The following is a 72,089-nucleotide window of genomic DNA, read 5'->3' on the forward strand; positions in this document are numbered from 1 at the left end:
CGCCCCACGCGCATGGATGACGTGATCGCATGGCACGTCATCCATGCGCATGGGGCGCTCTGACGTCACTCTGGAGCGCCCCGGGAGCCGCACGGACTGTAAGTATACCGCTCCCCACTACTACTATGGCAACCAGGACTTTAATAGCGTCCTGGCGGCCATAGTAACACTGAACGCATTTTGAAGACGGATCCGTCTTCAAATGCTTTCAGTTTACTTGCGTTTTTCCGGATCCGGTGTGTAATTCCGGCAAGTGGAGTACACGCCGGATCCGGACAACGCAAGTGTGAAAGAGGCCTTAACCGGTTTGATAAACCTCCCCCCTCGTTTAATCCACTCTGTATTAGACACCGCGCTGTGACCGCAGTCCAACTTCGCCTGCAGACCTCGGGGCGACATCCTGCAGATTCCATCGTACTTTGCAGCGGCTGTAAACGCGGCAGATCTTTCGGATGGGAAATCTGTGACGTTTCCGCTTTGTGTGGATGTAGCCTTGGGGACGCAGCACAGGGTGGTTTCTGCTGTCGCCTCCTGGGGGGGGGGGGGTCTTGAACGCTGTAGATGTGGAGAATTGTCTCTGTACTTGTAACACTGACGAGCTGTGACTATTTGTCTGCAGGATTCATCATGGCAAAGTCCAAGAACCACACAACTCACAACCAGTGTAAGTGCGGCCCCCCAGCCTTGTGCCCAAGCCCCCCATTCGCCCAGAATCCCCATCGGCGATATTAAATCCTGTTCTTTGTATTTTTACAGCTCGCAAATGGCACAGAAATGGCATCAAGAAGCCCCGGTCTACGAGATACGAGTCTCTTAAAGGGGTAAGTGTCCACCTATACCCGGCCGTCCCTTGGAGTTTCCCTTCGGCGCAGTAGATGCTTACAGCGTATTCACACAGCGAGGTTCTCGGCCGTGCGGTTTTTACAGGTGACAATTATTTTACAAGTGTCGCCTGTAAAAACTGCATCAGCAGCCGGCAGCAGTTTATCGTAACGGTGCTTAAGTTTTTGGCTGCACCATGGGAATGTCGCGCGTAGCGGATTTGTCATTTGTCATTTGTCATGTTAGTTACAGAAGCAAAGTGGGCGACAATTTACGAAATCTCATCCGCAGGGAAAAAACTACGCGCAGATCGACCTGCCGTGCGGATTTTAAATTCTTAGCCATCAGTGTTGCATTTGTGCCGTGTAGAGATAAGTCCGCGACGACCTCTACGTGTGAACTGCCTCAATCCTCTCTTCACAACAGATTCTGTCTTTCTGTTGTTTGCCCCCAATATGGGCGTCCCCCAGATCTGTGACTTGTGCTGTCACCAGTTCATTGACAGCGATACTTGAAGCTCTCTAGCATCCAGGGGTTTAGAAACGCTGCTCCCTCACTACAGAATCACCATCTTAGGATCCCTGCTTGCTGTAAGGAAACCTGTTCAGATGTAACATCAGAGTGGGGTTTGTCACTGTGTATCGGTGCAGTTGAGAGCTGTCATCTTGGAGTCCAGATTGGAGAAGATTTGTGCTTAGCTCCCATCAGTTAATGCACATTTAGCAACCATTTGATCCATTTCTGTCTGGGGTTGTTTCGGGTATCAAATTTTCTATACCCAATCGATACTTTTGTCTGGTATCGACCTCGATACTGGGATTAGCTTTTTTTCAATACTAGGCTTCGCTATTGCGCAGTCTAGTATCAGAGAACATGGAGCGTGCTGCTCTCAGCGCGCTCCATGTTATCAGCAGCCGCACAGGGGAGAAGGAAGCGGGCACACTGAGGGGTTAACTGCCGCTGATTGCAGCTCCCTCCCAGCATCTGTCTCCTGGATTTGTATTAAGCGTATACTTTCATTGGTGGCAGCGGTGCCGCACCCGCCTCCTGTATTAAATGTTAATGGTCATTGGTGGCGCAGTGCTTCTCCCCCCCACCAGTATTAAAATCATCGGTGGCAGTGGCCACAGGGTCCCCCCCTCCTTATCGGTGGTGCAGTGGCAGCTTCTGATCGGAGCCCCAGCAGTGTAATCCCGGGGCTCCGATCGGTTACCAGGACGCTACTGAAGCCGTCCATGGCTGCCATGGTAATCTCCCTGCTGCTGTGTGCAGAAAGGACAGGGCAGCAGGGACAGTGTGAGATCTCCATCAGGGTGAATAGGACAAGGGGTTTGAAGATCCCAGGTTCTGGCCCCTAAGGGGGGAAATAGTTATTAAATAAAAAGTAAAAAAATAAAATAATTTAAGCATAAATCACCCCCTTTACCAATTTTACATATACATTAACATAATACATATCGCCACGTCTGAAAAGTTCAAACTATTAAAATATAAAAAGTCCTATGCGGCGAACTCCGTAATAGAAAAATTAAAACTGCACGATTCGCATATTTTTTTTTTTTGTTGTGACGGATCAGAAGAACGGAAAATGAAGTGGTGATGGGAACTCTCCCTTAGGTCTCATGCACACGGCCGTTGTGCGCCCATTCCATGCTTTGGGGACAGCAATTTGCGGTCCCCAATGCACGGGCAATGTCCGTGCGGCGGCCGGGAACGGATTGAGACCCATTCAGCTTGAATGGGTCCGTGATCCGTCTGCACCGCAAGGCTCAAAGGTAAAAAAGAATAGAGGCAGCGCCTCTGGTGTAAAACCGCGCAGCTAGTGGGGGTTATAATGTGAGGTCCCTTTCACATGAGCAAGTTTCCCGTGCGTGTGAGATGCACTGAATCCTGAACCATTCATTTATTTTTATTTTTTCATGCATCATTTCTGCGTTGTGTGAGAACCGCAGCACGTCTTATATTCTGCGTTTTTCATGCAACCAAAGAGAATGGGGCTTCAGTGAAAAACGCTTGGATGTAGTCTGGATCTAATCGCGTTTTTCACTGATGTTTTACAAACCTCTCTGAGAAACCATGTGAAAAACGGATTGCACCTGCATGGAAAAACGCTGAATGCAACTGCAGACAAAACTGAGTGAACTTTGCTGCGGAATGGTACGAGTTTCACTGAACGCTTCCTGACACAATCCGTATCGTTTCGTGTGAGGGAGGTGCTAACCCTCGCGGTTTCTCTTGTGAAGTCTCAGCTGTGCCGGCTTCCGTGTATATGTGCAGATCTGCTCCGTACTGCCGCCCTCGTCCAGGAGCCGGTCACCGATTCGTACGCGTCCGGTATGTTCAGAAAGGGAGAAGAAAATGCTGTTTTTCGGTGCTGCACCAGGAGTAGGAGATCTTGGGCTTCTCTCGTTTCTGGATTTATTTATTAAAGTCTAAAATGCGTTTTGAAGGCGAATCGGATAAAATGCTTTTTTACTTGATGATGGCAACTTGCCTTCAAAAGGCATTTTATACTTTTTAATAAATCCAGAAAAGAAGAAATCCCGAAATCTACTCCTGACACAGCACCGAAAAACGTCCTGCTTTTTCTTCTCCGTTTCCAAACTTGCCGGACGCGTACGAAGCAGTGACTGGCAGATTTCCGAAGGGGAAGCTAGAGTCCATATCTGAATCGCATGCAACATGCGGATCTGCTGAAAACTTCTACATCTGAACGTAGACAACTTGGGGTCCATTCACACGTCCGCAACGTGTTTTGCAGATCTGCAAAACACGGACAGCGGCAATGTGCGTTCTGCATTTTGCGGACCGCACATATAGAATATGCCTATTCTTGTCCGCAATTGCGGACAAAAATAGGACATGTTGTATTTTTGCCGGGAACGGAAGTGCTGTTCTGCAATTCTGTGTCCGGACAGCACATCTGCTGCCCCATAGAAATGAATGGGTCCGCAATTCCGTTCCGCAAAATTCAGAACGGAATTGCGGACGTGTGAATGGACCCGTAGAAAGGATATTGGCCAGTTTGTCATTTAAAGGGGATTTCCACCATTACTGTGTAACATGTCAGCGCCTGCGGGTGGTCGGTGAGTTCAGGTCCCTGTAGCTCCTCTGAGAGGCGCCGTCTACAGCGACCCCTAACGCCAGCTTATGACAGTGGTGCTTTTACATTAACCCCTGGCGTCCGCACCGCCCCTCTGTTCTTCTCTGAAAATCCAAGTCTACACTTTACACTTTATGTAGTTCTGCCGCATGCCGACGCGTGACCGCCCCTTTATTTCCATGTGTGGGGGAGGGGATCTGCTGTCGCTGCTCATCAGACTCGCCACTTCTTCTGCTCAAGTTATTTTCTTGTATTTTTCAGGTTGATCCCAAGTTCCTGAGGAACATGCGCTTCGCGAAGAAACACAACAAGAAAGGAATGAAGAAGATGCTGGCGAACAACGCAAAAAACGCGAAATAGACGCATCCCGTCCCTGATGTTGTTGTTAGAATAAAAAAAGACATGTTCAATTGGTTGTTCTGCCGTTTTTAGAACGTCTGACACGTTGGGGGAGCCTTTATTAAAGGTTTTACGCCACAATAGTTGTAAAACCGCAATGTTCTCAGTATTAACATTTCCAACAAAAAGAGAAATGTGGATCGCACCTCCGCCTACTGTGCCCAGGTACTTTTAACCCCGTAGTGACCACCCATGACATTTTACGGCAGAGACTAAGGGGCCTTAGGCTGTGCTGCCTCTTTTTTTTTTACAGAGGCCCAGTCCAAGCGCTGCACGGGTCCTCCGGGGATCGGAGACCCGGCTCTCGCATGAGTCGCGAACCTGCGCTAACAGCCTGGTCCAGCAGGAGTCTCCCTTCGGCACCCCACAATATGCGAATCCGGGGTGCTGAAGTGTGTGTGAAGGCTGGCAGGGCTCTGGTGTAGGTCCCAGACCAGCCTTGAGTAATCTCCAGCTCATCTCTGGCGCACCCTGCTGGTCAATGTCAGTATAGCTTTGCTATTAAAATGCAATGCAGTATAGGGATAATGCATTGCATTTTAAAAGCAATCAAAAAACTGTCTGTTATAGTCTCCTTGGGACTATTAAGTGGTAAAAAAAAAAAGCTTATTTTCAATGAAAAAAATTCTTTGGTATTGCCAGAATTGCTAATTTTTCCCTTAGTTGCCACCGAAAAAAGTTAATAACAAGCGATCAAAAAGCGCCGTTTACTCCAAGCTGATACCAATGAAAAATATAAGTTGTTCCGCAAAAATCAAGCCCTCACACAACTCCATATAAAGAAAAATAAAAAAAAGTTATGGTCTTGGGAAGCGGCAATGCAAAAAACCTTTTTCGTAAAAAAACGGTTTTATTGCAAAAAAAGTTGTAAAACGTAAAAAAATATGTATTTGGTATCACTGTAATCGTAGTGACTTAGAGACTAAAGATGTTATGTTGTTTATACCAAAAAGTTAACTCCGTAAAATCTATAATGTAAATAAACGCAGTGGCAGTATTGCTGTTTTTCCCATCTCCCTCCCAGAAAGAGTTAATCAGAAAGTTGTGTACCCCAAAATGGCGCCATTAAAAACTACAACTTGTCCCGCAAAAACAAGCCCTCATAAAGTTATATAGACAGAGAAATATAAAAAAAGTTATAGCTTTTGGAACGTGACAATGAAAAAAGGAAGAAAAACGCTTGGTCAGTAAGGCCCAAAACAGGCTGGTCACTAAGGGGTTAATTAGCAGGGGACTGCGTAAGGGTTAAAGGGGTTATCTAGAAAAAAAGGATGACCTATCCTGAGGGAAGGTTATGTTTATCACATTGGCAGGCGTCTGAGTCCCGGCGCCAGTGCCGATCAGCTAGTTCAGTAAGCCACAGCGCCATACATTGTATAGTGGCAGTGCTTGGTATTGCAGCTCAGCACCATTGAACTGAATGGGACTGAGCAGTACATGGGTCCTGTGACTGATGTACATTGGCCTAGGAATAAGCTGAAGCACCACTGATCAGCGGGGGTCCTGGTAGTCTGAGCCCCCTGAGGATAGGTCATCAATATCAATTCCCGGAAAACCCCTTAAACTGCTGCTTGTTCTCAATGTAGTTCCTGAAAGCACATGAACAGGTGAGCTTTTGACGTCTGTTCACGTGATGCAGTACTGCGTGGCTGGGGGGGGGGCTTAGGTCCATTCACATGTCCGTGGTGTATTGCGGATCCACAATACACCCGGCCGGCACCCCCCTAGAACTGCCTGTTCTTGTCTGCAATTGTGGATAATAGGGCATGTTCTATATTTTTATTTTTTTTCCATAGCTGCGGACTGGAAGATCAGGGTCGCCCTCCAGAAAGCACACGGTGTACTCTCTGCATCTATTCCTGCCCCATTGAGAATGAATGGGTTATTGCGGAACAGATGCGGACCCATTCCATGGACGTGTCAGTGGATCCTTACTCTGACTGCAGGGGGGCTGCTAGGTTGTCCTGTGTGGTGGTGCCCACTCGTAGAGGTGAGATGCCTCATACAGCATGTGTTATGGAGCTGTATGCTGAGAGGCGATAATAGATCAGGGAAGGTGGCGGTGCGATCCGTGGTTTGTTTTGTAATATTTTCAGTATAATCTGTGAAGTGGTGAGAAAAGGTGTGGCCCCCCCCATAGCCGGTGTAAATTTCAGTTTCTGGGGCACAGACAACTTTAATTAGAGGCCTGTGTGTCTTAAATTGCCCCCCTGTACGCGGTGAAATGGCTGCGCCCACAGATCTGCCCATGTGGACCTCCAGCCCGAGATGCCGGAACGCATGCATGACTGTTCAATCGCTGTACAATGAGGTTCGACAATTATCAATTTTCTCAAAACTGATACATTGTAACAAAACAAGTCATTTATTGAATAGCCCTTCTGAAGACCTGGTTTTCATTCATTGACAGCAAACAGATCTTGAACCAAATAGTTGCAGAACTTTTCTGTCTTACAGTTTCCGCATAACTTACATCTGTGGTAAATCCTCGTCAGTGTTCACATTGTGCAGATGTATTATGTTGCAGTTGGCAAAATCCGCAGCAGAGTGGAGCTAGCGCCTGATTAAACTGGTGCAGATCCCTGTGGGGGGGGGGCGGCAGTGGCGTGGCTCTTGCTTGGCTGTGTTGTCCGTTGGAGTCTGTGGTGGTCTAAAATCAACGTCCTGTCAGAGGCTTGGACGGACGCTGTGTCCCTCCCTGCTTTACACTGCAAGTAACAAGATTACATGGCCTTGATGGAGTGGCTGCTCCAAAGTTGCCTGATGGTGGTTATGGTCCTGGTGTGCAGCACTGCTCTGGACATTACACTCGGACAGGTCAGACCAGAAATGTTGGCAGCAGGATCGGCTTGGGCTGACGGCAAACATTTCTCTGGCTGCTGTTTACCTCTTGATTGCAGTTAACGTTCTAGTGGAGGCGCAGCAGCCTCGCACCTCGCGGGGGCCCCTGAGAGTCCAGTGACCGTGTTACTTTCCAGCAGTCACTACAGAGGGACACAGATTCGCCATGACGCTGGTCGGGTGCTGTCCTGTAGTCACTGCGCTGCTCCTGATTCTATGTAACGCAGGACGTGGCGATGGCGCGGCGGTGAGTACAGAGTCCGGACAGGTCCGGCTTTCTAAATTAGAGAGGGGGACGCCCCGAAACCAGACCTGTGCTCCACACTATGGAAATGTCACAGCCCGATAGTATTCTATAATACTGTATCATTATGCACAGGAATTATAAGTAAACCTGTATGTCTTAGAATCGGTGTCTATCTAATGAAGACGGCCTGCAGTGCAAAGTATAGAGTCGTTTTTTTTTTTTCCATTCTGGTTCCTATGGTTACGTCCTGTATTCCTTGTATGCAGTTTATATACTTTTTCCTGTACCTTTATCCTGTTTACTAGCACATACATTACTGTAATGCCTCCTGCACACAACCATATGTATTTTGCGGCCCGTCTGTGTTGCATCGAAGGGTTTTGTGGACTCATTGGGCCAGATTTATCATTAGCTCAGGTCAGAATAATGGAGTGAAAAAGTCCCAAACGCTAAAACTGCGCACAAATTTGCGACTTTTTTTTTCTGCTCTGCACTATGCTCGCCTGTTTTCTGAAAGTGGGCGTGTTTTCTTATGTAAATGAATCTCTAGACAGACTTACTATTGGGACTATTTAAAAAGTCGCATTTTCACTCCAGTGAGGACCGTGCTTATCTTATGAGACTTTTTAATAGAACATGTGACTTTTTCATAAAAACGTGCGACTTTTTCGTAAAGATGCTTACTGACGGATAAACTGCTACCGTCAAACCACATTTATCACAGTCTTAAAGGGCCGGTCATAAATCTGACTTTAGCCATATGTGAAAGTGGAGCGAGCGGTCAGAGTAATGATATATCTGGCCCATTGAATTCAATGGGTCCGTGGTCTGCATGTTGCAGCCGAGTATATGACATGTTCTACCTTTTTGTGGAATGGCGATATGGATGCAAAAAGCACACCGAAGTCAATGCGTCCACACAAAAAAATTATGGACACCACGCAGGCCGCGTCTGTATTTTGCAAAACGGACGTGGCTGTGTGTATGAGGCTTAAAGGGAGTCTGTCACCACATTTTAGCATGTTAGACCGTTAAAATAGGGTTATGTGATCCAGCCAGAACATAAAAACGGTACCTTTGTGGTAGAAAACGGACTTTTCAATTTGCAGAAAACGAACTTATAAGATTATCTTCTGAGCCCTCTCAAGTACCCAGGGCGGTCTCTCAATCCTCGGAGCCCCAGGCAGGCACCTCCTAAACGGCTGATAACCCCGCCCTCCGTGCGCCTCTGCCCGCCCGTTTACTCCCCTCCCCTGTCCCTTTCCACTGCGGCTGTGCGGTCCAAATCGTAGCGGGCGCATGCGCAATAGGTATTGCGATGCCCTGCCAGGAGCGGGCATCGCATTGCGCATGCGCCCGCTATGATTTGGACCGTGTTAGCGCCAAGAAGACGCGCACTCCTTTTACACCGTCGTCAGCTGATTCCACATAGATGTCTACAGGACCTGTTCTATTAACCCCTTATACAAGTAGAGTCCCCGACAGAGTGGAGAGGGGGTCAGCAGTAAGTTTGTGTTGACGTCACTGATTATTTTGACCTTCCTCTGATCCATCAGAACAATAAGCCCCAAAAAAACGGATCCTGTCTGTGGAGCCTCCGCCTTCACTGGGTCAGCATTTGGTCAGTAATCCATCAGTATTGGTAATACCCAAATAAAACAGGAGTGGATCCAAAACAGAGATGACACGTGAATGGAATATTTACATGTCTTCTGTGTTTTGTACCCACTCCTGCTTTTGGCCACCAAATCACAAGCCGATTCTGATGGGACCATACAGGCCTTACAGCTGCTACACAAACAGGATCCTTTGTGCGTCTAATTTTTCCTTCCTTCTAACAGATCAGAAGAAAGGTCAAATAAATGATGTCAGCCAGGCCGAAAGGCAAAATAGTGGACCAGTCATGGAGTGGGAAGGATGGGAACAGCATGAGAAGTCCACAGAGTGGTGCAATGATAGTGTGTGGAGGTGGCGGCAGCATCAGGAGGAGTCCACAGAGTGGGGAGGTGGGTGTCAATACCAGTACCCGCTGATGATGGGTGAAAGAAGGAGCACTTGGCATCAGGCAGGTAGCCAGAAGAAAGCGGTCTCTTTTGTCAAGGTTTGGGTGAGGCGGCATGGATGATCTAGTCTGATGCATCAGGCATTGGTGGGTGGAAATCCTGGCTGACACACACCTGATTCATCTTGACAAAGGTCAGTTTCTCCACATTTTGGGTGGACAGGCGAGTTCTCCTTGAGTTAACTATGGCCCCCGCCGCACTAAACACCCGCTCTGATGCCACACTACTGGCCGGATAGGACAGCTTTGTCAGGGCAAACTTGGCCACTTGCGGCCACAAATCCAGTTTGGCTGCCCAGTAGTCCAGCGGATCTTCAATGTGGGGTGGCAGGGTGCTGTCCAAGTATGCCACCACCTGCTGGTTCAGGTCCTGGTCTAGCTGCTGCTGCTGGTGAGTAGGTTCTTCACTATGAAGGTGAAGAAAGCTGCTCACCAGAGACTCTAGACTCCGGCTGCTGCTGATGGAGCTCCTCTCTTCCCATAGCTCCCATAGCAGTGAATGACACAGTGCAGCAATCTACGCCTTTTCCGTAATTCACTGCTATGGGAGGTACAGAAACAGTGGACCCCCGACCTACCCCCGGCCGCTGCTTACTGTTCATGGCTGAGGTGGGACACCCCTCTAATGCTCATCCAGTGCTGGTGACGTCCCCACAGATTCCGGCTTCTCTATCAGTCTATGGGAGTCATTTGTTTTCAGCGTTTTTGACAATTGTGGCTTCACTTTATGAACACAAAGGACTTTGATACTTTGTTGTGAAATGTATCAAACACTGAATGAAATCAGAACCACAGAACATGTGGAGGGCGAAGCCTTAAAGGGACTTTCCCAGATTTTATACTGATGACCTATCCTTCTCATACAGCTGATCGGCAGGGGTCCTGGGTGTAGGACCGCCACCGATCAGATACGCATGACCTATCCTGAGGATCCCGAGGACAGGTCATCATTGAAATCCCAGAAAACCCCTTTAAAACTTGAGCGTTAAAGATATTAACCAGAAGTAATGACACAGAGGTCTATCTATCTATCTATATATATATATATATATATATACAGAGCCTTACAAAAGTATTCACCCCCTAAACTTTTTTCGTGTTTTGGTGCCTCACAACCTGGAATTCACATGGATTGTTTGAGGATTTGCATCATGTAATTACAGAACCTGCCGACAACTTTGAAGATATATATTTTTTTTATTGTGAAGCAAACAACAAATAGGACAAAATAACAGAAACAGTCAATGTGCAGAACTATTCACCCCCCTAAAGTCAGTACTTTGTAGAGCCCCTTCTGCAGCAATCACAGCTCCGAGTCGCTCTGGATAAGTCTCTAGGAGCAGTGGCCACATCTGACCGCTGGGATTGTCGCCCGTTCCTCCTTGCAGAGCGGCTCCGGCTCCTTCAGGTCGGATGTTTGCGCTCGTGAACAGCAATATTTACTTCTGACCCCAGATCTTCTATTGGATTGAGATCTGGGCTGTGACTCGGCCGTTTCATCACATTTACAGGTCTCCCCTTACACCACTTAAGTGTTGCTTTAGCCGTGTGTTTGGGGTCATTGTCCTGCTGGAAGGTGAGCCTCCGTCCGAGCCTCAGATCACGCACAGAGTGGGGCAGGTTCTGCTCAAGAACATCCCTGTATTTAGCACCATCCATCTTTCCCTCAGCTCTGACCAGTTTCCCAGTTCCCCCAGTTCCCCCAGTATGATGCTGCCACCACCAGATCTCACTGTGGGGGATGGTGTTCTTTGGGTGATGTGTTGGGTTTGCGCCAGACATAGTTTTCTTTGATGGCCGATAAGTCAAATTTTAGTCTGCTCAGACCGGAGCCCCAACCTCCATACATTTTGGGTCTCCTCAGACCAGAGCCCCTTCCTCCATACATTTTGGGGTCTCCTCAGACCAGAGCCCCTTCCTCCATACATTTTGGGGTCTCCTCAGACCGGAGCCCCTTCCTCCATACATTTTCGGAGACTCCCACAGGCCTTTTTGCAACCTCACAACGCGCCTTATTGTCTTTAGCTGACAGTAATGGCTTCTTCTGGCCGCTCTGCCATAAAGCCCAACTCTATGGAGCGTACGGCTTATTGTCGTCCTCTGTACAGATCCTCCAGTCTCTGCTGTGGAACTCTGCAGCTCCTCCAGGGTCACCTCAGGTCTCTGTGCTGCCTCTCGGATTAATGCCCTCCTTGCCCGGTCCGTGAGTATTGGTGGGCGGCCGGCTCTTGGCAGGTTTGCTGTTGTGCCATGTTCTTTCCATCTGGTTATGATAGATTTCATGGTGCTCCTGGGGATCATCAAAGATTTGGATATTTTTTATGACCTAACCCTGACTTGTGCTTCTCAGCAACATTGCCCCTTACTTGTTTGGAGAGTTCCTCAGTCTTCATGGCAAGCTTTGGTCAGTGATGCCTCTTTCTTAGGTGTTGCAGCCTCTGGTGTGTATATGTAATGACAGATCATGTGACACTTAGATTGCACACAGGTGACATCATGTCACTAATTATGTGACTTCTGAAGGTAATTGGTTGCACCAGAGCTTTTTAGGGGCTTCCTAACAAATACATATGCACAGGACAAATTACTGTTTTCTATTTCTAAACAATATTTTTTATATATTTTTCTCATTTCACTTCACCGACTTAGGCTACTTTCACACTAGCGTTCGATCGGATCCGATCATATTAATGCAGACGGAGGCTCAGTTCAGAACGGATCCGTCTGCATTATATTTGCAAAAAAAAGCTAAGTGTGAAATTAGCCTGAGCGGATCCGTCCAGACTTTTACATTGAAAGTCAATGGGGGACGGATCCGCTTGAAGATTGAGCCATATTGTGGCATCTTCAAACGGATCCGTCCCCATTGACTTACATTGTAAGTCTGGACGGATCCGCACGCCTCCGCACGGCCAGGCGGACACCCGAACGCTGCAAGCAGCGTTCAGCTGTCCGCCTGTCCGTGCGGAGGCGAGCGGAGCGGAGGCTGAACGCCGCCAGACTGATGCAGTCTGAGCGGATCCGCATCCATTCAGAATGCATTAGGGCTGGACGGAAGCGTTCGGGTCCGCTTGTGAGCCCCTTCAAACGGAGCTCACGAGCGGACAGCCGAACGCTAGTGTGAAAGTAGCCTTAGACGATTGTGTTCTGATCCATCACATAAAATTCTGATTAACAAAACATTGAACTTAAGGCTGTAATGTAACAAAACACGGAAAAAGTCAAGGGTGTGAATACTTTTGCAAGACACTGTATCTATCCATCTCATATCTGTCTATCCTTAGTCTGCTTTCACACTTGCGTTGTTAATTCCGGTATTCAGATCCATCAGAGGATCTCAATACCAGAATTAAATGGATCCGTTCTGTTCGAATGATGTTGTGTGAAATCAAAATGTCACTAAATACATTGAAAGTCAATGGGTGACGAATCAGTTTTTTTTAGGATCCTAAAAAACGGATCCATCACCATTGACTTGCATTGTTTTTAGTGATGGATCCGGTTTGTTCCATTTCTATAACCGGTCACAGAACAGAATGCTGCCGGAACGGAAGAAATCCCGATGTGTCCTAAACGGATCTCTTTCCATTCAGAATCCATGAGAATCGTTTTTGACCGGTTGTGAGATCCTCCGCCTCCGAAAACAACAACGCAAGTGTGATAGTAGCCTTAGTCCAGTGCAAACGATGCCTTTGGGCTCCCTTCACACGTCCGCAAATGGGTCCGCATCCGTTCCGCAATTTTTCGGAACAGGTGCAGACCCATTCATTCTCTATGGTGACGGAATGGATGCGGACAGCACACAGTGTGCTGTCCGCATCCGCATTTGCGGAGCGCGGCCCCGATCTTCCGGTCCGCAGCTCCGCAAAAGATAGAACATGTCCTATTTTTGTCCGCAGCTGCGGACAAGAATAGGCATTTCTATAGGGGGTGCCGGCCGGGTGTGTTGCGGATCCGCAATTTGCCGTGTGAATGGACCTTTAGCTATAGATGTGCAGCCCGACAACTCTCCTGACAACTCTCCCGACAACTCTCCTGACAACTCTGAGATGAGGTTTTTAATGTTTCAGGCGGAGCCATCACTTCTCATCCACAATATGGACGTTGACTGCAAAGTAACATCGCGTTTTGCTCGCACCTCGATAGTTGTGGAGATTGAGAACCAGTTGAACTCGTCACATGAAGCCGTGTTTGATGTGGAGCTTCCCAAAACGGCGTTTATAACCAACTTCAGCATGTGAGTCCCTGTACAATACTGACGCCTGCGGGGACGCGGGGACTGTCCGTTGTTTTGTGGTCAGATGTTACATTGCAGTGATTGTAATAAATGTTTACACGAAGCAGCGGAATATTATGCGCTTTTGATGAGCAGCGCCCCCCACAGGTAACGACTTTACTGCATTTTCCACATTTGTGTCAATGGAGAAAATTGATACAATGACAATGTAACAACCGCAATCCTGTGACAGCGCAACACTGAATCCGTTCTAGCGGCATCGTCCTAGAGCAAGAACGCGATTACGGCGAAACCTCATGTATTTACGTGTTTCTTGCTGTGGTTGATTGTAACCATTAATATAAAATGTCATCTCCTCCCATCATTAAGGACCATTGATGGCGTCACAACTGTCGGCGCAGTGAAGATGAAGGCTGAAGCGGACGAGCAGTACGGGAGAGCAGTGTCCAGGGGTCAAAACGCCGGACTGGTCCAGTACGTTTCACCTTTATTGGTCAAGAAAAAAAAAAGTGGGAAGTTATCTAAAGGGTTAATGAAATCAAATTTGCAATTAAATGTCTATTAGGGCCCAGTCACACCACCGTATTTTTCTGTCCGCAATTTTGCGGATCCATTCATTTCGATGGGGCTGCGAAAGATACAGACAGCACACTGTGTTGTCCGCATTCGTTCTGCGGCCCCGCAAAAAAGATAGAACATGTCCTATTCTTGTGCATTTCTGTAATAGGGAAGGAGGTTCCGATCCTCAAAATTTAGAAGGTGCACAGCCAGTATCCGTGTTTTGCAGATCTGCGATCTGTGGACTGCAAATAACGGATACTCTGTATTATGAGCCCTAACTCTGTATTATCAGCCATCTCAGTCTGGGGGGGGTTCACTGGAGGGACAGGGAATGCAGAACCCTCCCTGCCCCCCATGACCACTACTTCATATCACATATCTCTGACTGACATCAGCCGCTTCTCTTCTAATACTGCAGCGGCGCGATGATAAGCTTCGGGCTGAGACCGTTACTGGCCCTTTAAGATACCCGATTACTGATCGGATAGGTTGCTGCGGGTGTCATGTCTGTCTGATGCCTGGAATTAATTTCTGTATAGATCGATTGGACGGAAGATGGAGAATTTTAAAATCTCGGTCAATGTCGGAGCTCGTGTTATGGCAATATTTAAACTGACGTATGAGGAATTGCTGAAGAGGTGCCAAGGGGTGTACCAGCTGCAGATGAAGGTGAAGCCCAAACAGCTGGTGGAGAACTTCCAGGTGAGAACATAACAGAACCCCGCATCATCAGCATAATGCACTCCTGAAATCCTCTGTGCTGCTGGGAGGACCCTGCTCCTTGCACTATGTAACTCTCACCCTGTGACCTCCACAGGATCAGCACACTCCTCTCCTGAAATCCTCTGTGCTGATGGGACCCTGCTCCTCCCACTATGTAACTATCAGTCTATGACCCCCACAAGATCAGCACACTCCTCTCCTGAAATCCTCTGTGCTGCTTAGACCCTGCTCCTCCCACGATGTAACTCTTACCCTGGGTTCACACCTGAGCGTTCCTCAAACGCGCGTTTTTGTCGCGCGTTTTTATGCGCGTTTTTTGTAATAGTAAACGCGCGTTTGACGCGCGTTTGTGTCATTGACTGCAGTGTCCTATGGCCACAAACGCGCGTCAAAACGCCCCAAAGAAGCTCAAGTACTTGTTTGAGCGTCGGGCGTTTTACGAACGCGCTGTAAAACGCCCAGGTGTGAACCATTCCCATAGGGAAGCATTGGTTTTCATGTCTTAAGCGTTTTACAGCGCGTTTGAACGCGCTGTAAAACGCTCAGGTGTGAACCCAGGGTTAGTCTATGACCCCCACAAGATCAGCGCACTCCTCCTGAAATCCTCTGTGCTGCTGGGACCCTGCTCCTCCCACTATCTAACTGATATCCTGTGACCTCCCACTAAATAGGCACACTCCTCTCCTGAAATCCTCTGTGCTGCTGGAGCCTCTGCTTCTCCCACTGTTACACTTTCTCCTCCTTACTGCACAGATAACAGTGGACATTGTAGAACCACAAGGAATCCGCTTTGTGAACGCGTTTGGCGGTTTCTTGACGAATGAGCTGATGGACTCGGTGCAGGTCGATCACCGCGGGAATAAGGTGAGGTGTTCTCTCCGGTTTTGCTGGCGGCGGGCGGCGATTCTGCTGTTAACCACATTTATCTCTCAGGCTCACGTGGTGTTTAAACCGACACTGGAGCAGCAGCGTAAATGTCCGGCGTGCAGCGAGACGATCCTGGACGGCGACTTTGTCATCAAGTACGATGTCAACAGAGAGACGTCTGCCGGGAACATACAGGTGACTGCCGGATGGGGGTGTCGGGGAGGAAAGACCCTGCTGGAAGACGCGAGGCCAATGTGTGATCCCTGGGGGTCCATACTGCCAAGCTGTTGTGTATGGGGCCCAGAGGCTGAGGGGCCACTGAGGTTATAGAATACCATTCCAAATTGTGCACTGGGATGTCCAGACTGGGTGCAGCTGTGACCAGTATTCGGTCTATACAGGTTCACAGATGCTCCCATTCATTGACAGGAAGCAGGGGACTTTATAATGGAGAGGTATAAAACATGAACTCATCAGAAAGTTGCAGTACTTTTCATGGACTGGAGAAAATGATCTCCTGTAGTTACTTCTCTCCACCCGCAGTGATGGCCTCCTTCATTCACAGATCGTCAATGGCTATTTTGTGCACTACTTTGCTCCCAGCGTCCTCAAAAGGGTCCCCAAGAACGTGGTGTTTGTTATTGACTGCAGTCTGTCCATGAGAGGCCGCAAGATGAAGCAGGTAAATAGCATCGTAGACTGCGTACACACATTGCCATGTATTATACTCCAGAGCTGCACTCACTATTCTGCTGGTGCAGTCACTGTGTACATACATTACTTATCCTGTACTGATCCTGAGTTACATCCTGTATTATACTCCGGAGCTGCACTCACTATTCTGCTGGTGCAGTCACTGTGTACATACATTACTTATCCTGAGTTACATCCTGTATTATTCTTCAGAGCTGCACTCACTATTCTGCCGGTGCAGTCACTGTGTACATACATTACTTATCCTGTACTGATCCTGAGTACATCCTGTATTATACCCCAGAGCTGCACTCACTATTCTGCTGGTGCAGTCACTGTGTACATACATTACTTATCCTGTACTGATCCCGAGTTACATCCTGTATTATACTCCAGAGCTGCACTCACTATTCTGCTGGTGCAGTCACTGTGTACATACATTACTTATCCTGTACTGATCCCGAGTTACATCCTGTATTATACTTCAGAGCTGCACTCACTATTCTGCTGGTGCAGTCACTGTGTACATACATTACTTATCCTGTACTGACCCTGAGTTACATCCTGTATTATACTTCAGAGCTGCACTCACTATTCTGCTGGTGCAGTCACTCTGTACATACATTACTTGTCCTGTACTGATCCTGTGTTACATCCTGTATTATACTCCAGAGCTGCACTCACTATTCTGCTGGTGCAGTCACTGTGTACATACATTACTTATCCTGTACTGATCCTGAGTTACATCCTGTATTATACTCCAGAGCTGCACTCACTATTCTGCTGGAGCAGTCACTGTGTACATACATTACTTATCCTGTACTGATCCTGAGTTACATCCTGTATTATACTCCAGAGCTGCACTCACTATTCTGCTGGTGCAGTCGCTGTGTACATACATTACTTATCCTGTACTGATCCTGAGTTACATCCTGTATTATACTCCAGAGCTGCACTCACTATTCTGCTGGTGCAGTCACTGTGTACATACATTACTTATCCTGTACTGATCCCGAGTTACATCCTGTATTATACTCCAGAGCTGCACTCACTATTCTGTGGTATATGGTGATGATCGCTGATTTGTTGCTATAGTAACTGTTGAGTGTTTCTCTTCATGAATATTTTTATATGACCTCTGCCATAAATGTAAGTTGTTACCTAGAAAATCTTATATTTTTGGGCTGATTGCGGTCAGATCCGCACATTACTTGGTGATTATTAACCCCATGTGGATGTGACCGCAGACGTACGAGGCCTTCATTAAGATTCTCTCGGATTTACCGGAGGGCGATCACTTTGGGATCATGAAGTTCAGCGACCGCGTCGTGAAATGGAACCAGGCTCTGGTGAAGGCCACGCCCGACAACATCCAAAGCGCGAAGGAATTTATGGGCAAGATCAAGGCCCAAGGAGGTGAGTCATACGGCAGCGGGGCGAGAGGCGCCCCAGAATGGTGCAAGGTGCCCCCCCCCCAAGTATCAGAGACCATTTCTCGGTGGGGTAGTCACAATTTCATGTTTTCCAGGAGGATGGCCTGAGTGTGGGGACCTTCTGTTTGGCACCTGGAGATATCAATGGTCTCTGCTGTAATAGGGGCCTCAGTCTAGGGATGTCCGTCTGTTATTTGTGTACGTACTAAGTGAACACCCCCTTTAAGTCCCATCTTGATGATCCCTCTGCCCCTCGGCATCTCACTATAGAGCGTCTCGGGGGCGGGTGGCAGGCGGGGGACACGTTTGATTCCTCCACATACACTAAGATCAGTATGGATGAGGGAAGAGCTTGGAGAAGAACCAGACGAGCCTCATGATTTCTCTCATCTCTACATTTCTGGGTTGTAGGAACCGATATAAATTCAGCTTTATTATCTGCCACCAAGATGCTGAAGGACGGGCGAGAGGGCGATATATTACCGGAAATCAGCGCCTCATCTGTGATATTCCTCTCTGATGGGGACCCAACGCTTGGTATGTGCAGCGAACTGGACCGCAAGGGCAACACGTGAGGCTACGGTGGGCCGATGGGGGTAGTAGTTCATTTACTCACAGTTAGCAGAGCCTCCCTAGGCCGGCGTGCAGTAACGGGGAGGACAGCACTAAATCCTCCGGGGCACTCTCTATTACAGGGAACATCAGCCAGATGGAAGTTGAGGTGCCCTTGATGGTGTAGGTGTTTAAGGTGCTTTGGTGGCGGGGCCCCCGTGTTCATGACACCAGCACCGTACGGTGCAAATGCCAAGAGCAGCAGAAAGGATGAGGAGTCGGTTGTGGTAAAACAGTTGAACATTAACTGAATCAATGGTCTCAGGACAGTTGTTACAGTTCATATATATCAAAGGTAATAATCCAGATGCCGCTTTAACTGGAATTCCTTATATCAGGTCTGGCAATTGTCATTTGAGGAGTTCTCTTAATGCTGTTACTTTACAGGCAAAGAATGGGTACATTTGTACTAAGTCCAATCTCTAGCACTCAGGTACTGAATATAATGATTTCCCATTTATCTTGAGCAATCCAATAAGTGCGTTCTCCCTCGTGGCAGGCAAACTCTCTGCTACAGTATTTGATGCAGGATGCTCTCCTGAAATATTCAGGTCCACTATGTCCCAGAAGGCGTTTAGTGGAAAAAGGACAATTCTCTCTAGTAGCTATAGCCTGTAATATTGTTATACTCCAGAAATACATCCAGGGATTCCAGGCCCCTCTTGGACTCCTTTAGTGAACTCACCATCACCACCTCCTCAGGCAGAGAGTTCCATAGTCTCACTGCTCTTACCGTATATAGTCCATAGTCTCACTGCTCTTACAGTATAGAGTCCATAGTCTCACTGCTCTTACAGTATAGAGTCCATAGTCTCACTGCTCTTACAGTATAGAGCCCATAGTCTCACCGCTCTTACAGTATAGAGTCCATAGTCTCACTGCTCTTACAGTATAGAGCCCATAGTCTCACTGCTCTTACAGTATAGAGTCCATAGTCTCACTGCTCTTACAGTATAGAGTCCATAGTCTCACTGCTCTTACAGTATATAGTCCATAGTCTCACTGCTCTTACCGTAAAGAGTCCATAGTCTCACTGCTCTTACAGTAAAGAGTCCATAGTCTCACTGCTCTTACAGTAAAGAGTCCATAGTCTCACTGCTCTTACAGTACAGAGTCCACAGTCTCACCGCTCTTACAGTAAAGAGTCCATAGTCTCACTGCTCTTACAGTAAAGAGTCCATAGTCTCACTGCTCTTACCGTAAAGAGTCCGTAGTCTCACCGCTCTTACAGTAAAGAGTCCATAGTCTCACTGCTCTTACAGTAAAGAGTCCATAGTCTCACTGCTCTTACAGTAAAGAGTCCATAGTCTCACTGCTCTTACAGTAAAGAGTCCATAGTCTCACTGCTCTTACAGTAAAGAGTCCATAGTCTCACTGCTCTTACAGTAAAGAGTCCATAGTCTCACTGCTCTTACAGTATAGAGTCCATAGTCTCACTGCTCTTACAGTATAGAGTCCATAGTCTCACTGCTCTTACAGTATAGAGTCCATAGTCTCACTGCTCTTACAGTATAGAGTCCATAGTCTCACTGCTCTTACAGTAAGAGTCCATAGTCCTCACTGCTCTTACAGTAAAGAGTCCATAGTCTCACTGCTCTTACAGTAAAGAGTCCATAGTCTCACTGCTCTTACAGTACAGAGTCCACTAGTCTCACTGCTCTTACAGTAAAGAGTCCATAGTCTCACTGCTCTTACAGTACAAGAGTCCATAGTCTCACTGCTCTTACAGTAAAGAGTCCATAGTCTCACTGCTCTTACAGTAAAGAGTCCATAGTCTCACTGCTCTTACCGTAAAGAGTCCATAGTCTCACTGCTCTTACAGTAAAGAGTCCATAGTCTCACTGCTCTTACAGTAAAGAGTCCATAGTCTCACTGCTCTTACAGTAAAGAGTCCATAGTCTCACCTGCTCTTACAGTAAAGAGTCCATAGTCTCACCTGCTCTTACAGTAAAGAGTCCATAGTCTCACTGCTCTTACAGTAAAGAGTCCATAGTCTCACTGCTCTTACAGTAAAGAGTCCATAGTCTCACTGCTCTTACAGTAATAGAGTCCATAGATCTCACTGCTCTTACAGTAAAGAGTCCCATAGTCTCACTGCTCTTACGTAAGAGTCCATAGTCTCACTCGCTCTTACAGTAAAGGAGTCCACAGTCTCACTGCTCTTACAGTATAGAGTCAATAGTCTCACTGCTCTTACAGTAAGCGTAAGGGGGCGGGTGGACCGATTAGTCTCACTGCTCTTACAGTTAAGAGTCCATAGTCTCACTGCTCTTACCCCAGTTAAAGAGTCCATAGTCTCACTACTCTTACAGTATAAGAGTCCATAGTCTCACTGCTCTCACAGTAAAGAGTCCCATAGTCTCACTGCTCGTCACACGTAAAGAGTCCATTAGTTCTCCACCTGTCTTACAGTAAAGAGGTCCACATTCTCCACTGCTTCTTACAGTAAAGAGTCCACAGTCTCACTGCTTTCTACAGTAAAGAGTCCACAGTCTCACTGCCTCTTACAGTAGTAGAGTCCATAGTCTACACTTGCTCTTACAGTAAAGAGTCCACAGTCTCACTGCTGCTACAGTAAAGAGTCCACAGTCTCACTGCTCTTACAGTAAAGAGTCCATAGTCTCACTGCTCTTACAGTAAAGAGTCCATAGTCTCACTGCTCTTACAGTAAAGAGTCCATAGTCTCACTGCTCTTACAGTAAAGAGTCCATAGTCTCACTGCTCTTACAGTAAAGAGTCCATAGTCTCACTGCTCTTACAGTAAAGAGTCCATAGTCTCACTGCTCTTACAGTAAAGAGTCCATAGTCTCACTGCTCTTACCGTAAAGTCCATAGTCTCACTGCTCTTACAGTAAAGAGTCCATAGTCTCACTGCTCTTACAGTAAAGAGTCCACAGTCTCACTGCTCTTACAGTAAAGAGTCCATAGTCTCACTGCTCTTACAGTAAAGAATCCATAGTCTCACTGCTCTTACCGTAAAGAGTCCATAGTCTCACCGCTCTTACAGTATAGAGTCCATAGTCTCACTGCTCTTACAGTATAGAGTCCATAGTCTCACTGCTCTTACAGTAAAGAGTCCATAGTCTCACTGCTCTTACAGTAAAGAGTCCATAGTCTCACTGCTCTTACAGTAAAGAGTCCATAGTCTCACTGCTCTTACAGTAAAGAGTCCATAGTCTCACTGCTCTTACCGTAAAGAATCCTCTTCTATGTTTGTGTACAAACCTTCTTTCCTCCAGACGCAGAGGATGTCCCCTCGTCACAGTCACAGTCCTGGGGATAAATAGATGATGGGAGTGATCTCTGTACTGACCCCTGATATATTTATACACAGTTATTAGATCTCTCCTCAGTTGTCTTTTTTTCTAAAGTGAATAACCCTAATGCTGATAATCTTTCTGGGACCTGTAGTTCACCCATTCCAGTTATTACTTTAGTTCCCCTCCTCTGAACCCTCTCCAGCTCTGCTATGTCTGCCTTGTTCACAGCTATATCTGGGTAGTAGTGATGTAATCTCCTATATTTGGGGAGTATTGATTCATTGCTTATATTTGGGGAGTAATGATGTCATCACCTATATTTGGCGGTAGTGATGTCACATGATATTTGTACAGATTTCGCTTCCTCCTCCTACACCTAGGAGCCCCGTGGCCTGTGTATTGAGGTGCGGTCTGAGTGCACATCGTGTGATTTCTGTATTCTCCTTGTTTTATTTCTTTGACATTTTTCTCACTTTTAAGGTGAAACAAACATTAATACGATCATAAAGAACATGAAGGAAGCGGCAGAGGGCGTCACCACCTTGTACAGTCTGGGATTTGGCGCAGATGTAGATTACAGTTTCTTAGAGAAAATGTCTTTAGAAAATGGCGGTCTGGCGAGAAGAATTTATTTGGATTCTGACTCCGCTTTACAGTTACAGGTGCAGCACATCCGACTGTGTAATATATTGTGAATATATCAGATAAATAGTGTCACCTTGCAACCAAATAGTGTCATCTAACGACCAGATAAATAGTGTCACATAATAACCAGATAAATACTGCCATATAGTGACCAGATAATTAGATTCACATAGTGACTAGATTAATAGTATCACATAATAACCAGACAAATAGTGTCATTTAGCGACCAGATAAATAGTGTCACATAATAACCAGATAAATAGTGCTGCACAGTGACCAGATAAATACTGCCATATAGTGACCAGATAAATACTGCCATATAGTGACCAGATAAATAGTGACCAGTGGCATGCAGCTCGGCACATGCCCAATTAAAGTCATAGATACCCCACTATACCATACCATGCCCTTACTGCCTTCCTTTACCCCCGTACTGCCACACAGCGCCTTCTAATTGCCTCAGGGTTCCCCTTTATAAATTTCACATCTGGATCTCGTGTAAGAGAATGGAGTCCGACCTGACTGTATAACACGATGATTGTATCTCACAGGATTTCTACAAGGAGGTGGCGAACCCCGTCCTGCTGGACGTCACCCTGCGGTACCCCAATTTACCTGTCAGTGGCCTAACCCAGAACAGCTTCCGATATTATTACCAGGACACGGAAATAGTGGTGGCCGGACGCATAGACAGTAACAGCATCGACGTGCTGGTCGCTGAAGTAGCGGCACAGGGTGTAAGTACCGCCACTCGGGTGACGTCTCTATGAACGTTTGCCTCATTGTGCCCAACAAGCAAATCCCTCATATCTGATAGATAAATACCGTTATAAGACACTGCCCCTTCGCTTGGGCCTCCTGTGAGTCTTGTATTCCGCTTTATCCAGGTGACCGATCCTTTCTCCGTGAGGGTGGAGGCCGATATAAAAGAGGATGCGGAGGCGAGGACGGAGCAGAAGTACATATTCGGAGACTTCACCGAGAGGCTGTGGGCGTATCTGACCATAGAGCAGCTGCTGACCCAGCGGTAAGATACGAATATCTGTCGTCTAAAATCACGGAGGCGGCTCCGAAATTAAAGTTACTTGCAGTTAGACAGGCCTGGTAAGGAAGGGGGTAAACACTCCGGTAATGAAGTGGTTAACCCCTTAATAACCAGGCCTCTTTGGGCCTTAAAGGGATTGTCTGAGGTTTTTGTTTTTTTATTTTACAAAGGTGATGAGGTCTGATAAAAGAATCAGTACAATTTCCGGTCCTGCACCGACGCTCTGTCCTCTCCCCAGCGGTGACATCCTGTACAGTGCTGCAGCCAGTCACTGGCCTCGGTGGTCTCACACTGTACCTGGCGGAGGCCAGTGATTGGCTGCAGCAGTTTAGATTTTTTTTTTTATTAGTTTACCAGGCCCCCCCATCACTGCAGTAAAAAAAAATAATACTGGACAACCCCTTTAATGACCAGGATTTTTTTTTTTATGTTCTCCTCCTGCAGACGTCCCCTGCCCTCTGTTTATCTGCTTTGATGCTGTGGTCTTTTTGTCCATGGCGTCTAGTGGGTTAGTAGCCAGGATTGGAGTCATCAGCGGCACTCGTGACGCTGATCTCGCTGGAGCACACTGGCCCTCACCTGTTATCTATGTCATAGTGCATGAAGGGGTTAAGCTGCGTCTGCTGGTCATGTGTTGCCCTTTATCCAATCAGGTGCGGAGCGCTGACTTTTCCTCCTGTGATTGGCTAGAGGCGGCACATGACCCGCAGACTGGTACGTGTGTCGCAATACGGTTGTGAACTCTACCTTCCAATGCTTTGGTTCCAGAATTTTGGCCGATGGTGAATTAAAGGAGAACTCCACAGAGAAAGCGCTCTACCTGAGCCTGAAGTATAACTTTGTGACCCCTCTGACCTCAATGGTCATTACCACCTCGGAGGAAGGTGACCCCAAAACAGTCGTGGCAAAGAAGCCGATGGAGGAGAGTAAGTAAGAGATCTCCAAACCTGTACAGACCTAGTACTTCTCACAGCTGAGGGTTTGTCACAATTGTATCCGGTCTAGTCAACCCTCCGGGAGCTAAACACGTTGGCTAGAGTATTACTCCTGCCTCTCCAGGTGGTTTGTTACAATGTATCAGTCTGGAGTGCAGATTGTCCACACTGGATACATTGTAACAAACAGTTCGGGATTTACCTTCAGCTTCTAAATGCAAACTACAATGACAGCAAGCAGAGATCTAGAAAATGGTGAGAAATTGAAATGTCACTGTCATTTAGAAAAACGAAGAATGCACCTGGCGTTAGTTCACGAGCCCCGAATGTAAAATACTGCGCAGGTGAATAGATGAAATGGTAAAGTGGGGGTCATGATCCCGGTGGGGTGTTACCGGACAGCAGGAGGAAACCCCTCAGAAATGGATAATGAGGGTTATGAATCCTGTAACATAAGGAGGATCAGTCAAGAAGGGCTCTGCTCAGGTATTCCACAACAGAGCGCTTCTCTAAACAATCAGATGACAAGTCATTCATAAATGTATAGTAGGAACGACAGAGTAAATGCCCAGGCCGGGGTGCAGGGAAAGGATATCCCAGCGAAGATGGCCTCAAACCCAAAAGAGGACACGGTCATATTCAATGATAACTTTTACTGCTTATTTCTTAAAATAAATAGAGGTATAATAATAATAATAATAATAATAATAGCGATTGGTGAGAAAATAAAACAATAAATAATAATAGTATCTCTATCGCAGAGAGATAAATACAGATACAGACGAATGGCTCCAGAAAGGTTTTTTCCTACCAGACGTTTGGAAGATGATAGATCTCAGCTCGGTCAGTTGTATTTTATGTCCTTGTTCCGGTTGTGTCCTCGAGGAAGCGGAGCAGGAATCTCCTTTATTCTACAAGAAGTAGCGGGACATGGACTCACTTGCCCTTAGTCGACAACTCTGCAAATGAAAGGGATGGGGCTATAAGTCCCTGCCTGCCAAATACGGAGCGCCCGCCTGATAGGGGCGACCCGGTCAGGAACCTGCGGCGTCCCTAGAGCTGTCCCTCACTACTGTCCCAACCTGGCATGTTTCGTCTCATTTAAAGACTCCTCAGGGGATGTAAGAGTAATATGGCGTAATAAGGACAAAGATAAAATAAACTCTCTCTGAGTCAGGTCTATACAGCCCCCTGTTTTTTACCGCAATGGGGGTCTAGGGTCTGACCACTCGAAAATATATGGCGAGCCTCTATCAGCTCAAATGATCCCAGAGCGAGGTCACTGGTTCCTATAGACCCCGGTCTACTTTTCAATAAGAGGCACTAAAGGGACAATGGTCCGTCTTATGGCCGCTGGGGAAGCGTCCCCTATGTCACCCTTGTTTAAGGAGGTGGCGCGGTACTTGGCGCCAGACCTCTCTTTTAAGTACTGCCGGTAAACTCGCCTCACTACTCCCCGCCGCCCGGTTCTGTGCCAATAGAACGCACATGGAACGCGCGCCTCCTGGGACACGTGGAGGAGGGAAGTCACATGATCGCCAGGAAGGCCGGACAGATTGCGAAGCGACGCCTGCAGCGTCCACTGTTGCTAGGCAACCAGGTGAACTAATAAGCAAGGCGCCGCTTCACATTCAATGCTGATTCTGATGATGAGCAGCTTATTCTACAGATTATTGGGTCTTTACACCAAACCGGATTTAGGCAATTCTCAATACCCGACACATAAAGAACCCACCATCCAGTACAAGCAAGAACTTAAAGGGGTATTCCGGTAACGTAACTTAATTTAAAAAAAACTGTATTAAGGCTGCAAGCAGTGACCCAACCAGAGCCCATACCTGTACATATAACCAGAGCCCATACCTGTACATATAACCAGAGCCCATACCTGTACATATAACCAGAGCCCATACCTGTACATATAACCAGAGCCCATACCTGTACATATAACCAGAGCCCATACCTGTACATATAACCAGAGCCCAAACCTGTACATATAACCAGAGCTTCAATTTACCATTTGTCTAGCTCCTGTGTGAGCCGGCAACATACTGAGGATCATGGCGCCTGATCTTCCCTCACAAGACTACAATCCCCACCATCCCTAGCTTTCCTGCTGTGAGTGTTGATGTTTACTGATTGGCTGCCTGATGTACAGTCTAATCACACCCCCTCAGCAGCACACTGACACGCCCCCTCAGCAGCACGCTGACACGCCCCCTCAGCAGCACGCTGACACGCCTCCTCAGCAGCACACTGACACGCCCCCTCAGCAGCACACTGACACGCCTCCTCAGCACCACACTGACACGCCCCCTCAGCAGCACACTGACACGCCCCCTCAGCAGCACACTGACACGCCCCCTCAGCAGGACACACTGACACGCCTCCTCAGCAGGACACACTGACACGCCCCCTCAGCAGGACACACTGACACGCCCCCTCAGCAGGACACACTGACACGCCCCCTCAGCAGGACACACTGACACGCCCCCTCAGCAGGACACACTGACACGCCCCCTCAGCAGCACACTGACACGCCCCCTCAGCAGCACACTGACACGCCCCCTCAGCAGCACACTGACACGCCCCCTCAGCAGCACACTGACACGCCCCCTCAGCAGCACACTGACACGCCCCCTCAGCAGCACACTGACACGCCCCCTCAGCAGCACACTGACACGCCCCCTCAGCAGCACACTGACACGCCCCCTCAGCAGCACACTGACACGCCCCCTCAGCAGCACACTGACACGCCCCCTCAGCAGCACACTGACACGCCTCCTCAGCAGCACACTGACACGCCTCCTCAGCAGCACACTGACACGCCCCCTCAGCAGCACACTGACACGCCCCCTCAGCAGCACACTGACACGCCCCCTCAGCAGCACACTGACACGCCCCCTCAGCAGCACACTGACACGCCCCCTCAGCAGCACACTGACGCGCCCTTTGTTTCACAAGACATTTAGCTACAAAATTGATAGCAACACACTGAGCATGCTCGACCTGACAAAGGCTCAGAACTACAGGTCAATGCCATTTTAATTTAGGAGGAAACACAGTGTGTAGCAGAGTAAGAAAACCACTTTTATATCTACTGAACGGTAAATATGTGAAATGTACAATAAATTAGGTAATTATTGATGATGAAGTCTAAAACATAAGTTACATTTATGGTAATCGGAGTTCCCCTTAAAGACCATATTGGACAGTGCAAAAACGAATAAACTCATTAATCAAGTTGACTATGATTTCCTTCTGCCTTCTCATCCACATTTTACTGCCTCCAAAGGTACATAAGGGTCATAATCCCTTAAAGGGGAGACCCATAGTCTCTGGAGCAGACAGTTTGAGCCAAAATGTGGGGAAATATGAAGACAAAATGTTGGCACCTTTCGTAGCGGCCCTTCCCTCCGATGTTCGTGATACTGGTGATCTTTTAAAGCAGCTGGAAGGCATCCATCTGGATGCTGACTCGATCTTAGGGAGTATAGATGTGGAGGCACTATACTCGTCTATCCCTCACGAACTAGGCTTGCGGGCAGTTGAATACTTTTTGTCCACTCGTGGTCGTCAGTACTCGCAACATAATCACTTGAATTCTCTCTTGCCAGGAATTCTTCCTCTTTAATAACATATTTTACCACCAGCTCAGGGGCACCGCGATGGGGTCTTCCTGTGCCCCATTATATGCTAATTTGTTCCTGGGCTGGTGGGAAAAAATACTTGCATCTTTGGGGATGAAGCATGGGCGGACACTCATTGCATTAACATGTGGGCACGTTTCATAGATGACATTTTTGTTATATGGAGCTTTTACAACCTGAGCAAGTAATCTCAATGAGATAGGGCTCAGATTTACATCTCAGTGCATCACAGCAGATTACCAGTCCTTGACATACAGTACAGACCAAAAGTTTGGACGCACCTTCTTCTCATTCAAAGAGTTTTCTTTATTTTCATGACTATGACAATTGTAGATTCACACTGAAGGCATCAAAACTATGAATTATCACATGTGGAATTATATACATAACAAAAAAGTGTGAAACAACTGAAAATATGTCATATTTTAGGTTCTTCAAAGTAGCCACCTTTTGCTTTGATTACTGCTTTGCACACTCTTGGCATTCTCTTGATGAGCTTCAAGAGGTAGTCACCTGAAATGGTCTTCCAACAGTCTTGAAGGAGTTCCCAGAGATGCTTAGCACTTGTTGGCCTAAGACTTCTTGAAGCAAGCAGACGATAAAAAAAATCGCTTTTTGGATTGAGGGTGTCCTATGGGTGTTCTTAAACCCGCATTCCTGTCTGCGCTTCAGAGAGAACGCTCATCCCTGTTGACACCAAAAAACAATAATAATAATAAAATAACCAATGATGCGAGTAGTGGTAAGAGAGAGATCGGCCTCATTAGTACCTACGGTGAAGCGGCGTCCAATGTTAGATCTCTAAACATCGGAATATCTTACTGCTGGGTCCAGACGTTTGTAAAGTAATTGGGGACCGCCCTAGTGTCACTTACAGAAGAGGAGACGGGTTGGTACAGAGTCACTACACTGCTCCTGGAGCCCCAAGGACTTGGCTCCACAAACCCATCTCCGGCTGTTTTAGGTGCGCCACCTGTAAATACATCCGGGGTGGTAAAACTTTTAGGGGTAACATTGGGAATAAAGAATATGAGATCAGAGATGTGATCAATTGTAGATCCAAAGGAGTAATCTAGAAAGTGATCTGCGGAAACGAATATATCGGTAAAACCACAAGGGAGTTTAGACGCGGGGTCGGAGAGCACATTGGGGACGTGACGAATCAGAGAGACACACTTATTGCCCGCCATGGAAGCAATTTCCATGAAGGAAGAGTTGCCTGCCTCAGCTTCATGGGCATTGAGCTAGTTAAGCAAACGGGTAGAAGGGGTAATTGGGACCAAAAAGTCCTGCAGTATGAGGCCAATGGATCTTTTATTTGAAGATGGTTCATCCTAATGGCCTCAATGAGCAACAAAATTACAGTTGCTTTATTTAAGACTGTCACTGCCTGCCCGGTGAGAGATCTGAGAAGATCGGATAGACTTACAGCACGTGAGTCTATCTGACAGGGCTGTGTTTCCTTTCTGTTTGTTGTTGTGGGCAGGATCCCACCTCTCCACAGGTTCTGCTCGTAGCTGTTTTAGAGGCTCTGTTTAAGTCCGCCTCTTACTGCTGACAGTTGATATTTTCCTTCTGGAGTTCTATACCGGTTGTTTTTGGATCCTCTACTTCCTGCTCGTCTCAAGCTAAGTCTTCCTTTTCTCCCCTTTGTGCGTGTGTGGCTTCTAGGTCTCAGGGAGACACTGGGCCCTTCATGGTGGAAGGTACTGGCTGTCTCATTCCCCGCTCCCTATGTTAGGGTTTGCTTCAGTGTCAGCAGGGCTTAGGTTCCAGCGTATGAGTTCGTCCACCATCAGGACTTGCTCATACTGTCAGCAGTCAGGGAGACGCTCAGGGATTGTTAGGAGGTTACCCTTCCCTCCTCCCTAGCTTTGGGGCCCAGTCTGTTTACCTGTTGCTGTTTGTTTACTTTGTGTTCCTCTTATCCCCACTTACCGTGACAAAGACACTGAAGGACAATGAGGTCCCCACGAGGAGTTGTTTGGTTTAGGGATTTGATTGTTTGTTTGATTGATTCATCATCCATTTATATATATTTTTTTTATCTTTTTTGATATTATATATTTTTCCTTAACCATCAAATCTTTATTTGCTCCTCCCATTTGTTACCCCCCCTTCCCCCCTCCCCTCCCCATTCCCATCTTCGTCCCTCCCCTCCCCATTCCCATCTTCGTCCCTCCCCTCCCCATTCCCATCTTCGTCCCTCCCCATTCATCTAATACTGATACAATTGGTGTATATGTTTCTTTCATATTTTTTACTTTCTTTGAGTATTTTATACCTACAGTATTTATCATTCTTTGGTTCTTTATGTGTCGGGTATTGAGAATTGCCTAAATCCGGTTTGGTGTAAAGACCCAATAATCTGTAGAATAAGCTGCTCATCATCAGAATCAGCATTGAATGTGAAGCGGCGCCTTGCTTATTAGTTCACCTGGTTGCCTAGCAACAGTGGACGCTGCAGGCGTCGCCTCGCAATCTGTCCGGCCTCCCTGGCGATCATGTGACTCCCCTCCTCCACGTGTCCGAGGAGGCGCGCGTTCCATGTGCGTTCTATTGGCACGAAAACAGGCGGCGGGCAGTAGTGAGATGAGTTTACTGGCAGCATTTAAAAGAGAGGTCTGGCGCCAAGTACCGCGCCACCTCCTTAAACAAGGGTGACATAGGGGACGCTTCCCCAGCGGCCATAAGACGGACCATTGTCCCTTTAGTGCCTCTTATTGAAAAGTAGACCGGGGTCTATAGGAACCAGTGACCTCGCTCTGGGATCATTTGAGCTGATAGAGGCTCGCCATATATTTTCGAGTGGTCAGACCCTAGACCCCCATTGCGGTAAAAAAACAGGGGGCTGTATAGACCTGATCAGAGAGATTTTATTTTATCTTTGTCCTTATTGCGCCATATTACTCTTACATCCCCTGAGGAGTCTTTAAATGAGATGAAACATGCCAGGTTGGGACAGTAGTGAGGGACAGCTCTAGGGACACCGCAGGTTCCTGACCGGGTCGCCCCTATCGGGCGGGCGCTCCGTATTTGGCAGGCAGGGACTTATAGTCCCATCCCTTTCATTTGCAGAGTTGTCGACTAAGGGCAAGTGAGTCCATGTCCCGCTACTTCTTGTAGAATAAAGGAGATTCCTGCTCCGCTTCCTCGAGGACACAACCGGAACAAGGACATAAAATACAATTGACCGAGCTGAGATCTATCATCTTCCAAACGTCTGGTAGGAAAAAACCTTTCTGGAGCCATTAGGCGTCTGTATCTGTATTTATCTCTCGGCGATAGAGATACTATTATTATTTATTGTTTCATTTTCTCACCAATCGCTATTATTATTATTATACCTCTATTTATTTTAAGAAATAAGCAGTAAAAGTTATGCTTTAATATAGCCATGGTATTTAGGAACAGCAGAGGAAAGGCACAACACAGAGTCAGAAGAGCAGATTCTACACGTGTTGGTTTTCATTTATTTCTATTAAATATTTATTCACTTTCAATTTTTTAAATTCCATTTCAGACTTGCAGGACGTTACTTCGCCTTCACTTTACGCATGTAAGCTCCTTTCACTTGAAATGTTGTGCTATATTTGGGGTTATTGTCTCTTTAAGTGTCTGGCCTGTGGGTTGTGTGTCCTGCAAAACGTGTCCACAGTGTTCTCACTGCTGTACAGTCCTCAGGCACCGAGGAGTCACCTAGTGAGTACATTGGTGGAGACCGCTCAGTACCAGTGCATTGTGTGAGACCGCTCAGCACCAGTGCATTGTGGGAGACCGCTTAGCACCAGTGCATTGTGGGAGACCGCTCAGTACCAGTGCATTGTGGGAGACCGCTCAGTACCACTGCATTGTGGGAGACCCCTCAGTACCTGTGCATTGTGGGAGACCGCTCAGTACCAGTGCCTTGTGTGAGACCGCTCAGCACCAGTGCATTGTGGCAGACCGCTCAGTACCGGTGCATTGTGGGAGACCGCTCAGTAGCGGTGCATTGTGGGAGACCGCTCAGTAGCGGTGCATTGTGGGAGACCCCTCAGTACCACTGCATTGTGGTAGACCGCTCAGGTCCAGTGCATTGTGGGAGACCGCTCAGTACCAGTGCATTGTGGGAGACCGCTCAGTACCAGTGCATTGTGGGAGACCGCTCAGTACCAGTGCATTCTGGGAGACCGCTCAGTACCAGTGCATTGTGGGAGACCGCTCAGTACCAGTGCATTGTGGGAGACCGCTCAGTACCAGTGCCTTGTGGGAGACCGCTCAGTACCAGTGCATTGTGTGAGACCGCTCAGTACCAGTGCCTTGTGTGAGACCGCTCAGTACCAGTGCATTGTGGGAGACCGCTCAGTACCACTGCATTGTGGGAGACCCCTCAGTACCACTGCATTGTGGTAGACCGCTCAGGTCCAGTGCATTGTGGGAGACCGCTCAGTACCGGTGCATTGTGGGAGACCACTCAGTAGCGGTGCATTGTGGGAGACCGCTCAGTACCGGTGCATTGTGGGAGACCGCTCAGTACCGGTGCCTTGTGGGAGACCGCTCAGTACCGGTGCCTTGTGGGAGACCGCTCAGTACCAGTGCCTTGTGGGAGACCGCTCAGTACCAGTGCCTTGTGGGAGACCGCTCAGTACCAGTGCCTTGTGGGAGACCGCTCAGTACCAGTGCCTTGTGGGAGACCGCTCAGTACCAGTGCCTTGTGGGAGACCGCTCAGTACCAGTGCATTGTGGGAGACCGCTCAGTACCAGTGCATTGTGGGAGACCGCTCAGTACCAGTGCATTGTGGGAGACCGCTCAGTACCAGTGCATTGTGGGAGACCGCTCAGTACCAGTGCATTGTGGGAGACCGCTCAGTACCAGTGCATTGTGGGAGACCGCTCAGTACCAGTGCATTGTAGGAGACCGCTCAGTACCAGTGCATTGTGGGAGACCGCTCAGTACCAGTGCATTGTGGGAGACCGCTCAGTACCAGTGCATTGTGGGAGACCGCTCAGTACCAGTGCATTGTGGGAGACCGCTCAGTACCAGTGCATTGTGGGAGAACCGCTCAGTACCAGTGCATTGTGGGAGACCGCTCAGTACCAGTGCATTGTGGGAGACCGCTCAGTACCAGTGCATTGTGGGAGACCGCTCAGTACCAGTGCATTGTGGGAGACCGCTCAGTACCAGTGCATTGTGGGAAGACCGCTCAGTACCAGTGCATTGTGGGAGACCGCTCAGTACCAGTTCATTGTGGGAGACCGCTCAGTACCAGTTCATTGTGGAAAACCGCTCAGTAGCAGTGCATTGTGGGAGACCGCTCAGTAGCAGTGCATTGTGGGAGACCGCTCAGTAGCAGTGCATTGTGGGAGACCGCTCAGTACCAGTGCATTGTGGGAGACCGCTCAGTACCAGTGCATTGTGGGAGACCGCTCAGTAGCAGTGCATTGTGGGAGACCGCTCAGTAGCAGTGCATTGTGGGAGACCGCTCAGTAGCAGTGCATTGTGGGAGACCGCTCAGTAGCAGTGCATTGTGGGAGACCGCTCAGTAGCAGTGCATTGTGGGAGACCGCTCAGTAGCAGTGCATTGTGGGAGACCGCTCAGTAGCAGTGCATTGTGGGAGACCGCTCAGTACCAGTGCATTGTGGGAGACCGCTCAGTACCAGTGCATTGTGGGAGACCGCTCAGTACCAGTGCATTGTGGGAGACCGCTCAGTACCAGTGCATTGTGGGAGACCGCTCAGTACCAGTGCATTGTGGGAGACCGCTCAGTAGCAGTGCATTGTGGGAGACCGCTCAGTAGCAGTGCATTGTGGGAGACTGCTCAGTAGCAGTGCATTGTGGGAGACTGCTCAGTAGCAGTGCATTGTGGGAGACTGCTCAGTAGCAGTGCATTGTGGGAGACCGCTCAGTACCAGTGCATTGTGGGAGGCCGCTCAGTACCAGTGCATTGTGGGAGACCGCTCAGTACCAGTGTATTGTACAGACTGATCAAACCCAGTGTATTGTGGGAAATGTATCCCTCCTCTCCCGGTGCAGCCTGCAATTGGTTCATCAGCAGGGTGGGTCTGGTTAGTAAAGTTGTGACAGATTTCATGTCCAGAAATACCCTGCAGGAGCTTCCTGATGATGGCAATCAGCTGAAGAGGTAACTACATCGGAAGACTCTGTGCTTTACTCAGCTTGCAGATTACCTGTAATGACTAGTGTCAGGTAGCTGCTAATAAGCCTAATTAAAGGGAGTCTGTCAGCAGTTTAAACCACGCTAAGCTGCTGGGGAGAGGCTGAACAAACATATCAATTGTCAAGCTTTTATCATCAGGAGTAGTGTGAATATGAAGTTTTATTCTGCCAAGTTCTGCTTCCACAAGTGTCCAGGAGGCGGAGCTCCACTTTGTAGCGGTCTCTACATTTAGCTACTTCACAGCCCCTCCCCCCTGAGTGACAGCTATAGCATCCAACCAGGAGCCCTCTACAGCTGAGGGCCCATACCGCCCCTCCATACGCCTCCAGTATCGTGTGTCCTGCTCCACTGGGAGCTGCACTGTGCAGGTCTCCCTGTTATATGGCGCTGCACATGTGACGTCCACAGCACGGTGGTATTACATGTCTATCCCACAGACAGGTAGAAGTAAAGGCACTTAAAAGGGTCCTCTGACATTCCCTAATTGTTATAAGGGTTCTCCTGCTGGGACCCCCACAGATCAACTGTAATCTTTCCTTCTCCTCGCAGTGTCGCCGTTTGCCCGCACAGTGGCCAGGAGGAGACAGTGGAGAAAACCATCACATGTAGGTGAGAGTGGCAATACCTTGATGCTCCATTCTTCTCAGCTAGACTTGTTTCTACAGAGGTTGTCACTCAGCTTTTCATAAACAAATACAACAAAAAATATCCGGAATCCGCATTGTTGTCACGTTAATGTCCGTCAGATTCAACTTTCTGTGCCGATTAATTTCTTATTATATCAGAAAAACTGTTTTTTTTTCTGCACACAGATACAGAGCTCCAAATCCCCTACATAGTTATATGGTAATATTCTAACTGCATACAGCCACCACTAGAGGGAGCTCACTACATACAGATTATACAGCCACCACTAGAGGGAGCTCACTACATACAGATTATACAGCCACCACTAGAGGGAGCTCACTACATACAGATTATACAGCCACCACTAGAGGGAGCTCACTACATACAGATTATACAGCCACCACTAGAGGGAGCTCACTACATACAGATTATACAGCCACCACTAGAGGGAGCTCACTAATACAGATTATACAGCCACCACTAGAGGGAGCTCACTACATACAGATTACAGTCACCACTAGAGGGAGCTCACTACATACAGATTATACAGCCACCACTAGAGGGAGCTCACTACATACAGATTATACAGCCACCACTAGAGGGAGCTCACTACATACAGATTATACAGTCACCACTAGAGGGAGCTCACTACATACAGATTATACAGTCACCACTAGAGGGAGCTCACTACATACAGATTATACAGTCACCACTAGAGGGAGCTAACTACATACAGATTATACAGTCACCACTAGAGGGAGCTCACTACATACAGATTATACAGCCACCACTAGAGGGAGCTCACTACATACAGATTATACAGCCACCACTAGAGGGAGCTCACTACATACAGATTATACAGCCACCACTAGAGGGAGCTCACTACATACAGATTATACAACCACCACTAGAGGGAGCTCACTACATACAGATTATACAGCCACCACTAGAGGGAGCTCACTACATACAGATTATACAGCCACCACTAGAGGGAGCTCACTACATACACTACGTGCAGAATTATTAGGCAAATGAGTATTTTGACCACATCATCCTCTTTATGCATGTTGTCTTACTCCAAGCTGTATAGGCTCGACAGCCTACTACCAATTAAGCATATTAGGTGATGTGCATCTCTGTAATGAGAAGGGGTGTGGTCTAATGACATCAACACCCTATATCAGGTGTGCATAATTATTAGGCAACTTCCTTTCCTTTGGCAAAATGGGTCAAAAGAAGGACTTGACAGGCTCAGAAAAGTCAGAAATAGTGAGATATCTTGCAGAGGGATGCAGCACTCTTAAAATTGCAAAGCTTCTGAAGCGTGATCATCGAACAATCAAGCGTTTCATTCAAAATAGTCAACAGGGTCGCAAGAAGCGTGTGGAAAAACCAATGCGCAAAATAACTGCCCATGAACTGAGAAAAGTCAAGCGTGCAGCTGCCAAGATGCCACTTGCCACCAGTTTGGCCATATTTCAGAGCTGCAACATCACTGGAGTGCCCAAAAGCACAAGGTGTGCAATACTCAGAGACATGGCCAAGGTAAGAAAGGCTGAAAGACGACCACCACTGAACAAGACACACAAGCTGAAACGTCAAGACTGGGCCAAGAAATATCTCAAGACTGATTTTTCTAAGGTTTTATGGACTGATGAAATGAGAGTGAGTCTTGATGGGCCAGATGGCTGGATTGGTAAAGGGCAGAGAGCTCCAGTCCGACTCAGACGCCAGCAAGGTGGAGGTGGAGTACTGGTTTGGGCTGGTATCATCAAAGATGAGCTTGTGGGGCCTTTTTGGGTTGAGGATGGAGTCAAGCTCAACTCCCAGTCCTACTGCCAGTTTCTGGAAGACACCTTCTTCAAGCAGTGGTACAGGAAGAAGTCTGCAAGGTAAGAAAAACATGATTTTCATGCAGGACAATGCTCCATCACACGCGTCCAAGTACTCCACAACGTGGCTGGCAAGAAAGGGTATAAAAGAAGAAAATCTAATGACATGGCCTCCTTGTTCACCTGATCTGAACCCCATTGAGAACCTGTGGTCCATCATCAAATGTGAGATTTACAAGGAGGGAAAACAGTACACCTCTCTGAACAGTGTCTGGGAGGCTGTGGTTGCTGCTGCACGCAATGTTGATGGTGAACAGATCAAAACACTGACAGAATCCATGGATGGCGGCTTCTGAGTGTCCTTGCAAAGAAAGGTGGCTATATTGGTCACTGATTTGTTTTTGTTTTATTTTTGAATGTCAGAAATGTATATTTGTGAATGTTGAGATGTTATATTGGTTTCACTGGTAAAAATAAATAATTGAAATGGGTATATATTTGTTTTTTGTTAAGTTGCCTAATAATTATGTACAGTAATAGTCACCTGCACACACAGATATCCCCCTAAAATAGCTAAAACTAAAAACAAACTAGAAACTACTTCCAAAAATATTCAGCTTTGATATTAATGAGTTTTTTGGGTTCATTGAGAACATGGTTGTTGTTCAATAATAAAATTAATCCTCAAAAATACAACTTGCCTAATAATTCTGCACTCCCTGTACAGATTATACAGCCACCACTAGAGGGAGCTCACTACATACAGATTATACAGCCACCACTAGAGGGAGCTCACTACATACAGATTATACAGCCACCACTAGAGGGAGCTCACTACATACAGATTATACAACCAGCACTAGAGGGAGCTCACTACATACAAATTATACAGCCACCACTAGGGGGAGCTAACTACATACAGATTATACAGCCAGCACTAGAGGGAGCTCACTACATACAGATTATACAACCAGCACCAGATGGAGCTCACTACATACAGATTATACAGCCACCACTAGAGGGAGCTCAGTACATACAGATTATACAGCTACCACTAGAGGAAGCTCACTACATACAGATTATACAGTCACCTCTAGAGGGAGCTCACTACATTCAGATTATACAGCCTTCACTAGAGGGAGCTCACTACATACAGATTATACAGCCACCACTAGGGGGAGCTCACTACATACAGATTATACAGCCACCACTAGGGGGAGCTCACTACATACAGATTATACAGCCACCACTAGAGGGAGCTCACTACATACAGATTATACAGCCACCACTAGGGGGAGCTCACTACATTCAGATTATACAGCCTTCACTAGAGGGAGCTCACTACATACAGATTATACAGCCACCACTAGGGGGAGCTCACTACATACAGATTATACAGCCACCACTAGGGGGAGCTCACTACATACAGATTATACAGCCACCACTAGAGGGAGCTCACTACATACAGATTATACAGCCTTCACTAGCGGGAGCTCACTACATACAGATTATACAGCCTTCACTACAGGGAGCTCACTACATACAGATTATACAGCCTTCACTAGAGGGAGCTCACTACATACAGATTACACAGCCACCACTAGGGGGAGCTCACTACATACAGATTATACAGCCACCACTACGGGGAGCTCACTACATACAGATTATACAGCCACCACTACGGGGAGCTCACTACATACAGATTATACAGCCACCACTAGAGGGAGCTCACTACATACAGATTATACAGCCACCACTAGAGGGAGCTCACTACATACAGATTATACAGCCACCACTAGAGGGAGCTCACTACATACAGATTATACAGCCACCACTAGAGGGAGCTCACTACATACAGATTATACAGCCACCACTAGAGGGAGCTCACTACATACAAATTATACAGCCACCACTAGAGGGAGCTCACTACATACAGATTATACAGCCACCACTAGAGGGAGCTCACTACATACAGATTATACAGCCAGCACTAGAGGGAGCTCACTACATACAGATTATACAACCAGCACTAGAGGGAGCTCACTACATACAGATTATACAGCCAGCACTAGAGGGAGCTCACTACGTACAGATTATACAACCAGCACTAGAGGGAGCTCACTACATACAGATTATACAGCCACCACTAGATGCAGCTCACTACGTACAGATTATACAACCACCACTAGAGGGAGCTCACTACATACAGATTATACAGCCACCACTAGAGGGAGCTCACTACATACAGATTATACAGCCACCACTAGAGGGAGCTCACTACATACAGATTATACAGCCACCACTAGAGGGAGCTCACTGCATACAGATTATACAGCCACCACTAGAGGGAGCTCACTGCATACAGATTATACAGCCACCACTAGAGGGAGCTCACTACATACAAATTATACAGCCATCACTAGAGGGAGCTCACTACATACAAATTATACAGCCACCACTAGAGGGAGCTCACTACATACAGATTATACAGCAACCACTACAGGGCGCTCACTACATACAGATTATACAGCCAGCACTAGAGGGAGCTCACTACGTACAGATTATACAGCCACCACTAGAGAGAGCTCACTACGTACAGATTATACAGCCACCACTAGAGGGAGCTCACTACATACAGATTATACAGCCACCACTAGAGGGAGCTCACTACATACAGATTATACAGCCACCACTAGAGGGAGCTCACTACATACAGATTATACAGCCACCACTAGAGGGAGCTCACTACATACAGATTATACAGCCACCACTAGAGGGAGCTCACTACATACAGATTATACAACCACCACTAGAGGGAGCTCACTACATACAGATTATACAGCCACCACTAGAGGGAGCTCACTACATACAGATTATACAGCCACTACTAGAGGGAGCTCACTACATACAGATTATACAGCCAGCACTAGAGGGAGCTCACTGCGTACAGATTATACAGCCACCACTAGAGGGAGCTCACTACATACAGATTATACAGCCACCACTAGGGGGATCTCACTACATACAGATTATACAGTCACCACTAGGGGGAGCTCACTACATACAGATTATACAGCCACCACTAGAGGGAGCTCACTACATACAGATTATACAGCCACCACTAGGGGGAGCTCACTACATACAGATTTTACAGTCACCACTAGATGGAGCTCACTGTTCTTGTTTTATTCATCAGTTTTGCTCCTTGTTTTTTGCAGATTGCTCCTCGTCTCACCTGCTTATTAGCGTCGCCACAATCCCAGAGAAGATTTGTCTTGGAATTTCTGAGCCTGAGGATGCGATTATTAATTTATTTCACAATGCAGACAGAGGTAAGACAAGTGGCAATTCATATACAGATTGAAGAGTGAATCTCTGGGGCCCCTGCGAACGTTATTTTGTGGAGTTGCAATGCAGGAGGGGATGAAAATCCCACAATTATTTTGATTCAGACCTAAGTTCAGTGACATTAAATGTTTTTTTTAGGGAGGTTCGGGGGTTAATCATATATTCTTGTTATATTCTAGGTGGAAGGTGATGCAGGGGTTAACACAGTAGTACATTGCCGATTATTCTGACATTAAAGGGGCTCTTCAGTCCTTTAGTCTAATCGGTCTTTGGTACTGACCTGTGGAAGGAAGGTGTCTTACATAGTACCTACCCGTCCCTCGCTCCGCTTCATTTCCTGTTCGCCAGCATTCGCTACTTTCCAGTTGAAGAGGAAATTAAGTGGCCACATGTAGTTGGGACCCGGGCGGAGGCAGCGAGGGAGGGGTAAGTACTATGTAAAACATCTCCCTTCCACAGGCTAGTATCAAAGACCGATTCGATTACATGATCGGAGAACCCCTTTTAAAGGGATATCGTCTATTATTTCCCCTCTAGGCATCACACTTAATGGGAAACTTGCCAGAGATAAAAGTGGTTTTGATAAAGTTGGGCTTGTGCACAAGAAGAAGATGGCGTCCATGGAGGTAACGGCCGAAAACATCACAGTGACCCGAGGGCAAGATACACAGGTTTACTCATGGACATTTGCAGGACAAGGACTACGGTAAAATCACAAAATACGTAATCAACGGAGACGCCGCGTCTGTGTAATATTATATCTTCTTAGGGTCCATTCACACGTCCGTTGTTTCTTTCCTGATATGTTCCGTTTTTTGCGGAACAGATCTGGACCAGATCTGGACCCATTCATTTTCAATAGGTCCTGAAAAAAATCGGACAGCACAATGTCTGATTTTTTTTCAGGACCCATTGAAAATGAATGGGTCCAGATCTGTTCCGCAAAAAACGGAATAGATCAGGAAAGAAACAACGGACGTGTGAATGGACCCTTATAGTGGAACATAGTAAATAGTGATAGATAATAGATGGATGATAGATGGATATGAGCTAGGACCCGCTGACATATCACAGTCTGATTCCACATGCTAAAGCCATGAACGATTCCGTCATGCACCAGACAGCCTCAGCAGCACGGAGCACGTGTTGTTTCGAGGTCAGGCGGTGGCAGCTCATCCAAGATGCCTGTCGCCTACTTAAGCCCTTCGAAGAAACCACTGGATTTGTCAGTACGGACAACTGCAGCATGACTGATCTCATCCCCTCATTTATCTTAGAACAATTGCTAATGCAGCAGGAGATGACGGCGAAAGAAAAAAGAGCCAACGCATCTTGCTGTCCGCCCTGTAGATGTAGAAATTCCCATGGAGGATAAGGATGAGGAGCTGCTACTGGAGGAGGAAGTGGAGGAGGATGAATAGCTATGACCCAGGCACAGATAGGGGACAATGCTGACACTCATTATGACAGACATGCTGTTGATGATGACGACGACTATGGCTATGGCCAATTATCACAAAGAACTGGGTTCTCGGGCACGCTGCCTGGCATGGCAGGCTGTATGCTCGCTTGATTACATACTGACAGGAGTATATATACCATCAAGCAGTCTGACGATTACTGGATAGCCATGCTTTTAGACCCTCGCTATCAAAGCAAAATGTCGGAATGCTGAAATGGAGGCTAAATTGTTGTATAACCAGGATATGCTCTGTACCCCCAGTGCCGCCCACGTATCTGACCCTCTCCACCTCCACAACTCTGACAGTGCAAGCGCTGCAAGAAGCAGAAGCTAATACTGTTTGTGGAACTTTGATGGAACCGCTTTTTTTAACTGATGCATGTCAGCAAATGCAGACATAGTGCCTGTACAAGCAGGTTCACATAGCGCCTGTACAAGCAGGTTCACATACTGCCTGTACAAGCAGGTTCACATACCGCCTGTACAAGCAGGTTCACATACCGCCTGTACAAGCAGGTTCACATACCGCCTGTACAAGCAGGTTCACATACCGCCTGTACAAGCAGGTTCACATACCGCCTGTACAAGCAGGTTCACATACCGCCTGTACAAGCAGGTTCACATACCGCCTGTACAAGCAGGTTCACATACCGCGTTATCTGACTCCATAACCTTCTGGGAAGACAGGCTGGAACAGGGGCCGTAACTCTCTCTTCTCTTTTGTCCAGCCTCCAAAGTCATCTCAGAGAGGGTTTTCAGAGCAGCAGGGGGCGTCATCACACCGAAGCGAACACAATTGTTCTCTGCCAATGGAGAAAGCATCACTTCTGTCAAAATGAATGAGGCATGGATCTGGGAGGATTTTTACACAACTCCAGCTGAGGCCAATATTTAGAGCTGCCCTTGCTGACAGGGACTATTTATTGCTGGCCCAATGATGCCGCTGCCTGCCTGCCCTTCATGATTCATACTGTATTGCTACTGGTGCTGTAGTTACTACTCCCCCTACTGCTACCCCCTACACAGTCTCACATCTTCTTTCCGTCAGGTTACATACTGTACTGCTGCTGCTATTACTGCCACTACTGCTACCCCTACACAACCGCACATCTCTTGTCCATCATGGTTCCATATTGTACTGCTGCCGCCACAGTTACTGCCAGTACTGCTACCCCTACACAACCGCATATCTCCTGTCCGTCAGATTCCATATTGTACTGTTGCTTCTGCTATTACTGCCAGTAGCACTACCCCTACTCAAGCGCCCAATTAACTTCTTTGCCTGTTCCTGAATTTTTTTTGTTCAGAACCAAGCATTGCCTCTTCCAATAGGACTTTGTGTGTATAAACACCAGCAGGCATCTGCCCCTAATAAGGGAAAATTAGCTACCACAGCAATGTTCCTACAGAGCCCTGCCAGAGGCCAACACAATGAATCTCCCATAGGTTGCAGTGGTATTTCATTGGGACCTAAAGGGGTTGTCCTGGAAAATATAATGATAACTTATCCTCAGGATAAGTGGGCCAAAGTCCCAGCACCCCCTCCGATCAGCAGTTTCAGGGAGCCGCTGCTCTCTCTGGTGAGCGATGTAGGCTCCCGGCAGCTTCAAAGTACAGCGCCATATATTGTATAGTGGCAGTGCAACTAGGCCACGTGACCAATGTACAGTGATGTCACTGACCTAGGAAGAGGCAGGGGTCCCAGGTGCTCTGATACTGCAGATCTGATAGTGATGACCTATCCTGAGGACAGGGCCGGCTCCAGGTTCATGTGGGCCCTTGGGCAATAAAGTCTCAGTTGGCCCCCTTGAGGCATTTTTCATGGCGCTTACAGCAATGAAACTGCTTGTATTATAGATTAAATACCTTACACAGAGCAGCTACAGAGCGGATATATGTGAATCAGTCCTTATGTGCCTACTTTTATTTTCTACCCAGTATTTCAGTCCCTCAGATCTACTCACAGATATGTGCCCCCTGCCAGTAGATATGCCAAGATATGTGCCCCTTCACAGTACATATGCCAAGATATGTGCCCCTTCACAGTACATATGCCAAGATATGTGCCCCCTCACAGTAGATATGCCAAGATATGTGCCCCCTTGTCATCGCAATTCAGATCTGCTTTGCGGCCATCTAGTGGACAAAAATGTGTACTACAGAATGTTCACACCACATACACATAGAGAAACAAAGCCCATCTCTCACACTCTCACAGTAGATATGCCAAGATATGTGCCCCTTTCACAGTAGATATCCCAAAATATGTGCCCCCTCACAGTAGATATGACAAGATATGTGCCCCTTTCACAGTAGATAGGCCAAGATGTGTGCCCTCTTCACAGTAGATATGCCAAGATATGTGCCCTCTTATGGTGGATATGCCAAGATATGTGCCCAGTGCCCCTTCACAGTGGTTATGCCCAGATGTGCCCCCTTTACAAGAAGTGAAAAAAACAAACAATAAATCCTCCTGGCCTCGGTCCCCCGGCTCCTCCCATGATCCGCGCTCCCCATCAGTCGGATACTGTGACACGTGGCGCTGCTGTGCAGGAGGAGCAGAGGCCGAGTCCCAGCCTGGCCCCCCCCCCCCTACACAGATCAGCAGGACCATGTGTGAGGACATCGCGCTGCTGCTGCTGAAGAGCGCTGGCGGCTCAATGGAGCGGGGAGCAAATTGTTCCCTGCTTGAGTGGCGTGCTTACAGTGTTTGGCACCCGGGGCGGGTCCTTTCTCTGGCGCCCCCTACCCCCAATACTTTAAGAAAAATTGTACCCCCTCACAGTAGTATTACCCTTACTGTACAACCTTCACAGTAGTTATGCCCACATTGTGCCTCTTTCACAGTTGTATTGCCCTATCTGTGTCCCTTTCACAGCAATAATGCCCACTGTGCCCCCTTCATTGTAGTAATGCCCTCTGGCTCTGTGCCCCTCCATAGTACAAATGCCCATTGTGTCCCTTTAACATTAGTAATGCCCTCTGTGCCCCCTCCATAGTAATAAAGTCATCTGTGCCCCCTCCATAGTAATAAAAACTTCTGTGCCCCCTCCATAGTAATAAAATCCTCTGTGCCCCCCTTCATTGTAATAAAGTCGTTTGTGCCCCCTCCATAGTAATAAAGACCTCTATGCCCCCCCTCCATAGCAATAAAATCCTCTGTGCCCCCATCCATAGTAATAAATACCTCTGCTCCCCCTCCATAGTAATAAAGTCCTCTGTGCCCCCCCTCCAAAGTAATAAATACCTCTGCTCCTCCATAGTAATACAGTCCTCTGTGCCCCCTCCATAGTAATAAAGTCCTCTGTGCCCCATCCATAGTAATAAAGTCCTCTGTGCCCCCCTCCATAGTAATAAAGTCCTCTGTGCCCCCCTCCATAGTAATAAAGTCCTCTGTGCCCCCTCTGTATTAAAAACAAAAACACACAGTAACTACTCACCTTGTCCCGTTCCTGAAGCTCACATACCTCTCTTCCCTGCAGGCACAGTGTGGGCGGAGCTTATGCAGATTTCTGGGCTTTAGGCTCCGCCCACACATGCCGAATGGTGGAGCTGGGAGAAGTCTTCTGGCTTCACCATTCACAACGCGGCTGGCCTGAAGGAGGGAAGGAGTACGGGAGCTGAGCAGTGAGTGACAGGACCCAGCTCCCTGCGCGCGGCTGGCCTGACAGAGGGAAGAAGCGGGAGCTGAGCGGTGAGTGACAGGACCCAGCTCCCTGTGCGCGGCCGGCCTGAAGGAGCCCGGGAGCTGAGCGGTGAGTGACAGGACCCAGCTCCCTGCGCGCGCCCGGCCTGATGGAGGGAAGGAGCGCGGGAGCTGAGCGGTGAGTGACAGGACCCAGCTCCCTGCGCGCGGCCGGCCTGATGGAGGGAAGGAGCGCGGGAGCTGAGCGGTGAGTGACAGGACCCAGCTCCCTGTGCGCGGCCGGCCTGAAGGAGCCCGGGAGCTGAGCGGTGAGTGACAGGACCCAGCTCCCTGCGCGCGGCTGGCCTGACAGAGGGAAGAAGCGGGAGCTGAGCGGTGAGTGACAGGACCCAGCTCCCTGTGCGCGGCTGGCCTGAAGGAGCCCGGGAGCTGAGCGGTGAGTGACAGGACCCAGCTCCCTGCGCACGGCTGTCCTGACGGAGGGAAGGAGCGTGGGAGCTGAGCGGTGAGTGACAGGACCCAGCTCCCTGCGCGCGGCCGGCCTGACGGAGGGAAGGAGCGCGGGAGCTGAGTGGTGAGTGACAGGACCCAGCTCCCTGAGCGCGGCTGGCCTGACGGAGGGAAGGAGCGCGGGAGCTGAGCGGTGAGTGACAGGACCCAGCTCCCTGCGCGCGGCCGGCCTGATGGAGGGAAGGAGCGCGGGAGCTGAGCGGTGAGTGACAGGACCCAGCTCCCTGCGCGCGGCCGGCCTGATGGAGGGAAGGAGCGCGGGAGCTGAGCGGTGAGTGACAGGACCCAGCTCCCTGTGCGCGGCCGGCCTGAAGGAGCCCGGGAGCTGAGCGGTGAGTGACAGGACCCAGCTCCCTGCGCGCGGCTGGCCTGACAGAGGGAAGAAGCGGGAGCTGAGCGGTGAGTGACAGGACCCAGCTCCCTGTGCGCGGCTGGCCTGAAGGAGCCCGGGAGCTGAGCGGTGAGTGACAGGACCCAGCTCCCTGCGCACGGCTGTCCTGACGGAGGGAAGGAGCGTGGGAGCTGAGCGGTGAGTGACAGGACCCAGCTCCCTGCGCGCGGCCGGCCTGACGGAGGGAAGGAGCGCGGGAGCTGAGTGGTGAGTGACAGGACCCAGCTCCCTGAGCGCGGCTGGCCTGACGGAGGGAAGGAGCGCGGGAGCTGAGCGGTGAGTGACAGGACCCAGCTCCCTGCGCGCGGCCGGCCTGACGGAGGGAAGGAGCACGGGAGCTGAGCGGTGAGTGACAGGACCCAGCTCCCTGCGCGCGGCCGGCCTGACGGAGGGAAGGAGCGCGGGAGCTGAGTGGTGAGTGACAGGACCCAGCTCCCTGCACGCGGCTGGCCTGACGGAGGGAAGGAGCACGGGAGCTGAGCGGTGAGTGACAGGACCCAGCTCCCTGCGTGCGGCTGGCCTGACGGAGGGAAGGAGCGCGGGAGCTGAGCGGTGAGTGACAGGACCCAGCTCCCTGAGCGCGGCTGGCCTGACGGAGGGAAGGAGCGCGGGAGCTGAGCGGTGAGTGACAGGACCCAGCTCCCTGCGCGCGGCCGGCCTGACGGAGGGAAGGAGCGCGGGAGCTGAGTGGTGAGTGACAGGACCCAGCTCCCTGCGCTCCAGCAATGAGCGCTTCCGTCTGTATTGAAGGAAGCGCTCATTGCCCCTGGCCTCTGGCGGCTGTGCTGTGGGCCCCGGTGCTGACGTCGGCCTTGCCTGAGGATATGATATAAGTCATAAATATCTTTTCCTGGATAAACCCTTTAATGTAAGGACAAAAAAAAAGTAAAAAATGTTTTTAAAAATAAAAAAAAAATCTAATTACCCCCCCTTCCCCTATAGTAAACATAAAAAAGAAAAGAAAGCTCACCTGCACCACATCCACCTGCACCACCTCCAAAAAGTGATCAGAGCCACACTCAGTAATGTTATCCTGCGCACACGCCATCATTTATTTTGAAACTTCTGTAGAACTGTCCGGTCTGTGTCTGCAAAACGGGAGTGAAAAACAAAAATGTTCTGCTACCATTAACCCTGCGTTTACCCATAGCTATGTATGTCCCTGTCACTCTGATGTCATTGGGGAGGGGGGGGGGGGGCGCAAAGCAAAAAAACTCTAAGAAAATAAAGAGAAAGACAAGATGGGACCCCCGAGGGCCGTACACAACTGTTTGGGACATTTGAAGCAATTTTGATTCAAGTAGAAGTCGTTTGTACCCAAATGAAATCTATAATTTGAGGCCTTTATTTCCTCTCCAGGGTTGCAAAGAAGGAAGGAGATAAAGTCGTCGTGTCCTTGGAGTTCGGCTTGAAAGTTTTTATTTCTTTGGCAAAACCTCCGGATCATCTGAAGCTTCTTGTCGAGAGCAAAAGGAGAGATTCCAACTACACCGTCGGCCTCGTCAGTACGTGCTCCCCTCTTCTCCCCTCTGGGGCTGATAATTAGGACGGGTCACCTGAAAAGGATGTAACCAAGAGAGTTTTATTCTCATGTTTTCAGGTCAGGTGACAAGTGACAATGACATCACGATAACATTCAGTGACATCAGCTTCCATGGGAGAACCCTTCCATCTTTCCGGTAAGAAGCAGCAGAGACTTTACTTCCAAATGTAAATCTGGTGGAGAAAATATCATTAGTCCGACAATGTCTCCCGAAAGCCTGTCCGGTAAAGAGAGACAGCCGACTGTGCAGCATGGTGAGACGGTCTGCAGTACAGAGAGACAGCCGACTGTGCAGCATGGTGAGACGGTCTGCAGTACAGAGAGACAGCCTACTGTGCAGCATGGTGAGACAGTCTGCAGTATAGAGAGACAGCCGACTATGCAGCATGGTGAGACGGTCTGCAGTACAGAGAGACAGCCTACTGTGCAGCATGGTGAGACAGTCTGCAGTACAGAGAGACAGCCGACTGTGCAGCATGGTGAGACGGTCTGCAGTACAGAGAGACGGCCTACTGTGCAGTTCCTGAAGACATTTCACCATTTGGCCGTGCCGTTTTTTGCAGTCTGCAAACCGCGGATCCGCAAAAAACGGAAGCCGACCGTGTGCCTTCCGCAATTTGCAGAACGGAACGGGCGACCCATTGTAGCCATGCCTATTCTTGTCTGCAAAACGGACAAGAATAGGACATGTTATATTTTTTTTGCGGGGCCTCGGAACGGAGCAACGGAGTGCTGTCCGAATCTTTTGCGGCTCCATTGAAGTGAATGGGTCCACACCCGAGCTGCAAAAACGGTGGCTCGCATGCGGACCGAAACATCGATCGTGTGCACGAGGCCTTACACTGATTTGTATCTCTATTTCAGCTCCTGCTCTTGTGACTTGACCTCTTTTGGAGTGAAAAATCAAGGATGTTGTGTGTCGGTCACAGCGGAGGCCGACGATCTGAGCGCAGGAGCCGGGAGCATTGTAGAGGATTTATTTGATGTTCCTCCAGCTTAATACGGACAAACCAGAGCATAGAAAGAGAAAGCGTAAAAGCGTAATCAGCCCGAGAGACGGAATAAAGAGCGAAGACTGCAGAACTGTGGTCGTGTCCTGTGGATTATTCGTAAATACTCAAAAGGGCCGGTTGTATCGGACTTATGGGGATCTGTGTGTGACACTTATGGGGGATCTGTGGGTGACGCACTGTTATGGGGGATCTGTGGGTGACACTTATGGGGGATCTGTGGATGACACTTATGGGGGATCTGTGAATGGCACTGTTATGGGGGATCTGTGGGTGACGCACTGTTATGGGGGATCTGTGGGTGACGCACTGTTTATGGGGGGATCTGTGGATGGCACTGTTATGGGGGATCTGTGGATGGCACTGTTATGGGGGGATCTGTGGATGGCACTGTATGGGGGATCTGTGGGTGGACACTTATGGGGGATCTGTGGGTGACACTTATGGAGGATCTGTGGGTGACACTTATGGGGATCTGTGTGTGACACTTATGGGGGATCTGTGGGTGACGCACTGTTATGGGGGATCTGTGGGTGACACTTATGGGGGATCTGTGGATGACACTTATGGGGGATCTGTGACGCACTGTTATGGGGGATCTGTGGGTGACACTTTATGGGGGATCTGTGGATGACACTTATGGGGGATCTGTGATGGCACTGTTATGGGGGATCTGTGGGTGACGCACTGTTATGGGGGATCTGTGGGTGACCACTGTTATGGGGGATCTGTGGATGGCACTGTTATGGGGGATCTGTGGATGGCACTGTTATGGGGGATCTGTGGATGGCACTGTTATGGGGGATCTGTGGGTGACACTTATGGGGGATCTGTGGGTGACACTTATGGAGGATCTGTGGGGGACACTTATGGGGGATCTGTGGGTGACACTTATGGGGATCTGTGGGTGGCTCTTATGGGGGATCTGTGGGTGGCACTTATGGGGGATCTGTGGGTGACACTTATGGGGGATCTGTGGGTGACACTTATGGGGATCTGTGGGTGACACTTATGGGGGATCTGTGGGTGGCTCTTATGGGGGATCTGTGGGTGACACTTATGGGGGATCTGTGAGTGACACTTATGGGGGATCTGTGGGGACACTTATGGGGGATCTGTGGGTACACTTATGGGGGATCTGTGGAATGGACACTGTTATGGGGATCTGTGGGTGACGCACTGTATGGGGGATCTGTGGGTGAGCACTGTTATGGGGGGATCTGTGGGTGACGCACTGTATGGGGGATCTGTGGGTGAGCACTGTTATGGGGGATCTGTGGGTGACACTGTTATGGGGGATCTGTTGGTGGACACTGTTATGGGGGATCTGTGGATGGACACTGTTATGGGGGATCTGTGGGTGACACTTATGGGGGATCTGTGGGTGACACTTATGGGGGATCTGTGGGTGACACTTATGGGGGATCTGTGGGTAGTCTCTTATGGGGGATCTGTGGGTGACACTTATGGGGGATCTGTGGGTGAAACTTATGGGGGATCTGTGGGTGACACTTATGGGGGATCTGTGGGTGACACTTATGGGGATCTGTGGGTGAGCACTTATGGGGGATCTGTGGGTGACACTTATGGGGGATCTGTGGGTGACACTTATGGGGATCTGTGGGTGACACTTATGGGGGATCTGTGGGTGACACTTATGGGGATCTGTGGGTGACACTTATGGGGGATCTGTGGGTGACACTTATGGGGGATCTGTGGGTGACACTTATGGGGGATCTGTGGTGACACTTATGGGGGATCTGTGGGTGACACTTATGGGGGATCTGTGGGTGACACTTATGGGGGATCTGTGGGTGACACTTATGGGGGATCTGTGGGTGACACTTATGGGGGATCTGTGGGTGACACTTATGGGGGATCTGTGGGTGACACTTATGGGGGATCTGTGGGTGACACTTATGGGGGATCTGTGGGTGACACTTATGGGGGATCTGTGGGTGACTTATGGGGGATCTGTGGGTGACACTTATGGGGGATCTGTGGGTGACACTTATGGGGGATCTGTGGGTGACACTTATGGGGGATCTGTGGGTGACACTTATGGGGGATCTGTGGGTGACACTTATGGGGGATCTGTGGGTGACACTTATGGGGGATCTGTGGGTGACACTTATGGGGGATCTGTGGGTGACACTTATGGGGGATCTGTGGGTGACACTTATGGGGGATCTGTGGGTGACACTTATGGGGGATCTGTGGGTGACACTTATGGGGGATCTGTGGGTGACACTTATGGGGGATCTGTGGGTGACACTTATGGGGGATCTGTGGGTGACACTTATGGGGGATCTGTGGGTGACACTTATGGGGGATCTGTGGGTGACACTTATGGGGGATCTGTGGGTGACACTTATGGGGGATCTGTGGGTGACACTTATGGGGGATCTGTGGGTGACACTTATGGGGGATCTGTGGGTGACACTTATGGGGGATCTGTGGGTGACACTTATGGGGGATCTGTGGGTGACACTTATGGGGGATCTGTGGTGACACTTATGGGGGATCTGTGGGTGACACTTATGGGGGATCTGTGGTGACACTTATGGGGGATCTGTGGGTGACACTTATGGGGGATCTGTGGTGACACTTATGGGGGATCTGTGGTGACACTTATGGGGGATCTGTGGGTGACACTTATGGGGGATCTGTGGGTGACACTTATGGGGGATCTGTGGGTGACACTTATGGGGGATCTGTGGGGACACTTATGGGGGATCTGTGGGTGACACTTATGGGGGATCTGTGGGTGACACTTATGGGGGATCTGTGGGTGACACTTATGGGGGATCTGTGGGTGACACTTATGGGGGATCTGTGGGTGACACTTATGGGGGATCTGTGGGTGACACTTATGGGGGATCTGTGGGTGACACTTATGGGGGATCTGTGGGTGACACTTATGGGGGATCTGTGGGTGACACTTATGGGGGATCTGTGGGTGACACTTATGGGGGATCTGTGGGTGACACTTATGGGGGATCTGTGGGTGACACTTATGGGGGATCTGTGGGTGACACTTATGGGGGATCTGTGGTGACACTTATGGGGGATCTGTGGGTGACACTTATGGGGGATCTGTGGGTGACACTTATGGGGGATCTGTGGTGACACTTATGGGGGATCTGTGGGTGACACTTATGGGGGATCTGTGGGTGACACTTATGGGGGATCTGTGGGTGACACTTATGGGGGATCTGTGGTGACACTTATGGGGGATCTGTGGGATGGCACTGTTATGGGGGATCTGTGGGATGGCACTGTTATGGGGGATCTGTGGGTGAGCACTGTTATGGGGGATCTGTGGGTGACGCACTGTTATGGGGGATCTGTGGATGGCACTTATGGGGGATCTGTGGATGACACTTATGGGGGATCTGTGGTGGCACTTATGGGGGATCTGTGGGTGACACTTATGGGGGATCTGTGGGTGGACACTTATGGGGGATCTGTGGGTGACACTTATGGGGGATCTGTGGGTGGACACTTATGGGGGATCTGTGGGTGACACTTATGGGGGATCTGTGGGTGACACTTATGGGGGATCTGTGGGTGGCACTTATGGGGGATCTGTGGGTGACACTTATGGGGGATCTGTGGGTGACACTTATGGGGGATCTGTGGGTGACACTTATGGGGGATCTGTGGGTGACACTTATGGGGGATCTGTGGGTGACACTTATGGGGGATCTGTGGGTGACACTTATGGGGGATCTGTGGGTGACACTTATGGGGGATCTGTGGGTGACACTTATGGGGGATCTGTGGGTGACACTTATGGGGGATCTGTGGGTGACAGTTATGGGGGATCTGTGGGTTATGGGGGATCTGTGGGTGACAGTTATGGGGGGGATCTGTGGGTGACACTTATGGGGGATCTGTGGGTGACAGTTATGGGGGGGATCTGTGGGTGACACATATATAGCATTTTATGCTATGTGTCATCCACAGATCCCCTCCATAAGTGTCCCTGTAGTGAATGACCCTCAATACACGGGCTAGGGGCCGGCATCTGCTTTTATAATGACAGCGGGGCCCGTGCAGTGACTATTCTACTACACGGGCCCCGCTCACTGTATAATTGTATCTCTAATAGTTAATGGTTACCGTATGTATATAATCGCATAAGGAGCGCTGTGTATCACCGGTACTTACAACTACAAGCGCTCGCCGAGAGGAGGCAGGAGGCCGGGAGGACGGGCGCTGGCAGCGTGAGTCATACGTCATGCGCCCACGCCGCCTGCTTCATTCATAAAGTGGGCGGCGCAGGCGCGTGACGTATGACTCACACTGCCAGCGCCCATCCTCCTAGCCTGCCTCCTGCCTCCTCTCGGCGAGCGCTTGTAGTTGTAAGTACCGGTAATACACAGCGCTCCTTATGCGATTTATTATAACTTCCTGCAGGGGCCGCCTGCAGGAAGTGATAATAAAAGGTGAAGGCTGGCGGCCGGCGGCGGCTACGCGGGCCACATGGCGAGGTCGGGCGGGCCGGATTCGGCCCGCAGGCCTTGTGTTTGACACCCGTGCTCTATGAGATCCCCAGGTTATACCAGCTGTACATATAGAATTATATACAGGAGATGCCCAGGTTATACCAGCTGTACATATAGAATTATATACAGGAGATGCCCAGGTTATACCAGCATGGTCCATATCACTATATACAAGAAGATGTATAACTTATGCCAGCTGTACATATATAATTATATACAGGGGATGCCCAGGTTATACCAGCTGTACATATAGAATTATATACAGGAGATGCCCAGGTTATACCAGCTGTACATATATAACTATATACAGGAGATGACCAGGTTATACCGGCTGTACATATATAATTATATACAGGAGATGCCCAGGTTATACCAGCATGGTCCATATCACTGTATACAAGAAGATGTATAACTTATACCAGCTGTACATATATAATTATATACAGGAGATGCCCAGGTTATACCAGCTGTACATATATAATTATATACAGGAGATGCCCAGGTTATACCAGCATGGTCCATATCACTGTATACAAGAAGATGTATAACTTATACCAGCTGTACATATATAATTATATACAGGGGATGCCCAGGTTATACCAGCTGTACATATATAATTATATACAGGAGATGCCCAGGTTATACCAGCTGTACATATATAATTATATACAGGAGATGCCCAGGTTATACGAGCTGTACAGATATAATTATATACAGGAGATGCCCAGGTTATACCAGCTGTACATATATAATTATATACAGGAGATACCCAGGTTATACCAGCTGTACATATATAATTATATACAGGAGATGCCCAGGTTATACCATCGTGGTCCATATCACTATATTCAAGAAGATGTATAACTTATACCAGCTGTACATATATAATTATATACAGAAGATACCCAGGTTATACCAGCTGTACATATATAATTATATACAGGAGATGCCCAGGTTATACCAGCTGTACATATATAATTATATACAGGAGATACCCAGGTTATACCAGCTGTACATATATAATTATATACAGGAGATACCCAGGTTATACCAGCATGCTCCATATCACTATATACAGGAAGATGTATAACTTATACCAGCTGTACATATATAATTATATACAGGAGATGCCCAGGTTATACCAGCTGTACAGATATAATTATATACAGGAGATGCCCAGGTTATACCAGCTGTACATATATAATTATATACAGGAGATGCCCAGGTTATACCAGCTGTACAGATATAATTATATACAGGAGATGCCCAGGTTATACCAGCTGTACATATATAATTATTTCAAGTAGTTAGAGAGGGCTCACCTACTGCTCAGGCAATGAAAGGGTGCACCTACAAAAAGGATTCACCCAATCCTTTAAAAAATATTTCAAAAAGAGGTAAAGATAGTAGGGCACACCACCACTTGATGTCACACGGATATTTATTATAACATATACTGTCTAGAACATATAAAATACAATCAAATACGGTAAAAATTTGTTAAAATATAAATACTAAAATATAGTCATCAATACAAATCAAATGTAAGTAAATGAATTCGGCTACGGCCGCAAATTTCCTTATATGATGGTAGCTTCAATACATGTCTTTGAAGATTACAATTCAATCCTATAGTAAATTCCAATGCTGTTTAAAAAGTCACTTGTATCTATGTGTTTTAACACTGAGTTGTAGCAATGCCGCAGAAAAAAGAAGACTTCTACCGGAGTGGTTTTACTCACTATTTTTGGATAATGCCGGTTTCCTTATCACTCGTGGCGTCCCACGTACAGTGAGAGTCTCTTATAGGCTGCGGCAGAAAAAGATGAAGTGTAGACTTGCGGGATCCTCGGTGATTGTGAATTGGCTGTATCGTCTCACAGGTCACCTGGAAGTATATGCCCTCTGCGTTGTTTGTTCACAGTGTGCAGGGTTAACTTTCACCAGGAAATAGAGGACTCAGCGTAAAGACGGATGTTTGATTTTTCTTTACCATAAAATACAACTTCACCGATCCCTTCTTTAAAGCGCTTGTTGATCTTCAAATCTGTATGTCATGGGATTCATTACCATACGCGTTTCGGAGGCTAAGGCTCCTTCTTCAGTGGTTAAGTTTCCCATGAGAATGGCATGTCTTTATATACCTATACAGGTGCGGATTTAATTAATTGATTGGCTTAAGCCATTTTGTAGGAAATGACGTAATTCCTTTTCCAAGTTCATGGTGACAAACTTTATCTATGTTTCAACCTTTATTTAAAACTTATTTAAAAGGCATATTAAATCAATATATCACATGATATTTCGCATATGTTATAAATATATAAGTATCTCAAAATAAAATTAAAATAAAATTAAAATAGAATAGTTAAGTCATAATTCACAACGATATAAATACCACATTTTATAATATTTATATCATGTGAATCTGTTATCTTCATACACTTAACAATACGGCCATTTTAAGTATCGCATACAGAGAACAAAAATAAGTATATCGACCGCCATGCGGTATACGTGCGTTTTTTATTTATTATTTGCGGTAATATTCATACTGCGTTTTTACCATATTTTTATTCTCTGTCCGTACTAATGTTATTACTATTTAATTGTACCCCACAGTTTCGCATTGATCACATGTAGATATAAAAATATATATTTAAAAAAGGTAATTTTAACTATGTTATACAAATTTTATATAAATTTTATACACTCTCTATATAGCAGCAATAAGGTTCGGAACGCGGGCATGGAGTAGGAAGCGTGATGGGAAGAGTGTCCACCAGGGGGAGGCCCGGAAATTTTAACGACTCACGGGTCTCTCCCTGGTGAGAACTCCCCCCAACTCGGACAAGTCACAGGAACCCATATATTTCTATTTCTGCGTTTAAACCCACAGGGAGTAAGGTGTTAAACTCAAAGATATGTCTTGATTCAATTCTCGACATTCTTTTTATATGATCTCCGCCTCTCCAATCAATTTCTACTTTTTCAAGGGCTGAGAAAGTAAGACCTTTTGGGTCCTGGTTATGCACAGTTTTAAAGTGGTTTGACAGGGTATGTTTTTCATACCCCTTTTTTATGTTCGAAATATGTTCAGCTATACGGACTCTAAGTTGTCTCTTAGTCCTCCCCACGTATTGTCTTTTGCAGGGGCATTGCATAATATAGATAACACTATTAGAATTACAAGTGAGGAACTCTTTAATTGTATGTTCATGGGAATTTATCTTCGATTTTACCGTCAGTGTTTTCTTGGGAAATATGGTATTTTTGCAACCCATACATTTTCCGCACCGAAAGAAGCCAGTGGTATTTGTCCATTCCTGTATGGACAAACCTACTTTGTTTTTATTTCTTTTTGGAATTGTAGGCGCTACTATTAATGCTAGATTCGGTGCTTTAGTGAATGCAATTTGCGGAAACTGGGGAATTAAGTGTCCTATCACCCTATCTTTATTTATAAAGTGCCAGTGCTTATTTATTATATACTTCACTTTTTTATGGTGGGTATTAAAAGGTAAAATTAATCTCATATTTCCATCTTTCTGTTCCGATTTAGTTTTTATGTCAAAGAAAGATTTTCGTTCTATTTGTCTGACTGTATTTATAGCTGTTTCTAGAATTTTCTCAGGATATTGTTTTTCTAGAAATTGATCTTTCAACCTTACTGCTTCTTCCTCAAAATCCTCCAATTTTGAACAATTCCTCCTAATTCTTCTAAACTGCCCCATTGGTATATTCAGGAGCCATTGCGGTAGATGACAACTATTGTATAAAATATAACTGTTTTTTGAAGTTGGTTTACAGTATGTATTACAAACCAGTTTATTGTCCTCTATTTTAATTAAAATAGAGGACAATAAACTGGTTTGTAATACATACTGTAAACCAACTTCAAAAAACAGTTATATTTTATACAATAGTTGTCATCTACCGCAATGGCTCCTGAATATACCAATGGGGCAGTTTAGAAGAATTAGGAGGAATTGTTCAAAATTGGAGGATTTTGAGGAAGAAGCAGTAAGGTTGAAAGATCAATTTCTAGAAAAACAATATCCTGAGAAAATTCTAGAAACAGCTATAAATACAGTCAGACAAATAGAACGAAAATCTTTCTTTGACATAAAAACTAAATCGGAACAGAAAGATGGAAATATGAGATTAATTTTACCTTTTAATACCCACCATAAAAAAGTGAAGTATATAATAAATAAGCACTGGCACTTTATAAATAAAGATAGGGTGATAGGACACTTAATTCCCCAGTTTCCGCAAATTGCATTCACTAAAGCACCGAATCTAGCATTAATAGTAGCGCCTACAATTCCAAAAAGAAATAAAAACAAAGTAGGTTTGTCCATACAGGAATGGACAAATACCACTGGCTTCTTTCGGTGCGGAAAATGTATGGGTTGCAAAAATACCATATTTCCCAAGAAAACACTGACGGTAAAATCGAAGATAAATTCCCATGAACATACAATTAAAGAGTTCCTCACTTGTAATTCTAATAGTGTTATCTATATTATGCAATGCCCCTGCAAAAGACAATACGTGGGGAGGACTAAGAGACAACTTAGAGTCCGTATAGCTGAACATATTTCGAACATAAAAAAGGGGTATGAAAAACATACCCTGTCAAACCACTTTAAAACTGTGCATAACCAGGACCCAAAAGGTCTTACTTTCTCAGCCCTTGAAAAAGTAGAAATTGATTGGAGAGGCGGAGATCATATAAAAAGAATGTCGAGAATTGAATCAAGACATATCTTTGAGTTTAACACCTTACTCCCTGTGGGTTTAAACGCAGAAATAGAAATATATGGGTTCCTGTGACTTGTCCGAGTTGGGGGGAGTTCTCACCAGGGAGAGACCCGTGAGTCGTTAAAATTTACGGGCCTCCCCCTGGTGGACACACTTCCCATCACGCTTCCTACTCCATGCCCGCGTTCCGAACCTTATTGCTGCTATATAGAGAGTGTATAAAATTTATATAAAATTTGTATAACATAGTTAAAATTACCTTTTTTAAATATATATTTTTATATTTTTATATCTACATGTGATCAATGCGAAACTGTGGGGTACAATTAAATAGTAATAACATTAGTACGGACAGAGAATAAAAATATGGTAAAAACGCAGTATGAATATTACCGCAAATAATAAATAAAAAACGCACGTATACCGCATGGCGGTCGATATACTTATTTTTGTTCTCTGTATGCGATACTTAAAATGGCCGTAATGTTAAGTGTATGAAGATAACAGATTCACATGATATAAATATTATAAAATGTGGTATTTATATCGTTGTAAAGTATAATCTAACCATTTTATTTTTATCTTAATTTTATTTGGATATACTTATATATTTATAACATATGCGAATCATATTGATTTAATATGCCTTTTAAATAAGTTTTATATAAGTTTTAAATTAAATATAAAGTTTGAAACACAGAAAAAGTTTGTCATCATGAACTTGGAAAAAGAATTCACGTCACTTCCTACAAGACGGCTTGAGCCAATCAATTAATTAAATCCGCACCTGTATAGGTATATAAAGACATGCCATTCTCATGGGAACTTAACCACTGAAGAAGGAGCCTTAGTCTCCGAAACGCGTTTGGTAATGAAGCCCATGATATACAGACTTGAAGACTTACAAGCACTTTAAAGAAGGGATCGGTGAAGTTGCACTTTATGGAAAAGAACATTCGTCTTAACGCTGAGTCTTTTATTTCCTGGTGAAAGTTAACCCTGCACACTGTGAACAAACAACGCAGAGGGCATATACTTCCAGGTGACCTGTGAGACGATACAGCCAATTCACAATCACCGAGGATCCCGCAAGTCTACACTTCATCTTTTTCTGCCGCAGCCTATAAGAGACTCTCACTGTACGTGGGACGCCACGAGTGATAAGGAAACCGGCATTATCCAAAAATAGTGAGTAAAACCACTCCGGTAGAAGTCTTCTTTTTTCTGCGGCATTGCTACAACTCAGTGTTAAAACACATAGATACAAGTGACTTTTTAAACAGCATTGGAATTTACTATAGGATTGAATTGTAATCTTCAAAGACATGTATTGAAGCTACCATCATATAAGGAAATTTGCGGCCGTAGCCGAATTCATTTACTTACATTTGATTTGTATTGATGACTATATTTTAGTATTTATATTTTAACAAATTTTTACCGTATTTGATTGTATTTTATATGTTCTAGACAGTATATGTTATAATAAATATCCGTGTGACATCAAGTGGTGGTGTGCCCTACTATCTTTACATATATAATTATATACAGGAGATGCCCAGGTTATACCAGCTGTACATATATAATTATATACAGGAGATACCCAGGTTATACCAGCATGCTCCATATCACTATATACAAGAAGATGTATAACTTATACCAGATCTACATATATAATATATAAAGCTGAGTGTATATGTGTATGTATGTCCGCTAAAGGAATCCGCACCGTTACATTTACAATCACAAAATTTGGCACCCGGGTACATCAGGTGTCAGGGAAGGTTTTAGACCAGGTCTCAGATCTCTAGGACTTGCCGTTCCCGAGATATTCCCCAAAAATGCATTAGCCAATAGAAGCTTGGTCACATGACCCTTATCAGCCAATAGAAGCTCCAAATACACAATTTTACTCCAGGTTTCCATAACAACCCAGCCTTTTATCTTCACTGCTGTAGGAGAGCTTTAAAGGAAATCTTTCACCAGGATAATCCCTATTGAAGTAAAGCCATGGCCTAATAGCACTTAGTACCTTATTTCCAGATGGGCCTTTGTTCCAGCAATAGATGTTTTTATCCTCTTAAAATCCAGTTTATTTGGTATGCAAATGAGCCAGTAAGGAGCCCAGACACGCCCCCTGCCACAATGTGTCCACCCTCAAAAGACTTAAAACTCCGCCCCAGATCCCGCTAAGCCGCGCCCTGATCTGGTTAGGCTGCGCTCCCCCTCCACTCCTCAGCCAATGGGGATTGAAAAAATGAAGGTAAAAATCAACTTCTGTCAGCTGTAGGGGTGGGAGGGAGGGTGACTTTCTCCCTGCAGCTCACACTGTGCTGCTGTCTTAGAGTGAGCTGTTCAAAAGGACACGCCCCGATCCAGTAAAGGCCACTGTTAAGGGGACGGGCCCCTGTGGAGGTCGCTGTCAAGGGGGTGGTGTGCTGTGAAAATCACTGTTAAAGGGGAAGGCTGCTGTAAAGGTCAAAGTTAAGCGAATTTTTAGGAATTGGACCTCCTCAATGGGTTATAGGGCATATGACTGTTAGCTAAACAAAAGAAACCCTTTAAGTTTGCCAACTGCCACACTGTCTGTAGTTCAAACTGTGTATATAAAAGTAAAGGACCCTAGAGAATCATATGAAATGGGTCTCGTTCTTCAAGGATGCACCATCCCTGATTGCATGGGTTGAAACATCTGCAAATATGCTGCCAGCCCTGCATTATCAGCTCAGCCTCTGTAGCCAGGAGTGAGGAAGGACCTACGGTGACATCATGGTAACATGACTAAGAGTGCACGGGTCCAGCACATGTAGTGCCCTGGAGGAATAGTATTTTGGACTATGAACATTTGTTGAAATTTGCCCCTATTACTACTATGCAAAGTCATCATCTCACTACTTTAGCGCACTTTGAAGGGTTAACTTACACTGTAATTTATGCTGTTGTGTGCACTTTTACTGTTTTATATTGTTGAACTGCATTTTGTTTATTGTAATATATCCTGTTCATTCGTACTGTTATTGCAGTCAGCTAATACCAAGAGACTTTCTACCTATGCAAAGTTTTGTAGGGAAACAACAGACTCCCTGATAGTGATGGACGAACATCGGTCGGGACAATCGCGGCGGACCCCATTGACTTTAATGGCAGACTAACCTGAAAAACCTTCAGGTCATATTTGCAGCCAATTGTAATATATATTTGCAGCCACCAAACACTTACTAGAAGTGCACAAATAGTCCCACAACATGGAGAGTGACATACCAGAGGGGGGTCAATGGCAAGAATTCCCACAAAAAATATGTATTTTAATCAGGGGCCATTTTTATGCATCTTAAAGGGAAACTCTAAAAAATGCGCCCTGCTGGAGCCTAGAAACATTTTATTTAAAGCCACTGAAGTACAGGCCCCCAAAATTAGGCATTCACCTGACAGAAAAGGACTTTTATGCCGCTGTATATACATAAGACAAGGACTTTTATTTGTTCTTCGTGGTGGCGGATATGTGTGGGCTGGCATGAGGAAATTCACTTAAACGTGGTCATCACAGGTCTTGAATTCCTCCGAGATCCTTGCCTCATTCATTTTTAGAAATGTGAGGTAGTCCACACTGTCATGAGCTAGGTAAATCCACTTATCGGTCACAATCCCACCTGCTGCGATGAACGTTCTTTTGGACAGGACACTGGACAAGGGGCAAGCCAAGAGTTCCATGGCAAATTGTGCCAGCTCTGGCCACAGGTCAAGCCTGCACACCCAGTAGTTCAGGGGTTTCTCGCTTCTCAGAGCGTTCACATCGGCCGTTAACCCGATGTAGTCGGACACCTGTTGGCGTTCCCTGAGGCTGGATCTAGAGGGCGGCTGTCGGTGGGTTGGCTGCAAGAATGATCTCATATTCGAAGTGACCAACACATCTTCAAACCTCCCTCTTCTTGCAGGCGCGGTAGGATTGGTACCCACACCTGTTTTGCTGTGAGTGGAAATTCCTCTGCCAGTGCCCGCAACAGCAGAATGCAGCATCTATTGAAGCAAGGCCTGGAAGTGCTGCATTCTGACAGCCCTCTGTGATGCTGGTAACATGTCCGCCATTTTGTGTTTGTACCGGGGTCTAAGTACGTTGCCACCCAGTACTGGTCCTTGCCCTTTATGCTTTTTATACGGGGGTCCCTCTTCAAACACTGGAGCATGAAGGACCCTATTTGCACTAAATTGAAAGCGGTGGAGTGGCCTGGCTCCTGCTCATCGCCCAGGAGAATGTCGTCCTCGGTCTCCTCCCCACAGCCACAGACAACACCAGGGATCCCAGAAAAGTTTAAAGTCCCCCTCAAAGCCTACTCTTCTTGCTCCTTCTCCTCCCCCCAGTCACCATCCTCCTCTGAATCCTCTTCAGACTCCTGCTGACTTGTCTCAGATGGAGTAGCCCCCCTGGGAATTCATCCAGCATTGCGACTTCCTCATCTTCCCGCTCCTGCTCCTCGACGCCTTGATCAATGACACGACGCAATGCACGCTCCAGAAAGAAGGCGTAAGGTACGATGTCACTGATGGCGCCCTGGCTGTGACTGACCAGTTTGGTGATCTCATCAAATGGCCGCAGAAGTCTGCATGCGTCGCGCATGAGCAGCCACTGGCGCGGTGAAAAGAAACCAAGCTCCCCAGAAACTGTCCTGCTGCAGAGTTCATACAGGTAGTCGTTAACAGCACGTTTCTGCTGGAGAAGCCTATCAAGCATATACAAGGTGGAGTTCCATCGTGTCGGGCAGTCACAAATCAGACGTCTGACGGGCAAGTGGTGCTGCCGCTGAACGTCAGCAGGGCGAGCCATGGCCGTGTAAGATCTTCTAAAATGGACAGAGATTTTCCTGGCCTGCCGCAAGACGTCCTGGACCCCGGGGTATTTGGCAACGAATCAAGTTCAGGACGTGTGCCATGCACGGCACGTGTATAATTTTGCCCTGTTTCAGCGCGCTCAGCAGATTGGCACAGTTGTCGCACACCACTTTACCAACTGTCAAATTGAGTGGGGTTAGCCACTGATCGGTCTTTGACCGCAAAGCTGAAAGCAGTGCAGGACCGGTGTGGCTCTTGGCTTCCAGGCACAACAGATGCAGCGCAGCATGGCAACATCTCACCTGGCACGTCTAAAAGGTTCTGGGGAGCTTGGGGGGCGCAGCAGAAGAGGTGGTAGCAGTGGCAAAGGAGGAGTCAGCCGAGGAGGAGACGAAGGATGGAGGAGGAGAAGAAGATGCAGGCCTGCATGCAATCCGTGGTGGTTACACCAAATTCACACGGGTTACATGCTTGACGGCCGTCAGTAGGTTCACCCAGTGGGCAGTAAAAGTTATGTACCTTCCCCACCCGTGTTTGCTAGACCACGTGTCTGTGGTCAGATGTATCTTGGTACAGACACTGTGTGCCAGAGATATATTCACTTGCCGCTGAACGTGGCCATTAAGTTCAGGGATGTCCTTCTGGAAGAAATATTTCCTTCCGGGGACCTTCCATTGCGGTGTGCCAATGGCCACAAATTTTCTAAAGGCCTCCGAGTCCACCAGTTTATATGGCAGTAATTGGGGGGCTAGCAGTTCTAACAAGCCAGCGGTCAGTCATTGGGCAAGAGGGTTATCCGGCGTCATCATCTTTTTACGCTCGAACATTTGGGCGACGGAAGCCTGCCTTCTGCCAGATGAACGCGATGACGGGGGCCCCCGTATAAAAAGCATAAAGGGCAAGGACCAGTACTGGGTGGCAACGTACTTAGACCCCCGGTACAAACACAAAATAGCAGACATGTTACCAGCATCACAGAGGGCTGTCAGAATGCAGCACTTCCAGGCCTTGCTTCGTGAAATGCTGCATTCTGCTGTTGCAAGGGGTTGGCATAGGAGTTTCCACTCACAGAGAAACAGTTGCGGGGACCAATCCAACAGCGCACGCAAGAAGAGGGCGGTTTGAAGATGTGTTGGTCACTTCGGATATGAGACCATTCTTGCAGCCAACCCATCGACAGCCGTTCTCCAGATCCAGCCTCAGGGAACGACTAGACCGACAGGTGTCCAACCTCATCGGGTCAACGGCCGATGTGGACGCTCTGAGAAGCGAGGAACCCTTGGACTATTGGGTGTGCAGGCTTAACCTGTGGCAAGAGCTGGCACAATTTGCCATGGAACTCTTGGCTTGCCCCTCGTCAAGTGTCCTGTCCGAAAAGATGTTCCGCGCAGCAGGTGGGATTATGACCGATAAGCGCACTTGCCTAGCTCACGACAGTGTGGACTACCTCACATTTCTAAAAATAAATGAGGCATGGATCTCAGAGGAATTCAACACCTGTGATGACCATTTTTAATAGAATTTCCTCATGACAGCCCAAAAATATCCACCACCACACAGAACAAATAATAGTCCCTGCGGCATAAAAGGTCTTTGCTGTTCATTGAATGCCTAATGTTTTGGGTCTCGGAGGAATTCAACACCTGTTTCAACTATTATCATTAGTTTTTTTTTCAAGAGGGGGGATTTCGTTAGCCATGTTTTTTTTTGGGGCCTGTAGTACACTGGCCTGCTATAAAACTGATTTCCAATGACCGTGTCATCTACCTCCAGCCACATACTTACTTGTTCTTTTCTGTACAGTGAATAAATAATTGTTGCGGCCTCGGAGGAATTCAACACCAGTGACGACCACGTGTTATAGAATTTCACCTATTATCATAAAAAAAATTTTTAAGAGGGGGGATTTCGTTAGCCATGTTTTTAATCCAATTTTATATTTTTAGTTCTTTTAAGCATATGTATTTGACCTGTATTTGTAGTGGCCTACAGTAAAATTGATGTCCATTGACCGTGTAATATACTTCCGGCCACATAATCACTTGATCTTTTCTGTCCAGTGAATGCCTAATGTTTGGGGCCTGTAGTCCAGTGGCCTACAGTAAAATTTGTTTCCATTGACCGCATAATGTACCTCGAGCCACATAATCAGAATTTCTTTTATGTCAGGTGAATGCCTAATTTTTAAGGCCCGTACTCCCGTGGCCTAAAATAAAAATGTTCTAGGCTCCAACAGGGCACATTTCAGAGAATTTCCCTTTAAGAAGCATAAAAATGTCCCCTGATTAAGATACATACAATATGAGCTGAAGGTTTTTCCGGTTCGCCTGCCATTAAAGTGAATGGGGCCTGCCGCGAAATTGCGGTTCGCGAACCGTCCCGGACAATGTTTGTCCATCACTATATCGCAACCCTCAATCTGTATTTTGTGGAAGCAGTTATATCAATCCCCTTAATCAGTATTTTGTGGAAGCAGGTATATTGCAACCCTCAATCTGTATTTTGTGGAAGCAGGTACATCCAATCCCTTATTCTGTATTTTGTGGAAGCAGGTATATCAAATCCCTTATTCTGTATTTTGTGGAAGCAGGTATAAAGAACCCCATAATCAATATTTGGTGGAATCAGGTATATTGCACCCCTCAATCTGTATTTTGTGGAAGCAGGTATATTGTACCACTCAATCAGTTTTTGGGGGGGCACCTGTTGCAAATAGTTGTTCCAATAGCGTTTGTCCCTCTATATAGCTGCGGTATCACAGCAGAACCGCACACAACTACTGCACAATACAAATGCACTATAATATACTTTCTATGTTAGAAAGTATATTATAAGTATATCACACCCCTCAGTAAGTCACACCTATTGATAGCACACCTATACCACTCCTTAAAAGGACTTTTGTGGCCCTATTAGCTAGCATTTAGTGTCCCTAACAGTCTATCCCTGCCCAACAAAGAAACCTCTCCATACACTGGCAAAACACAGAATGTAAAATGGCTGCCAGATCTAGTTCAGTTATACGGTGGGGGTGTGTCCATGTGCTGAAACGTCTCAATTGGCTGTCCTGTCCCACTTGATGGATGTGTCATGGGTAAAAGTTCAGCGCAATGCAAAAAAATTATGGCGCATGAGAACATCACCATATGTTCGCATGTTCTGCGAATCTCAAACCTGCAAAATTCGCCGCGAAACGACTGTCGGGTGAACTGCAATGCCATCTCTACTCCCTGACCTTCTGACTGTCTGGTTTAGCTCTTTGTTTATGTTTGAAGACTTGTTTATGTCTGGAAAAACTGCTTAGTCATTCCCATAGACTTGCATTGAAACTCTATACAAGTATAGGACAGACTGAAATTGGAACAATGTTTTTGGTTAGGCTGTGCTTCTCCACTCCACCCCTCTCACTAAAAGGTTCTAGTTCAGCTAGAAACTGTATATAAAGAGAACAGTTCAAGCCCCTAGTTGTCTGCAGTTGGGACAAGTGTTTAGTAAGACTCTGCCAGTCTGTATGAGTGACAAGACGATGACTCTGAGATGAGCATACTGAACCACAGTGTAAGTTTAACTGGTGAAGATCCACCATTTAATGAGTCATTTCCAGGGGCATTCATGGCAGCAAATGGCCCCTATGCAAGAACAGTGTATAGGTTGTTTGCTTTTGGATAGCTCGGCATAGAGCATTCCTCTTTTATCTCTATCAATCAACCAGTAAATTTGAGCCACGAAATTCATAATCTTCGGAAGCAAAGCTGCTTTAAAGAAGGCTGTGAGCCCTTTATATTTCAGACCCTTGTTCAACTTCACAGCTTGTACATACGATATGTCTGCACCTGGCTGTTTCATATCCTGAACAAAGAAAGTACCGGAGGCCAGAAAGGAGAGACAATGGTCTTCAAACACTCCTTTGACTGTCAGTTGGCACTGATTGAGGCCTAGGGTAGCACCAATTTGTTTGCTCCATGTGTACTGTAAGTTTACCCTGTAGTTTTAGAGTAAGAGCTTGGTGTGTTCCAGTGTTTAGATGATATATTCCTTCCAAGAACTCCACAAAGGAACAGGGGACATCATGTAAATGTGGAGAAAGGCTGTAAGAAGTGGACACAGGTAATCATGGGCTGAGGAACCAGCTCTCAGACTCTCCATCTCTGTATGTATGGGGAGCATATGGGGAGTGCGTCATCAGAAACTGACCTATTGTTTGAATCATGTTTTTATGTTAACACTTTTAAAGAATTTTTGATGGTTTTTCAAATTTCCTTGTCGCTATAAATATATCTATAGGAAATAAATAATGTTAAAAGAGATAATGTTGATGTTTCCACTCCAATAAAGAAAAATACCAGATACAAGTGTGAGGGTAGGAGTATGATCTCTTTGGACATAGCCACCAGAATCCAGCAAAGTTTTGAGGTCAAGAAATCCAATTATTCTTGGGTGAATGTCACATGTAAATCTCATCCCTGTTTCATCAATAGGAAGAAAAGAAACAGTCTTTGAATAGGTGTCTTTTCTTTCCCTAAAAATATCATCAGAAAAATGGCCCCAAAATGAAAAGTGACTAATGTAAAAGAAAGTAGATCCTTAGCAAAAACATGTTGACCTTCAGATTAGCATATGTAGGTGTGCAAACTGTGCCCACTGTGGTACCTTTTATTTGGAGATAAAAAAATATCCTTAAAGGGGGTCTACCACAAAGAAGAGGGGGATGTGTCTGATGACTGGGGTTTGGCTATTGGGCAAGGAGATCACTTTATAATCAGTGCGGTCCGTCAGGAGGAGATCATTTTATAGTCAGTGCGGTCTGGTCAGGAGAAGATCATTTTATAGTCAGTGTGGTCTGTCAGGAGGACATGATTTTATAGTCAGTGCGGTCCGTCAGGAGGAGATCATTTTATAGTCAGTGCGGTCCGACAGGAGGAGATCATTGTATAGTCAGTGCGGTCCGTCAGGAGAAGATCATTTTATAGTCAGTGCGGTCCGTCAGGAGGAGATCATTGTATAGTCAGTGCGGTCCGTCAGGAGGAGGGCGTTTTATAGTCAGTGCGGTCCGTCAGGAGGAGATCATTTTATAGTCAGTGCGGTCTGGTCAGGAGGAGATCATTTTATAGTCAGTGTGGTCTGTCAGGAGGACATGATTTTATAGTCAGTGCGGTCCGTCAGGAGGAGATCATTTTATAGTCAGTGCGGTCCGTCAGGAGGAGATCATTTTATAGTCAGTGCGGTCCGGTCAGGAGGAAATCATTTTATAGTCAGTGCGGTCCATCAGGAGGACATCATTTTATAGTCAGTGCGGTCCGTCAGGAGGAGATCATTTTATAGTCAGTGTGGTCTGTCAGGAGATCATTTTATAGTCAGTGCGGTCCGGTCAGGAGAAGATCATTTTATAGTCAGTGTGGTCTGTCAGGAGGACATGATTTTATAGTCAGTGCGGTCCGTCAGGAGGAGATCATTTTATAGTCAGTGCGGTCCGTCAGGAGGAGGGCGTTTTATAGTCAGTGCGGTCCGTCAGGAGGAGATCATTTTATAGTCAGTGTGGTCTGTCAGGAGATCATTTTATAGTCAGTGCGGTCCGGTCAGGAGAAGATCATTTATAGTCAGTGTGGTCTGTCAGGAGGACATGATTTTATAGTCAGTGCGGTCCGTCAGGAGGAGATCATTTTATAGTCAGTGCGGTCCGTCAGGAGGAGGGCGTTTTATAGTCAGTGCGGTCCGTCAGGAGGAGATCATTTTATAGTCAGTGCGGTCCGTCAGGAGGAAATCATTTTATAGTCAGTGCGGTCCGTCAGGAGGAGATCATTTTATAGTCAGTGCGGTCCGTCAGGAGGAGATCATTTTATAGTCAGTGCGGTCCGTCAGGAGGAAATCATTTTATAGTCAGTGCGGTCCGTCAGGAGGAGATCGTTTTATAGTCAGTGCGGTCCGTCAGGAGGAGGGCGTTTTATAGTCAGTGCGGTCCGTCAGGAGGAGATCATTTTATAGTCAGTGCGGTCCGTCAGGAGGAGATCATTGTATAGTCAGTGCGGTCCGTCAGGAGGAGATCATTTTATAGTCAGTGCGGTCCGTCAGGAGGAGATCATTTTATAGTCAGTGCGGTCCGTCAGGAGGAGATCATTGTATAGTCAGTGCGGTCCGTCAGGAGGAGATCATTGTATAGTCAGTGCGGTCCGTCAGGAGGAGATCATTGTATAGTCAGTGAGGTCCGTCAGGAGGAGATCATTTTATAGTCAGTGCGGTCCGTCAGGAGGAGATCATTTTATAGTCAGTGCGGTCCGTCAGGAGGAGATCATTTTATAGTCAGTGCGGTCCGTCAGGAGGAGATCATTTTATAGTCAGTGCGGTCCGTCAGGAGGAGATCATTGTATAGTCAGTGCGGTCCGTCAGGTGGAGATCATTGTATAGTCAGTGCGGTCCGCCAGGAGGAGATCATTGTATAGTCAGTGCGGTCCGTCAGCAGGAGATCATTGTATAGTCAGTGCGGTCCGTCAGGAGGAGATCATTTTATAGTTAGTGCGGTCCGTCAGGAGAAGATCATTGTATAGTCAGTGCGGTCCGTCAGCAGGAGATCATTGTATAGTCAGTGCGGTCCGTCAGCAGGAGATCATTGTATAGTCAGTGCGGTCCGTCAGGAGGAGATCATTTTATAGTCAGTGCGGTCCATCAGGAGGACATCATTTTATAGTCCGTGCGGTCCATCAGGAGGACATCATTTTATAGTCAGTGCGGTCCGTCAGGAGGACATCATTTCCCTTCTGCTTCCATTATTTTCATTGTCCTGCTCCTATAATGGATTTTTTTTTCTTTAATTTCATTAAATGTATCACAAAAATGTTTTTATTGACATTTATTTTGTGCCATTACATTTTTGGAAGTTACAAAATTTTTTCTAAAATTATACTTTTGCTTTTATTCTCTTAAACTCACACACAATGTACTGGAATACATAGAAATAAACATGTTGATATTATTACATTGTGCATGTGAATACATTAGATTTTTAGTCAGAGAAAATCCTTCCACTAAAAACTGTGGCCTCTGTGGCTGCGAGCACTTCCTGTGTTCACCCTCCCTGGTCTTCCTTCCTGGGGCTGCGGGCGCAGAGTCCTGACCAGGTACAGCATCAGGATGTAGTGACCTGTGACCTGACGCTGCACGCAGTCAGGTAACTGTTCAGCGCCGGCCAGAGAAGACGGGAGCGCGACTTCTAAAGAGACCGCCGGATCCAAAGCGGAGCCGCAGCGCAGGGGAGGTAAGAGAAGTTTTTTTTATATTTTAAGGTCTGATCTGAGGTCTCATGGGGTCTAGTATGGGGGTCTGAAATGGAGGGCTGATATGAGGTCTGATGGGGTCTAGTATGGGGGTCTGAAATGGAGGGCTGATATGAGGTCTGATGGGGTCTAGTATGGGGGTCTGAAATGGAGGGCTGATATGAGGTCTGATGGGGTCTAGTATGGGGGTCTGAAATGGAGGGCTGATATGAGGTCTGATGGGGTCTAGTATGGGGGTCTGAAATGGAGGGCTGATATGAGGTCTGATGGGGTCTAGTATGGGGGTCTGAAATGGAGGTCTGATCTGAGGTCTCATGGGGTCTAGTATGGGGGGGTCTGGAAATGGAGGGCTGATATGAGGTCTCATGGGGTCTAGTATGGGGGTCTGAAATGGAGGGCTGATATGAGGTCTGATGGGGTCTAGTATGGGGGTCTGAAATGGAGGGCTGATATGAGGTCTGATGGGGTCTAGTATGGGGGTCTGAAATGGAGGGCTGATATGAGGTCTGATGGGGTCTAGTATGGGGGTCTGAAATGGAGGTCTGCTCTGAGGTCTCATGGGGTCTAGTATGGGGGGGTCTGGAAATGGAGGGCTGATATGAGGACTCATGGGGTCTAGTATGGGGGTCTGAAATGGAGGGCTGATATGAGGTCTGATGGGGTCTAGTATGGGGGTCTGAAATGGAGGGCTGATATGAGGTCTGATGGGGTCTAGTATGGGGGTCTGAAATGGAGGGCTGATATGAGGTCTGATGGGGTCTAGTATGGGGGTCTGAAATGGAGGTCTGATCTGAGGTCTCATGGGGTCTAGTATGGGGGGGTCTGGAAATGGAGGGCTGATATGAGGTCTCATGGGGTCTAGTATGGGGGTCTGAAATGGAGGGCTGATATGAGGTCTGATGGGGTCTAGTATGGGGGTCTGAAATGGAGGGCTGATATGAGGTCTGATGGGGTCTAGTATGGGGGTCTGAAATGGAGGGCTGATATGAGGACTAGAGAAGGTCTGATGGGCATCTGACAAGGGTCTAATATAAAGGTCTCATGTAATGTCCTGATACGGGGGTCTGATGTGATATCCTGTTATGGGGGAGTGATGTAATGTCTTGGGGGTCTGATCTGAGAATTTGATATGGGGGATTGATCTGAGGACCTTATCTGAGATCTGATGAAAAATATTTTTTTCTTATTTTCTTCCTTTAAAACCTTGGGTGCGTCTTATCAACAGGTGCGTGTTATAAAGCAAAAAATATGGTAATAAAATATACAAGTAATGCACAACTCCACAGATTCATCCTGACTAAACGCAATTTGTTAAAAGCACTTGCATCGCAAAATTCCCATTAACCCTTTAAGGGCACAGACTAGTTTATTTATTTATTTCCGCATTTTAAAAGTCATAACTTCATTTCTCCATCGACATAGCCGTATGAGGGCTCGTTTCATGCTTGGCAAGTTGGATTATTTGATGGCAATATTTTGGAGTATGTCAGTTGAATTGTCTCATTTTTAAAACTTTTCCCAGTGAGAAAGTTTGCAAAAAACAAACAAAAATAAAACCCAATCCCGCCATTGTTTTTAGAGTTTCATTTTTACAGTATTCTCTGCGCAGTAATAATATGTTCTGTGGTCTATGACTGTGAAGATACCACATTTATATGGTTTTTGTTGTATTTTACTACTTTTAAAAATTTACATCTCATTAAAAAAAAAGATCGCCTTGTGTCACCGTACTCTGACACCCATAACCTTTTTATTTCTCTGCTCATGTTGCTGTTTCTGGGCTCATTTTCTGCGGGTCGAGCTATAGCTTTTATTGATACCATTTGGGATAAAAAGGACCTCATCATTTTTTAGGAGGTGAGCACAAAAAACAACATTTATTTAAATGGCGTTCACCATGCAGATAGAATATTTTAATAGATTGGGTCGTTGTGGACATGGCGATAGAAATTTTATTATTAGAAAAAGGAAGTTCTTAAATTTTTTTGTTAAGTTAACCCTTTTGTTAAGACTATATCGAACTTTTTTTTCACACTTTTTAGTCCCCTTAGGG

The 72,089-nt window shown here is 47.0% G+C and overlaps 1 protein-coding gene across 1 annotated transcript; it reads left to right on the forward strand.

Moving 5' to 3' along the window:
* Positions 1–6,983: 6,983 nt before the first annotated feature.
* Positions 6,984–48,740, forward strand: LOC122945320 (inter-alpha-trypsin inhibitor heavy chain H3-like). Its single transcript, XM_044304376.1, has 20 exons — positions 6,984–7,412; positions 13,545–13,711; positions 14,081–14,185; positions 14,812–14,974; positions 15,749–15,859; positions 15,929–16,057; positions 16,428–16,544; positions 17,803–17,971; positions 18,400–18,525; positions 22,341–22,522; positions 23,057–23,242; positions 23,393–23,532; positions 24,319–24,476; positions 31,659–31,694; positions 34,844–34,903; positions 39,972–40,085; positions 40,639–40,807; positions 47,470–47,615; positions 47,711–47,789; positions 48,518–48,740. The coding sequence occupies exons 1-20, from the start codon at positions 7,332–7,334 to the stop codon at positions 48,651–48,653; spliced, it is 2,574 nt and encodes an 857-aa protein (XP_044160311.1). The 5' UTR covers positions 6,984–7,331; the 3' UTR covers positions 48,654–48,740.
* Positions 48,741–72,089: the final 23,349 nt, after the last annotated feature.

Source organism: Bufo gargarizans, chromosome 8 (genome assembly GCF_014858855.1).
Source record: "Bufo gargarizans isolate SCDJY-AF-19 chromosome 8, ASM1485885v1, whole genome shotgun sequence".
Lineage (NCBI taxonomy): Eukaryota > Metazoa > Chordata > Amphibia > Anura > Bufonidae > Bufo > Bufo gargarizans.

What these genes read in the sequence shown, in the direction of transcription:
- LOC122945320 (XM_044304376.1), top strand. Translation starts at nt 7,332, where the DNA reads ATGACGCTGGTCGGGTGCTGTCCTGTAGTCACTGCGCTGCTCCTGATT. An exon ending in GAGCAGCTGCTGACCCAGCG is followed by an intron (nt 23,533 to 24,318) that starts GTAAGATACGAA and finishes CTTTGGTTCCAG; the next exon opens with AATTTTGGCCGATGGTGAAT. An exon ending in GAGAAAACCATCACATGTAG is followed by an intron (nt 34,904 to 39,971) that starts GTGAGAGTGGCA and finishes TGTTTTTTGCAG; the next exon opens with ATTGCTCCTCGTCTCACCTG.